Source organism: Thalia democratica, chromosome 2 (assembly GCF_965202585.1).
Source record: "Thalia democratica chromosome 2, ktThaDemo2.hap1.1, whole genome shotgun sequence".
NCBI classification, from domain to species: domain Eukaryota; kingdom Metazoa; phylum Chordata; class Thaliacea; order Salpida; family Salpidae; genus Thalia; species Thalia democratica.
This window is the reverse complement of record NC_139166.1, coordinates 21,056,075-21,128,163: the sequence shown is the minus strand read 5'-3', so window position 1 is coordinate 21,128,163 and position 72,089 is coordinate 21,056,075. Positions and strand designations below refer to the sequence as shown.

Sequence of the window (72,089 nt, the reverse complement as noted above, 5' to 3'; positions counted from 1 at the left end):
CACGACACAAATAAAATCTATAAAAAGTATTAACAATCGTAAAGTTATATAAAATACTAACATCAACTCCGCGATGTAGACGTTTTCTTAATTCTCGAAAGTTGTGAATAAAACGTTGACTTAATCGTAACTTGATCGTAACGCGGAATAACTAAGCAACTAACGCGTATTTGAAAGACAAAAGCAAATATATACGCATAGAAATGAAATTAACTCCTTTAAATAAAAAAATTGTTTGTTTTTAATACTGGAAGAACGTCACGAAAATTGCGTAAAACAGTTCACAACATCCGCTTTAAAATAAGAAAATGAAATTTTAATATCATTTCAGGGTAATGTTTAGTTAATTATAAACTGAAAATTGCTAATTGGGTTGTTAAAAAATGAATACGAAGTTCTTTTTGTGATTACAGTTTACCTACAAAAGTACCAGCAGTTTTAACATTTAATAGTATTTTGTTTAGATTATTGCTTTATTGGTAAAATAAGGTTGTTGTTTTACTTTAAACACATGTTCTTGCGTAAATGCAGAACTATTACTAAATTAGTTTTTTAACTCTAGAAGTTTAGTTTAAAAGTTTTTTAAAGTTGATTTTTTGAAAACTAATGTTTGAAAGTACATAAAGTTTCTCGTCATCTAAAGTTTTTTCAACTAAAATTATATAAGTTAGTTTTGTAAAGTATGACATTTTCCGTAGTTTAGCATGCGCTCTTTTTTTTTTTGCTATATATATATAAGTTAAAACTAAACATCTAATTTTTTTTTATGTTTTTATTCATGAAAACTTGACTTTTTTTTCATACGACTATTTAGCAAGTAAAATTTTTGTGTTACTCTTAAAATCTGTCATTAGAGATCTTTCAAAAACTTTTCTACAGTTGTGTATTAGACTATTATTTTTATTATATATATATATCTAGTTGTACATTAGTGTTTCTATAAAGTGTGATTTTTTTTATATTACTTGGTTTTTTTAATTTTTCGTTTATTGCTAACCCTGTTTTAGTCAATAGAACTTAAAATAAACAGTTAACTTAATTTTATAATACAACATTAGCTTTTTGAGTTTTTAACATCAATAATATATATGATTTACTTTTTTTTCATTAATTAGCTTACTTAAAAATTAGAAATATTTTTGAGCCACCACCGATAATTTATAAAAACTTATCCTTAAGTTTTTTTTCATTTGTATATCATTGAGTTTTTAATTAAACACTATGTTTAATTTTTATACAAAAACTAAAGTTACACTTCATTAAAAAGCTTTTTTTTTTTTAAGCAAACACATGAAAGATGTATTTCGGCTGACCCTTATCAATCACTACTGTTAGCAACTTATTTCAAAATTAAATTTAGAACAAGTAAACAATTTTAGGTTACATCAGAAAATACTCAAATACAAAACAACTAAACTTAAGCAAAATCAATTAGAGATAGATTAACAACTTGTAATTGCAACTTGATACACTATAAGTTATTTAGCAATTTAATGAAAATAATCATATGTACTAAAATAAAACACACAAACAGTGAATAAAATACAAACTTTGCAATTACAATCTAACTTAAATTCAAAGTAAAGTGTTCTTTTAGGTAACTGGACTTTTGTACTTTGACAGGTTCGGATCTTGCTGCCATCGTTTCCATAGCTTCTTATGAAATGGATTCTTCTCAATTTTTTTTTTATCCACACGACTGTTGATTTAAAACACATTTTCTATACGTATTAGCTTTAAATCCACTTTATAACTATACATTGAGCATAAAGTTATTTTTACGGTGTATTTTAAATTTTTTAAAAACTTGTTAAGGCAATAAATCTCGATACTGCTTAGCTGCTGAAATTGATTTAAATTTCCTACAAATCGGATAGACTCTGTATACTCTGTTTACCCTAAGACTTAACCGGATGAGTTAGCTCTTACATCAGAGCTTGTATTTTTTCAAAATGCTAACTTATAACAAATAATATAAAATAATTATTAAATTTTATAAGATTTAAGTTAATGTTTTGAAAATTTCATAATTTTTTATTTGTGCAGTTTTTTATTTTCAACTAGGTTTGTTATTAAAACACTTTTATAAGAAATAAAATTGGTATGTTTTTTCTACTTTACAAAAGTATATAAAGAAATATATTTTAAACTTCAAAGTTATGTTACTTTCACATGTTACAGTGGTTGCTTGACCTTTCAAAACGTTTTAAATATAAACGTACATAACTAAGAGATTTCTTTAAATACACCTAAAAGTATACAAAACATTTCTTTGTTTCATATGTTAAGTATCATTCTTTAAAAAAATGAGCAAAATTTTTATTCCAAAAAAACGTTAGGATTTTACTGTTACTTACCCTTATAAATAAAAAGCGTAGAAAGAAGTAAGCAGACAAAATTCAAACTCTTGAACATCGTAACTTTAATTTATTGAAGAAATGATAAAAAAAAAACGTTTTTTAACAATTTTAAGGATATTGTTTTTGTTTTTTAACCTGGTGCTTATTAAACTTTTACTATGCTTTGCTTATACAGTTACGTTAAAGCTTAACAAAAATTAATTACTTATAAATAAGTTTAAGCAAATTATTATTTCCGGAATATGGTATAATTTTAATTTAAGTTTTCCAACACAAGTATATGATTAACTTTCAATGTTTAATAGTAAAGTTTTGTTTGACATCACTTTTCTTTAAAGTTTTGTGATATACTGTACTTTCTTAAACAACCAAAATACATAACAGATACAATTTGCTATTATCTTTAATACTTATATCACTGTGATTAACTTAAATTTATTTTAAGCTAACATGTGCAAAACTCCGTTATTGGTAACTTTATACACCTTACACCACAGTGATGACAATTCAATGTCTAATAAAAGTTCAAGAAAAGTTATTTGTACATCCGTACTTCCTGCTTTGAACGCAAACACTAAACAGGCTCAGTGTTTAACTTGCTGTTACTTATAATTTTTTAACACGTTTTTGAAATGTTTTCGTAATGCAAACTTTTTGAATTAAAAAAATATGTTGTTACTTCTATTAAACATGCGTTTTAGTTATGAAATAGTTTGTTTTAGCTTTCTTAAATACTCAAAGCTTTACTTTATTAATTTTGATTTTGTTAGTATTTCTAACCCTTTTTGAACCACTTAAAACTGTAAACATTATTATGAACAAAAACACAGTTCGAATAAAACTTCTCATGTGATTTTAACAAAAAAGTTAAACCAGTTGAAGTTTTATAAAAAAAACTTTTAAAGGCTTTATCATATGTAAAATCGAAAAAAGTTTGGTTGGATAAAAAAAAGATTCGTGTTTCAAATAATCAACAAGTCTCATTGATAACTAGTTAAGCTATTTTATTCATTAAAGTAAGTGGCAGTGCAATTTGTAATAATAGACTAAAATAATTTGGGACATGTACGTACATTATTTTCTTAAAATTGTTTTCCACACAACTAACCAACTGTAATCTGATTTAAAAGTTTAAGGTCTTTCTTCAATAAGCTAAGCTTGTAAAAGAATAAACAAAAAAAAGATAACTTATCGTAAGCTCATGAGTCATTATACAAAAATAAAAGTTCTTTAAATGTCAAGTGGTATGTTTTAGTAATCAACTCTAACAAAAGTTATATTAAGTTATTTCTTAATTTAAGCTTAGTTTAAACTTTTAAAAAAATAGACTTTAACAAAACATAGCAGTTTAACTATTTGAAACTGATGAAATAAAATGACATAAACGTTTCTTCTTTAGAAAAAACGTTAAATTCACTTATTTGTGCCTTATAATATTTAAAGTGTTTGAGTTTGGTTTTTTATATCATAGTTGAGGTTCAGTTATATTTTAGGTATGTTAACTTTATACAAAACACAAATAAAAATCTTTCTAAATCACATTTTCATTAAATTTAAATTAAATAAGTTAAAAGTCAATGACAACACATATTTTTGGGTTTTTGTCTTTAAGTTTTCATTGTAAATAGCTTTAGTAAAATAAGTTGAAATCTGCTGATATTTTAAAGGAGTAAACAAATTTAAAGATTCCGTGTTTAGTTTAAGATTACAAAATTATAAAATAGTTACATGTTGAGTGAACCAAAGTTCTACCGATAATGTCATTTTTAAGTAACAATTTTTAGTAGTGCAAAACATTTAAGTAGTTTTTGGAACATGAATTTTGTTTTATTAATAAAATATAACACAGTTGCAAATCCTATAATATTCCCAAATAAATATAAAAATGTCCCAATATTTAGAAATTGCAGATAGCTTGTTCATCAAGGTCCTAACAAAACAATTACTTTGAAATATAAAACAATAACAACAATAGAAACAGTACTTTTATTCCATTCAACCGACACACTTTTTGGAAAGCTTTGACAACTGCATGGAACTGCTTTAATTGTTTCACTCATAAAAACACAGTTGAATAACGCAAGTGCTGTGTGAATTGTTATTATATTTGATGTCACAAATACTAGTATAGTAAAAATATAAAAGAAAGAATACAAACAAAAAGAAATAAATGACCCGTTATCTAAAAGTTTTTGTCAACCTAACATTTTTTTTTCTCAACTAACTTTTTAATATGAAACGCATGTTAATATTAGTGGTTGTGTTCACAACTTTAAGTAATTAATTAATATAAATTAAGTTTTATGCAAAAAACTGCGTATGCTTGAGTTATGCTTAGGTGGAATTGGCGCATTTGAAAATATTTTTTTAAATCAGCTTAAAAGATATTCAGTAGATATGCGTTACAACAAGCTTTAATAACAAACTGTGCTTACTTATTATAAATCGTTACAAGTTTTATGTGTTCGTAACGTGGTTACCATCTTTTTATCCATTAACCCAAACTTTTTGTTTTCAATGAGCGTTGTGACCAAACTTACAGCAACTTTTTTTTAACAAGGCAATTTAGTTTTAAACCTGCATGTCGATGGATAAAACGATGGTGAAGTTCGTAACCACTTTAGGTTTATTTAAAATGTTTAACTATTCACAATAAGTTAGCACAATTTGCTATTAGTGCTTGTTGGAACATATGTTTACTGAATAACTTTTAAGCTCACTTAATAAATATGTTTTTAAAAGAGTAATTTTACCTAGGCATAATTTAAGCATACGCAGTTTTTTGCATAAAACTAAATTTATTTTAATTAATTTCTTAAACAGTTTAGGTGAATTCAACTTGCGTTCTTAACTTTTTAACTAAAAACAGTGACGTTTACCTTGCTGTATTCAAATTTCAAACGGAAGAGCTCTCACTATAAATTGCACGTCAGCTTGCAGGTAAAAACATTTAGCCGGTGCACTTTCAATTTGCGTTGACTTAAATTTTTAGTCTAAACTTAGTTATAGTTTTATTCTCGTTTTTCAGACGGCTTCTTTACTTTCAAGCGTAATTTTTTATCAAGTATGTTTGGTATCCCAAAGAAGTACTTAATTTTGTTACTCCTTTTGATTCTGCTGGTGTTGTTAGCAACCACGCTGGGTGTTTTGTACGGAGTCGGAGTGATCGGGTTGGAAGGAAGTCATCATTCAGGAGGAGGCAACAAAAAAGGAAGTTTGAGTGTTTTCAACATTTTCCTTGTTTAGCTCTTTAAAGCTATAAAATATTATTTTAAACATTGTAGCTGGAACACAAAACAAAACAAGACAGAAAAGCTTCTTTTTTTATCCTCGTTTTAATTTTTCACAACACACTACTTTTAGCATGCACGGTCCTCGGCCCAGATGGGGATGTCACGGTTGAAAGCGGCAAACTGCACCAAGTGGAGTGCCAAGGTGGCCTTTCTTCGGCTTACTACATTGTAAAGTGTCAAGACGGAAAGTTCCTAGACAGGGGAGGCAATCAGATAACAAGTGGATTGTGCGGCGGCAGTGAGTTGAACAATTTGTTGTTTTCTGTTGCAACTTAATTCACCTCAAAATTTAATTTTTCAAAGTTGATTGGCTCTTTTGCAAACACTTTCACTTTAAATATGAAACTACACAGAAGTGTTTTTTCAAAAACAGTACGAGTATTAATAAAATACTTTCAAATTTGTTCTAATTTACTTTTCTCAAAGCTTTTTCAAGTGTGACAACTGTAAACATCTTCGAAGCAAAAACACTTCAACTTAAAATCAATCAACTTTTAGCTTGCACCAACCTACCGACCATTGTCAACGCGGAAACATATGCGCCAGCTAGTGTCGACCACGGTGCGGTTGTCGCTTACAAATGCGGTTACGGATTTCGGCAGCGGGAAATTGAATTTAGGTGCAGCAACGGATCACTTGCGCAGTTTGACGCTGATAAGGACTACTGCGGGAGTTTGTTTCGTCTTTTGTAGCAACAAATAAAACACTTAAGTACCTTTCTAAATTTTTGTAATTTTTATATAAATTTAAATAATGACTGAGTTTGTTTTTACATTGAAATACATAGAAAGCTTAGATAAAACATAGCGTTTTGAATATTTTAATGGGGCCTTATGATCGAAACTTTTTTTTAGAATAAAATGTTTACAGCTTGTCACAAAGTTTAAAAAGTTGAAATGATTTAATGTTAATTATACATAATTCATATTTATTCGTGGTGTATGCAACCTGCAAAAAGAAAAACGATTTTTTGATGAAAGCATTATAAATAAGTTAAAATAAGATTTAAAATATTTTACAGATCAAAATTTCACTTATGAATTAAGACAAGTTTTAGAAAGCTGGAAAGATGCCCAGGCATACTGCAGAAGTCTCAATGGTAACCTGTGGGGCTCCGACAAGAAGTTTTTTACCTTGCAGGCGAGAGTGTAAGTTGTATATTAGAGGATTTATGCAGCTTTAAACGCTTGAAAACTTTGAAAAATGTTAGCATGTGGAATATTGTTTCTGATGTTATTGTGCGAACTTTATGGGTTTTATGATAAAAAAAAACCTTTACAGGAGCCTGCTTCAAGACTTTAACGCCCCAACTTCTAATTGGTATTGGATGAGCTACAACCGGCAGGCTGACGGTCAAACTTGGAGGATGGCTTCAGACAATTCTGTTCTCAACCCCAACAACCCAACCGACCCATTCCCTAAGAATGAATGGATAGGATCCAGTTACCCCACCAGCACTAAAGAGTAAAAAAAATTATGATTATCTACCAAATATATGAGCAGAAATGATAAAACTGCTCAAACACTCTTTTAACTAACATTTATTTATTTTCAATAAACATTTAATGAGACAAATACTTAAAATTTTGAACCATCTTTTAATTTTATTTTAAACATTTTTTTTTATATATTTTAAAGGAGACTAAAATAATTGAAAGAAACACAAATGCGAGATGTAAAAGCAAAGCAAACATTTTTTCAGTTATGATTACGCCATAGTATTTAACCAAGCTGGCAACCCATCTCATGGTCAACTTCAGAATCACCCAGAGAGTGCATTCTATTACGTTTGCGAAATCCCGGGCGACGATTAGGATCGTGGCTCTTCAGCTCTACGTTTGTCCGGTGGTTAGAGGCTCCATATTACTCAGCTCTGTGATGATTTACTGGATTTCATTTAAACAAATGGACTTTTTTATCTTTTTATTTTGAATTACTTGTGTTTTGTATGTTTATGTGAGTTTAACGTTTAGTTGTACGCTGTTGGTTTTCTTTTTTGAGTTCTTTCATGAAAAACTGTACAGAGTTAACTTGATAAAAAATTATTCTTTGACTGTACGAGCTGTTTTTTTTTAATTATGTCTTGATTTTTGAGAAAATTTTATAACTATGCAATGTGCATAACAAGCGTTTTAATATTAAGACAATATTAATACAAAATCAGTTGTTGCAATACATATTTTTTCTTATCAGCTAGTTTAAAATATCATTACAATAAGGAATAAAACCTAATGCATTATTCTTAAAAGAGCACACAGTGATATATACTTATACAGCTTAAATACAAAACAAACTAGAACAATTCGGTTAAAAAATAGTATATTCAGCAGAGTCAAATACTTTTTTTAATAAATTTCAAACAATGTTTAGAAAAGTTTTAAGTATGTGAAATTTGAAAGAGTTTTTAATATTACTTCATTTTTTTGAATATCAAAAATAAATTAAACTTAAAGTACAGTAATTTTATGTTTATTTTGCAATCAAATCAATAAAAAACTCTAGTACAGTCAAATCACTAATAACTAATACAATGTTTAAAATAGTAATGTAATTTATTTTTCTTCTGTTATTTTGCGAAAATAGAAAAAATTTAAGTTGTTGTTAACTACATAAACTCATAAACTATAATGTTTTAAGAATTAATATGTTTCGAGTTATATTTAAACTTTTAATTCGATACTACTTACACCTATTTTTTTTTTTTTGCTGTATTTAGTTTATCACTCTTTAATAAAAAAATTAAAAAAATTTTAAGCTGTTGTGATAAATTGTAAACTATGCAAAAAAATTAAAAAGATAGTTACTTAAAGTGTAATAAGAAAAAAAAATCACTAGAGTTACTTGAAATATGTTGGTTTATTACTAGTTGTAGCAAATATAATTTATTTTTGTTTTAATTTTTGAAAATTAACGTTTAAACAAAGAATTTGAACATATTTTTAGTTAAACACTTGTTGTAAATATGAACGATAAAGTAAAGTATTAAACGCAAATACATCAAAATATAACTAAAGTTTCATTTTTTGCAAAGTATTAAAACTATGAAAATTAGTTGAATGACTGTTTTGTGTAACTTCCATTACTTTAAGAATTTTTCAAAAAAAAAGAAATTTACTTAAAAAAAGACGACGATAGTTATTAATAAAATCGTATTCAAACATAACCTTTTATTATATTTTTCTAAAGTCATTTTTCGACCTACTACGTTTCAATGATGACAAGAGTACAATAAGTGTGACGTTTTTCCGCTAAATAAAAGTCAAAACCGCACGATGAAGTATAAAACTAAAATCAAGTATTTATACTTAATACTTTTAAAACCAGTGTAGGCAAATATCAACTTTATATTTATTGAAACTTTGTATCTTATTTTTACTTTTTTGTAAGTGTTTTTTTAAGTTATATAATTCAACTCACATCCATGATTTTTTAATCCAATTATATGTTATTTTTAAACTCAAAAGTTCGAAGTCCTATATAAAATATAAAGATAATATAAGTCTGTAGATATGGAACTTATACTAGAGTTTCTGTTTTTACTCTATACTTATTACTTTTAAACGTTAACTTGTTATTTTTAAAATGAGTTAAAAATGCTTAATAATTTGGTATAAAACATATTTTTGTCTTTAAATTTGTTTTTCAAGCTTTTGTTCATTCACTATGTAAAAGTAATGCATTTTAAGGGAATATTTTAATGCTGAGAATACACTTTTTATGAAAGTTCTGGTTCTACTAAGATTAATTCATTTAAAATTCAAAAGTCATTTCATATTCAAAAACATTGGCTTATACGATTATGAAGAAGTATTAATGTTTTCATGACCTGTATTTTGACAAACATTGCTTATAATTCATTTTAACTTAACTTTTTATTATCACATCTATAAAAAATTATTATAAAGGTCTAATTAGTAAAACTATAATGTATAGATAAAAGTTTAAAAAAAACTTTTCTATAAAGAAATATTTTATAAAATTTTCATATTTTATCAAATTTTAAAACTAATTTTAAGTATATCTAAAAATGATTTTACATAAAAATTAAATTAAACCTTTTTGTATACATCTCATCATTAAGATAACATTAGTAGTAAAATATCTTTAAGGTAATTTTTTTTTAAATACATAGTTCACAATGACTGAAAATGATTAGAACTGGTATAGTCGTGCAATTATTTATAACGGCGGTGTTTTGAAAATCTATAACTTGAAATATTGAACTATTAAAATTAATAAACGTGTGTAGTTATAGTGTATTTACATCTACACCATATGACATAATTAAACTTAACTCAACTTATAACTAAATGGTACTTAGAGCGACTCTATTGGCTACTTATAAAAACTAGGCATAATAAGTTAAAGATCAAAAATTCATACACGACTAGCAATATAAAGAACTATGCACAAAAAAAACGTTACTTTAAAATGTTTCAAATTGAGTTAAAACCTTTACACTCGATATAAATCTGGGAAAAGTATTTTTTTTAAACGTATGAATTAAGATACAAATTAACTATTTGGAATTAATCCATTTTATAAACTAGACACGACGTTAAAAGGTATCTGTGGTAAGCGACTCGATAATCGATTTTTTATGTGCAACAGGTCTTAGGACCAAACAATTTGGGCACTTTTCTTTGTCGTTCAATAGACTATATTAGTTAAACAATGTTTAATAAAAACTTAACGCAAAACAGTATAATAATATGAATACTTATGAAATTACATGGTTCTAGCACTTGCTGTAGGGTAGTTGTTGCTCGAATCTCTACTGCCGAAAAACTGATGCTTATATATACCTGTACTCGTGGATAGTGTCCCTTCGTGCATATTTGAAATCTGTACCCATCTGTACAAATCATAGCAATGGCGTCGCATAGTTTTTTTAGGGGTGCCGTAGACTGACATTGTCAAATTAAGTTAAAATCGTAAAAGTAATATAAAAATGGACTAATTAAAAAAAAACTTTAACAAATTTGTTAAAAAAAGTTTTACATCAGATACAAAAACAAATAAGTAGATATATATATATAAACACATTTCATACCTTTAAATAACATCACCCTTTCTTTTCAACTAAAAAAAAAATTAGTTCATGAAAGTTTATATATTTGTACATTTATAAATTTACTAACTTAAAATTAACACTTAACTAACTAGTAATAAAAAGCAATTATTTCAATAAAAACAAGTGCAAGTAATTTATTAAAAAATCACGAGGTTACTATATTGGAACATAAATGACCAGTAATTATACAAAAAGGTATAATAGACACACTTATTCAATATAACTAAATATATTTCGAGCAGTTCTCATGAATAGATTACAAAGCTAACAAGAGATAAGATTTTACAAATTTATGTATTAACCAACAATCAAAAACCAATTAAAAGAGTAATAAAAGGTAGAATCAATTAGTAACAATTGAAATTTTTCAAGTTTACTTTATAATTGACCTACTGTAAAAATATACATTAATTTATTTTTCTTTTGTTAATTTGCAAAATTACAACAATTTAAAGTTGTTGTTAACTACATAAACTCATGAACTATAATGTTTTAAGAACTAATATGTTTCGAATTTTGTTTAATTTTTTAATTTGATACTATTTATACAGAGTTTTTTTTTCGCTGTTATTAGTTTATCCTTCTTTAAATATTTTTCTTTTAAGTTTTAAGTTATAATTTTTAGACTACACAAAAAAACAAAAACAATAACTATTTACAGGGTAATAAAAAAAAATTCACTAGATCTACTAGAAACATGTTGGTTTATTGCTAATTTTGGCAAACAGCATTTAGTTATATTTTAATGTTTTATATGAATAAATAAGCAGTATAGTAACTTTTTTTGCTTATATAAAACAGGTTTTCTTAAAAGAATACAAACGGCTTTTAGTTTCATCAAGTCAAAAACAATTCTTTAAATTTTAATAGTTTAAAATCTATTTAGATTATAACTTTTTGCACATGTTGAGTTGTTTAGCAATTGTTCTGCAATTGATGCATTTAAAACTTTAACCGGTAAATCATCTTTCTTTTTTAAAAGCAATTTATCTACACTTATTGGGACATGCTCTTTTGTCCGTTTCCTTAGATGACTTGATGTCAATCCAATATAGTTTGCTTTATAACAGCAGCTAAACTGGTAAATTACCATACTTTTATTTAAGTTTGATATTGGATCTTTACCACCTGGTGTTAATAGTGGTTTTGCTGTGAAAAAAATTACTTGGGCTTGCTGTATAATAAGTATTTTTTATCATTGCCTAACTTTATTTTCTAACATTTCTAAGCTTTTATTGATGAATAGTAGTTTTAGAGTATTTACACATTTTTCAGGTCCTAATGTCTTTCTTTAGTCCAAATTTTCCATATTTAAATGAATTGTTTTGTTAACTTACTCTTGAAGGTACCCGTTTTTGTTTAATAGTAACTCGATCTGTTTGATTTCACTTTGTAGCAACTCTGAGGAACAAACTTCAGTGCACGATGACACAGAGAACTGATAAAATTCACTTTTCTTTTCAAACTAAAGTTGGATTGAAAATTCAAATAACAACTTGTAAAGGTTTTCTTTCTATACACCAATGTTAATTATCTGTTCAACTATTAAGCAAGTTCATTATTATTTTCTTTTTTCATTTTGAAACTGATAGAGTTTTGAGCATTATTCAAAATACTGAAAAATTCATCCATAATTTTCTCGCTTGTGACCAACACAAAACAATCATTAGCATACCTGAGGTAAATAAATTTATTTTTAAAAGCAGGAATAACTTTTGACTTATTATAGCCCATAAACATGTTAGCCAATGATGGTCCAAAAGGGGATCCTATGGCTATTTCGTCTTGTTTGGAATAAATTATAGCAATAAAACTAAACTTAACGCCAGAAGTTGCAAGTTTTAGGAATTGTTTTTAAGTTTATGATGTTTATTGTAGGTTTACTTATTTTATATAATGTATCAATACAAATTTCAATGACCTCTGCCAGAGGTACATTAGTAAAATACTTCTAAACTTAATAAAAGACTTAACGTCATACGACACAATAAAGTATTATTTACTTCCATGTCTCTAACTTAGTCAAAAAACGTAAATGAATCTTTAAAACATTATGCTGAAAAGTTTGTTAACACTGGTTCAAGACTCAAGTTTAAAAATTTCACCAATTTGTGCTTCGCAGAGTTTACCATAGATAAAATGGGCCTCGAAGGAACGTTATCCTTATAGATTTTTGGTTACCCTTAAAAACGTGGGGTAACCGACCAAACTTACCAAGTTACAAACTAACCAAATTAAGTAAATATTCACTAATTTCTAAATAGTAATTGTTTCAGAAACTTAATAATTTCACATTCAACTTTATCAATATTTTTAAATTCTTTTGCCGAGCCTAAAAGTTTAAATCGTGATGAATCACCAATAATAACATCCATCTTTTCCAAATAGTCAGATTACTTCATTAATACACACCCATTTCCTTTTTCTGGTTTCGAATTATCAAGTTATGTCGTTTTTCAACTCTTTAACTGTATTTATTATTTCAAAGAAATCCAACAAACTATTTATTTTAGGTTTTGACTTACTATAATTACATGCTAAGGAAGACAAATTAACTTTCGTAGAAGTTTCTTCATCAACAGATCTAGGATTTAACAAACAAAGTGTAAAAACATTCGAATTCTAAAAATTCTAAATAAAAATTCTAAAAATTTTTAAAAGTTCCTTATCCACATTTTTTGGAAAGAGCAAAATATAATGGCCAACACTTAATGCAAAGCTTTCTTGTTCCGTCAAATGTCGTTTAGAATAAATAGAAACTTTATATCTAGCTAAAGTGCCAAATATTGTTTTATAAATCTTTAGCTTGTCTACAAATTCATTCTACTGATTTTGAAAATTCAAACTAACCTTTTAGATAAGACCAGTCGAAATTCAAAGTATTAATCTCTATTGGAGGGGAAATAGAACAATAATTTTTAAAAATTTAAGATTTGTCTCTTCTTTATTGTTTAAGCTAATAACCTAAAAACTTCAGAAAGTATTCCTAGCATGGTTTAAAACAATTTTCTTGACAATGTTTGAAAATAATAAGAAATTAGATTATGACAACAGTTATGAAAAGATGTTTTTCAAGTTAGATAAAATACTTGTAAATCAAAAAGTCTTTTCCTACAATTTTTTTAATAATTTATACACTTTGCTGAAACATTGTAAACAATTCATCAAAAATTAAAAAATAAAAACTTTATTGAAATAGTCATTTTTTGTTGTTAAAAACTTAGAATGAAGAACCTGCTGCTGCCTTAGTTTTATTTCAATTATTTTTGTATGAAGTTGTTATGTTTTTCACTGTTGTCTTTTTAATATTACTCTTTTGTTTAGTTATAACTTCCTTAACACAAATATTAAATTTGTCAAAATCTTATGGAAACAGAACTGACTTTAGTTTACTTGAGTAGTTTGAAATAATTATATTTTTTCAATTTACAGAGTTTAATGCTTCAAAAAAAAGCTAGATAGCTTTAAATTGGAGTTATTTATTTTAATTAAAATCCATTTTGGAATGACCATTTTAATAGACTACTGTTTTAAGAACTCTATAAGCAACTTTTCACACTGCGTAAACACCAGCTTGTTACAAAGCTTGATAACATTTTTCTCATTCTTCTTTTTTAAATATTGGAACGTATCTGACCATTAATTATACAATAAGATATACAAGAGACATAAATTTAAAAAAACTAAACACATTACGAGCAGTTCTAATCAGTAGAGTACAAAGCTAACAAGAGATAAGATTTTACAAGCTTTTATAATAACCATGTAATCAAAAGAGTAATAAAAGATAATAGCAATTGGTAACAACAATTTAAGTTAAATTATAAAATAATTAACGTACATTAAAACTATACATTAATACAATGACAATAACACGCCTTATAAAGTATTACAAAAATAAAAAAAATAGTATAATCAAAATCTTTTTGCTTACAAAAAATAGGTTTCCTTGATAAAATACAAATAGCTTCTAGTTTGGTCAAATCGAAACATTACTACAAGTTTTATTAATTTTAAATCTACTTAGATTATATCTGTTTACACAAGTTGAATTATTAACCAAATGTTCTGCAATAGATAAACGTTTAGATGCATTTAAAACTTTTACCGGTATATCATCCTTCTTTTCTGAAAAACAAAAATTCTCTACATTTTTTGGACATGCTATTTTATCCTTTTCCTTAGAGACTCATATAATCTTATTCAAAAATATACTGATGTAAAACATTTAAAACTTTTTATATAAGTAACAAAATAAAGGTTAAAGTTTATTTAGACTTAATCTAAAATTGTTTAAACAACCTAGAAGTGTTAATATCTAATAATTAGAAATAGTTATTTGATAAATATAAATTTTAAGTTAAATATTAAATATTTGTAGAAACTTATGAAAAAATTTAAAGCAAAGATTAGTCAGACTTAGCTTTTAATACTTGACAGATAATTGACAAATAAACTTAAATTTATTAAAAAATATCTTGTTTGCAAAATAAAATAGCTGAAAGTTGTAATATATTCTACAAGTATAAATATCTAATATCAAGAAATTATTATCTAAAACAACTTACCATTACTAGAAATAAAATAATTAAGTTTAATCAGAATCAGTTTTAATATATAAAAATTAACAAACGAAGCAAAATCTATGTAATAGTTCACTATTTACAAATTAACAAAAATAAAAATTGTAAATAACCTAAAATAAAATTAGATATAAATATATTTCTTTATTGGTTGGAATTTTTGTGCTCCCAAACTTTAATCAGCTATATGACAAAATTTAATTCCAAAGAAAAGTTAAAACAATTTATAGCTTTTTAAAAGTCTGCAAAAAAAGATCAAGTTGTAAAAATGTATTTAATTAATGTTTTAATATCAATTTAATTTTTAATTAATTATTAAATAGTACAAAAGTTCTTTTAAAATAAAGATATTTGTTGTTTTAATCAGAATTAAAAAATAACGGAAACAAAACTAAGGCAACAACACGTTCGTTATTTAAAGTTTTTATCAGCAAAAAAAAATGACTATTTCACTAAAAAATTTTGTTTTTGATGAACTGTTTACAATGTTTCAGCAAAGTATATGAAATAGTCAAAGTTTTGTAGGAAAAATATTTTTAATTTAAAATTATTTTATTGAGTTTAAAAAAAAAGTTTTTTTCATAACTGTTGTCATAATCTTACTTTTTGATATTTTCAAACTATGTCAAGGGATTTATTTTAAACCAAGCTAGGAACACTTTCTGAACTAAGGTTACTAGCTTAGATAATAAAGAAGATATAGATTTTGTATTTTTTAAATTTATTTTCACTAACCATTTTATTATTTATATATATATATAATATTCATTTTACTATATATTTATTTTATTTCTCTAGTAGATATTCTTACTTTCACTTAATTCTATTTCTTCTAAATATTTGATTTGATTTTTTTAAATCAGTAAAATGAATTTGTAGGCTAGCTAAAGATTTATAAAATAAATTCTAAAAAAATCATTTAACTACCCCACCTTAACTAATAAAAAAATGTGGATCTCACCTTTGCCTTAATTGTAATTGAATGCCAAACTTATTTATAATGAGTAAAAAACTTATTTTTTATTTTTTAAATGATGTTTTATTAACTTGTATTATCGATATAGGGCTAACACATTTAAAATTTGTATATATTTTGATAGCTACATAATTGTTTATTTCATTAGTAAAACTTATCAAAAAACTAAATTATGTATTTAGGTATTTTAATTAGTTTATTTTCTATCATTGTCGGTAAGTTTTTTAAAATGATTTTAAGATGATTGGATTTTCTACTAATATATCTAATTTATGTGTTTTCTTTTTTGAACGATTTAAATAAATTGTTTGTGAGGTCTAATGTTATGTTTAGAAAATTGCATATAGTTGCACCGGTATCTATCGTTATTTTGAAACCAATGTCTCTGAATTATTATTTTTTCTTTTTGTTTTCTAAATCTTGGTTGTTTTTTGGTTGGATAATTGCAAGGCCGTCGTCTCTATATAAGCCTATCTTTTTAATATCATAAAGATATTTAAGCTTGATTAATGCATGTAGTCCGATTAGATTGCATAACTCGGCATTGAAGAAGGAGCCCATGGGAACGTCGAATAGATTGCTATTGTCTTTTTTGATCCAGGTTTTTTGTTAAAGGTCGGAATTGTTTTACATGTGTGCTTTATTAATTTAATGTCCCTGTCTTCTACTTAGTGTATTTTATTGCAAAGTTTATAGCGTTAATCAAATGGTTTACAGTAATACTGGGGTAGAAATTCACAATATCAAAATTTATAAAGCATTCTTTTTTGGACAATATTCAACCATTCGATTACTACAAACGAGTTTTTCAACTAGACTAATCTTGACGCGTATCTTATCTTTGTCGCGTATCTTTTTCCAAGATATTTTTACTTATCCTCCTAAGTTAATACATATATCTTTTATGAGGAATTTTATGCTCATCAATTTTAGTAAAACGCATATGAGTCATGTCTTACATAAAAACAGTTCAGATAAATAAAAGCGTTAACTATTTAAAATAGTCATAATTAAGTGCATTAAAAAAAGTTTTTTTTTTTTTGCTGTAGTGACCGTTAGAAAACTGAAGAATCGGGAATATTTGTGTATATTATTAAAACATTGGAACTTTGGAGAAAAAAACAACAACCCTTGAGATAACAGCAAACTATAAATATTATAAAAAACTACATATATTGGCTAAAACATCCGTTTAAGTAAACATTCCAAAAAAAAGCATTTTTTTCTAAGGTGCCCCACTCGAAAATTCAAACCCCAATTTAATAGTTTTTTTTTAATTTATGGCAAAGGAGTGTTCTTTAGGATAAAAAAAAATCTTAGTTAGTTTTAAGTATAAAGAAAATAATTGGATCTAAAGTCTAGATTTTTTTTTTTAATTGTAAAATATACTAATCGAGCTAAGTTAATTTTCGTTTTGAGAATCTATAGTAAGAGTAAACGTATGAGTAAAATTATTAATAATGAAAATTAAGATTAAACACTAGGGCTGGACTTAACTTTAATATTAAACTATGTCGCTTGAAATAGAAAATATAATAAAGACACTTGAATTTATGTGTACCCTAAATGTTTCCCGCACCCCTGAATGATAATCGTACACCCTAAAAATTTCGTATACCCAAAAAAAAAAATTTGAAGGTCACTGAGTATAAAAATGTGTAAAATTACTGCAAAGAAAAAGTAAAAAATAGATAGAAACTAAAAAATTCAAAATAAAAAGATGTTATTTTATTTAATTGTATTTTTTTTTTGGAAAAAATAACTACATTTGATGCACTCGAAGTTTACTAAAAATCTAAATTTTAGAAAAAAATATATAGAGTAAAACATTTATTAAGAGTAGTTAGAAGAAATCTACATAATACTGTAATGGTATTAAAAAAACACTGTTTAGAATATCATAAATATTTATACCATAAATGTTTGTTTTAACAAAGAAGTTTATAAAGTTTCTAATTGATATAACATTAATATATTATACTATCAATAACTATTTATCATTTAATAAATAAATTAGTAAAACGCAAACCCAAACTTTTAGTTACGAATAACCGATTACTAGAAACAAAAATGTGCTGATTTATTTTATCTTAAAATAGTTTATTGCAGTGGCTTATTCACAATTACGTGAAACTGCATCGGCTCTATCTAAACAATTTATCATATCGAACAAAAACTACACAAGTAATTTTAAGCGCAAACTATAACGTTAGATTAAATACATTGTTTCTAATAAAAACAAAACTATTAAATAACTTTTAACATCACCATACTTGAAGCACTACATTTCTATTAAAATATTATCAGAAATTACAAGTCCAACAAAAAAAAAATTTCCCAATCAAAGCTTTTGTTTTTAAACACGAAACACAAAGTATTAACTTTTGTAAAAACAATATTATAAAGAAAACAGGTATAGCGTTGTCATGTGAAATTCATTATTTTTTATTATACTTACTCAAGACAGTAAGTTTTTCTTTGGTTAAAAAAAAGTATCAATTTCACAAAGAAAAAGAGTTTAAATTTCATTTTTAAAACGTTTTTACATAAATGTATTTCTTTATATTATCTATTAAGTCCTTTTTATGGTATAACTACTTTAAGGTTTTTTAAAACATTAATGACAATATTCATTCAATAAGTTTTAAAGTTCTTTTTTTGATTTTAATAGAAAACCGTTAGGTACAATAATTGTTTTGTTGAAATAAAATACGTCATAATTAAAATTGTCAGTATAAGAAATGGCGTAAAACGAAATGTCAAGATATACAATTTCATGTAAGAAATACAATTAGATTCAAAAAAAGTTTAATTTAAATTTTTATTAAAACCTTCATGTATTAAATTAGAGTCATTGAATTTCTAAAGTTGAAAAACATAAACCAATTAAAAAAAACGAAAAATAAAAATGTTTGGCAGTTATCGAGTTCAACTTCTCATTTTTAACAATAGTTAATGTTTTTTTTTTTGATTTATTTAACTTTTTTAATAAAAAAATTGTAATAAAAAATATTTATTCAACAAAAAAAACCGCTTATCAATTTTGGTCTAAGGACCTGGTGTACGAAAGAATTTTTCATTTATTGAGTAGTTCACCACCTGCTTTTACAGTCTATTACGGGGTAAAAATTAATTATGATTTTTAAGTTTAAAACTTCAATTAATAAAAAAAACTTTATAAGAAAACAAAGAAAAAAAACTAAACAAAAATTAACTAAAAAATAAGTTTAACTGAGAAATCTATATTGAAATTTTAAACAGCAACTTATCTATAAACATATATATGAAAGTATAGTACAAGCCTAAAATTTAGAAAATAAATTATGGTAAAATGCATTTTTAGACGTAAAAAATTGACTCATACAACGAAGTGAGCAATCCTAATATCGAAATAAAAAATACTTTAAAGATGGGTTTCGAGTAAATTAAAAACAAACTCATAAAATACTTTATGCACCAAATATTAGTGATAGTATTAGAAAGTTATAATTTAAAATCTGTAGAGAAGTAAATTTATCATAAACCAAAATATTAAAAAAAACAGTGTTAGATACCTACCTTTTCTTTTAATTCTGCTTCTTTTTTGTGATATTTCGTGGCGAGCAAGTGAAGCGTGAAGAAAATAATCCCCACGGAAATCGTGCACGACGCGTTCACGTAAGTCAAGCTCAACGGTGTTTCCCCAATACAAAAACCAATTATCAGCGAAACTGTTATCTCTCCCAAGCTTCCACCGATGAGAAAATATGACGTAGCTCTAAATACGTCATAAATTGTTATTTTTAATTTAAAATTTTATACAAGATATTGTTTTTAAACGATGTAAGGTTTGAAATTAATTAAATTAGGTAATGTTTGTATTTGTGTACCTATCTTTCTAGTAGAGTTTATCTTATTTATAGAAGCAAAAAAAAATTTGTTTTGCAAATAGCAGTAAAATTCGGTGTAGTATATTATCTTTTACAAAGTTAAAGAACCTGTAAAACATTTGAAACAACGACTCGTTTTTGTTTATGAATTTATAGTTTATATTTTTTTAATTATTAACTGAACTTTTTATGGTTTGTTTATAATTTTCTTAAGCAATCTTGAAACAGTTGTTTTAATCAAGCTCGATGTATGTATTTTTTATCAACAACATAAATATTCAGAAGCAAACTCATACAGTGATTTATCAACGTACCTTTCATCTACATCAATATACTGATCCACCCAGGACATCGTAGTGGGAAATATGCTCGCATTTCCCAACCCGTTAACAGCCACAATTACCCACACCAACGCTGGAAAGTTCGTGGCCAAGTATGGGTAGAATAACAGGCCGACTGCTGAAGTTGTGGCTAAAAATAAGCTGAAAACCATCATACCTGTGTACAATGAGTCGGTAAAATATTATTAATAGTAAACTACACATTATTTGATTTTTATGAAAAATGCAAGTCAGTTTTTGCCTAACTAGCATTAATCAAGTATGAGGAAGTTTGGAAGTTCTATTACGATTTAGTCACGTCAGCAAATAGTAAAATCGTTTAAACTAATATTAGTCAAAGTAAAAAAAAAAAGTCATTTACATACAAAGTTTTCAATTCACTTAACACAAAGAAAAATTCCATTTAATAGAAAAAACAATTTAGTAAAAAGTTAATTCAAGCTGTAAAATGAACGAAAAAAATCTATAAGAAGTTTTACAAATAACATTTTTTTACTTATAAGTGATAATTTCACGGATAAGAAAACGGCTATTCCCCCGCCAAGGGCTATTGAAGCCCAAAAAACGGAATTTAAAATAGCTCCTTGGGTCTCGTCCATGGGACGGTATGTCGTGCTGGTTACCATGGTGTAGATGTAAGTGCCAAAGTTTACTTCCATACCTATGTACACGAAAAACATGACAGACAGCAGTCCAGTCATGAAAGCTCTAAAAGTGTGTCGGAGTTTTTGTTTTTTGTATTTTTATGTACAGCTAGTTTAAAATAATATTGATACTTATAAGAATTGTACAGTTTGTTTATATTAGGCAAAAAAAAATATGTTTTGAGATAACTATTTACGCTCAAAAAGTATTATCATTGATAATTTTATAATAAATTCATAATGTTAAGCAGTGTTCTATAATAAAACAATATCATTCGATATACTTTTACTAGTTTTGGTATAACTAACTTATCTTAACTTTTATATTTATTTTTACAGTGACATAAAATAGCTATATTTCAGAACATTTAAATTAGTTTTCTTAAATTGTAAAATTTACAAATTTCTAAGCTTAAAAGTCAGCCCTATTACAAAATATTAAAATTCAAACCAAGAAATAATAATCAAACCAATTTCTTAAACATTTCAAAGAATTTAAAACGTGACGTTTGTTTATTGAAACAGTTTAATGAAAAAGGTATTGAAACTTTTAAACTATACAAAAAATGGATAAATTTAAAGAAGTTACTTAGTTTTAAAACGTGTAATGTTAATTTTTCCAATGTACCGAGTCTGTTAGACAACTTACTTACAAACTGAAATCAAAGAAGTTAAATGTGTAAAAACCTGTTAGGTTTTGAGAAATGGTAGTTCTTTAAACTTTTTAAAAACCAAAACTTTTTTGACGTATTAAAAAGTAAAACCATAAAAAATATCTTGCACACCTAAATATTTTTGAGTTTTCCTCGGAACTTTTGCTTGTTTCTTTTTCTTCATCAACAATTACTACGTATGTTACAGCTTTTTTCGGTCTCATGTAAAGGTATAAAAAACAAAAAGATACCAAAAATATTTGACAAGCGCAGATTACATAAACCCATGCAACATCGCGAAAGTTAGAATATTTGCTCATTAGAAACGAACCTGGAATGTTTGTTTGTAATTAGTACAAGGTTAGTATTAAGTTAAAGTTCAAAAAAAATTAGTATATAATTAAAATATTTAGTTAAAGTAAATAAAAGTTATCAAATCCTTAAAACACGAGAAAATTAAGAAACTGAAATACAACAAAAGTCAAACTGCTAACTTATATAATTTTAAAAAGCCAACATTGCTATCAGCAACAAAAATTTTGATTTCAAAGAGTTTTTTTTATCTATTAGTAACATTACTTTACCTCAAAACTACAAACTGCGATTCTTATTTGTAATTTATTTAATTTATTTGGTATTTATATGTTCTTAGACAAAATGCAAATCAAAATTTGAGCGTTATATAACACTAAACTAGGTTAACTACTTGATCATTAAAAGTAAACTTTTGCTCAGGTAAAAGCAGACTTAGATTTTATCTAATAAAAAATTTAAGTTCAGACTTTGTTGTCAAAAAATTCACTTCGTTTTATGCATATAAAAAACTTATGAAAAATATTTTTCATTTTAGTCTTAACTTTGGTCTAAACTAAGATATTTAAAATGTTGTAATTAAATGCCAGTTTAACTTGCTATTTTTTTAGTTAATCGAATAGCAAAAACAAAAAAAAATTTTGGAAAAGCTTTACTTAATAAACATTTCAGAAAAAACCATGACACAACAGTTTTAACTTTTTGTTTAAAATTAGGTTCACCACTAATTGTTACTTTACTAAATAAATATTCTGTTCTTTATAAACTTGCATGCGCAGTAGAATTAACATCAACACTGTCTACAAAAGAAGTGGGTCCGATGAAAGGGGCAGCAAACAGTGGGGTTACGCTGGCACCGATGCTGTCCGTGAAATGCACGAGTTGCATGAAGGGAGGGGATTTTACTCCCCACAATTCCAGTATCATCACATTTCCCCCTGTGCGCAATACTTGTGCATAGGCATCGCTTTAGTTACTCGAGCGTGAAATTATTTATTTAAAACAAACAAAAGTCTATACTCTTCATTGCTCGATTTTCATAAAATTAAACTTCTTGATGTGGACTTTTTTATTCGCTGTTTTAATAAATTTGTTATACCGAATAAATTTGTATACTGCACTTGATCGTTATAATAATAATAGTTTGAAATTATTCTAAAGTTGTTTTTTAATGCAAATTCTATAGCAATACAATTAGTTTGTCAACATTAACTATGTAGCAAACGAGTAAATTATTTTTTTTAAGCAAACTAAGTTGTAAACTTTTAGGAAAATATTTTATTATTTATTACTTATTTCATCTTATTTCTAGAAAGAAACTTACACATATGTACGAAAAATGTCTTTGTAAAAGATTTTTAAATTTCAACAAAATACCTGTTTCTAGAACTCCAAGAGAAAACCCAACGACGCAAAACACTAATGCAAGTAGGCTTGAGCAAGTCAAAGGAATTAGAATGTTGCCAGACGCAATCATTAGTAGCGAGCAGAACAAAACAAAATGTTTGTCTATGTTTCTAAAAAAAAATTAATTGATTACTTAAATCTTTATACTAGAAAATTATTCTAAGAAAACTACTTGAACTTATTCAAAGTATATGTTTAACACTGAAATTTTCTCAACTTAAAAGTATATGTAGAAATAATTTTAACTGAAACAAACAAGACAGTCAGCTCACTTGTAAAGGAACTCGCACGCGAAGCACCCGCACATGTACCCGACCTCCCTCACTGGTATCACGTACCACAGGTCGTCCACTTTCAACTCCACATTTTCCGCCAGTTCCGGCAACGTAGGTCCAATGCATGATATCGTCATACCCTGAAATAAAATGCACTATTTACAAATAAACTTTTTAACAAGCTTAAGTGTTTTTAAGTTGCTATTGTTTTTTTTATAAAAAAAAGAATAAGATAAAAATTATGAAAACTAAACATTAAACTAGATTTTTGTTTAAATTTTCATTGTAGCTGTTATTATAAAAAAACTCTTAAATTTCTTTGTCATAATAGGTATTTTGAAAACCGTTTATAGACAGAATAATTATTCAAAATCCGTTTTTATTAAAAGAATATTATTGCAGTTAATGAAAATAGAATTATATTTTATTAAAGTTAAAATAGTTATAGGTTACCGTATAAACTTATCATTGTTAATGTACTTGAAACTATCGAAATAAGTAATTACTATGCTGAAAAAAGCTGCACAAATCGAACAAGTTTCGAAATAAATAAATATTGATTTTGTTTTGCTGCACTTAACCATATTTTTTTGTTTTTATTTTATCTGAAAATATAAATACTCTAACACAATTATAAGTTTATTAGAAAGCTATTATAGGCTTAATTTTACTATTAGAATTAAAACAAACTCATTCAGATTATGTTTATTTGCAGTTGTACTTAAAAGTGCTAGCTACTTCAGAAACTAGTTTATTTTAGACAAAAAAACTAAGTAAAAAACTAAGGTTTAAGACTAATAGTAAACTCAAGTATTTACAACTATTAATAAAGTTGACACTAAATTCCTTTATGAAGTGATAATTTAAAGAGATTAGTATCTTTAAATTAATAAAATCTTTTGCATCGTGCTAGTTGTTTAGAACCACTAGTTAATGTTTTAGAAACTATATTATGTACACATACAGCTAATAAAAACATTAAACCTTTAACCATCATCAATTACAATGAATTAGTAAATAGTTTTAATGGAAACTACTTATTAATTAATTTTAAAACTACTATTATTCAAAGTAAAAAGAAGTCCTTCACATAAAAATTTTTCAACGCAGCTAATACAAATGAGTTAATAGAAAACATTTATTATTTCGTGTCCCGTGGTTTATACGACCTAAAAAAAAACAAAGTTTTGAAATTATGAGCAGTTTATGTTTAACATAAAGTTTAACCGTGCTATAAAAATACGAACGAAAACAGGGTAGCAAATTTACTTTGTGGCATCTAATTTTCTTAGAAAAAACTCAAACGCTGTTTGTTATTAATTTTCTTCAAAAAACTTGACTGATTTCAGATGACGCTACTGACAATATTTCTAAAAATAAAACTGAAAATACTATAAGTTTTTAACTTATATTACACTAATTTTTTGTAAACTTTGTCAAAAATTGTTCTCAATTGACTTGCATTTGAGTACTTATTTCGTATTAAAGATAAAGTTTATTTAAAACCATAAACAACGTTAGGCGTAAAAAGTGAGTGGTTAAAAAACAACAGTAGTCACATGGAACCAAATTTTATGTAACAAACCAAAAGTATTTCTAGTCTTAGCCTCTATATTTTAATCTAAATTTTAGTATAAAGTAAACTGTAATATTTTAAAAGCAAATTAATATGTAAAACACTTTTAAAACTAATTGTCACTTTGTAACCTATTTATCATAAAAGTACTAAAATTTGATAAAGCTTTAATTTGATAAAGCTTTTCCAGGGAAAAAGATTATTATGTAACTTAATAAAACTTCAACGTTATCAAAAAAAAATCAAAAAATTCAGGTACTATATTGGTTGTCAGTCAAAGCTAATACTTCAAAAATAAAATGAAGTTATGAGCAGTTTATGTTTAACATGAAGTTTAACCCTGCTATAAAAACACTAACGAAAACAGGGTAACAAAATTTACTTTGTGGCTTTTAATTTTTTTAGAAAAAACTCAAACGCTGTTTGTTATTAATTTTCTTCAAAAAACTCGACTAATTTCAGATGACGCTACTAACAATATTTCTAAAAATAAAACTGAAAATACTACAAGTTTTAAAGCCAATTTATACCCATTTTTTGTAAACTTTGTCAAAAATTGTTCTTTATCGACTTGCATCTTAAGTACTTGGTTTGTAATAAATCTCAAGTTTATTTAAAACCTTATACAACCGTTGGTGTAAAAAAGTGAGTGGTTAAAAAACAAAAGTAGTTACGTAAGACGAAAAAAATAAAATAAAGTTCTAGTCTTAGCCTTTTTATTTTAATCTAAATTTTAGTGAATGGTAAACTGTAAAATTTTCAATAAAGTTAATGTATAAAATACTTTTAAAATTAATGGTCACTTTGTAACCTTTATGTTATTATAAGTACAAAAATTTGATATAGCTTTTCTGGAGAAATAAACTATTACTATGTAACTTGATATTACTTCGACATTATCAATAAAAAATATCAGATACTGTATTAGTTTTCAGTCAAAGTTAGTACTTCAAAAAGAGAAGGTTGTTGCAAAACAAATTCTTTAGTTTTTAGAAATGACCACAATATTTGAAAGAATATATTAATGAAATTAAAACTAAACCTTTGTTATAGGACCTAGTATACAAATTGGGTATAAAGTTTGAGTAAAATCATTCTTTTGGATTTAGAACTAGTTTGTAATTGTTGTTCATATTAAAGTACCATAAACTTTAAACAAGCCATTGAAATAAATACAAATTTAAGTTTGGTAGCATGTTTACTATAGTTAAGATAAGATAAATGAACTCCTTTTCAAACCTAAAACAGTTAAAAATAGTATGAAACATAAAAGTTGTCATCTACCGAATCCAAAAATTTTTGATTCGGCCGGATCAGAATTCGAGTCTTATTTTCAAATTAGGATTCGGCCGAATCCAGATCCGAATCTCAATTTTGAAATTTGGATTCGGACGAACCCTAGTCCGAATCCGCATGTTATGATAATTAGAATCTTGAAGATTTAAGCTGCTTGTAATGTAAACACGATACAAATTTATAAATAATAAATACTTATTATATTACTACTTATTTAATAAATTAAGTTTGAACAATGTTTTGACTGTGTTAATAAAAAAAATACATTTTTGTTTAAGAATAATTTCTTTTGAAACAAACAAAAAAACAAAAAAAAAATCAAGCTTCAAGCACAAGAACGTAGTTTCAATGTTTTAATATCCATGCTAGCAACAATAACATTTTACTTGTATTTTGTTATGCAACATAGATAAATTATCGACTTTAGTAAATGCTTAAAGCACAAAACAAATCAAAAACAAAGTTAAAACATTTTACGTTCAACTTAAGAGTTAGTTTTTATTGTGACCATAAACGAATTAGAACATAAACTTTTGCAAGTGTTCGTATTTATAAAACAAAGTGCAATGAAAATAACATGAAGCCGTAATAAGTTGAAGTATATTGCCAACTCTCTTAAAGACCTAAGAAAGGTTAGGAATTACAACTGTGATAAAAAGATTTTAGATTCAATTTAGGATTACACTTTTACCATTACAAAAATTAAATGTAAATTAACCTTAGCAACTGTTTAAAAGTATAAAACGAACTACAATAACAAAAGATGTTCTTTTTATGTTACAAAAGACTATTCTTGTTTTTTAAGTTGTAGTCGAAAAATAAAAATTTTCGTCGGTCTTGGTAAGCAATCGATTGGGTTTTAGCTCGTTCAAATTCCAAGGTTCAGAAAATAATCTTTCAGAATGTACAGAAGATGAAGGTTCAGCACTTTGTTTTGCAGGTCATTTCCTTGCAAAACTGACAAGGTGTGGGTATTTTGTCTTGTTCAAGTTCCACCAGTTTAAGACTTAATTCTCTTCAGTTTCATATTTCTATAGCAAAAAATCCGTTTATTTCTCCTTCAATTTCTTCATCAATAGAGTCCTGTTGCTCGTCCTCCTGTGTAGCTGTGTTTGATTCTATTTTAAACAAAGAGTAGTAAGTTGAAAACTTCTTCAGATCAAAATTTTCAGAGTGTTGTGGTTTTGGCTTCTCTGGTATAGAAGAATCTCCTTTTTGATCAGCCTCGAAAGAGATTTGCTTTTTAACATTTAACTTTAGCTGCTCTTTAACATTATTTGTGAGGAAACAAGGGAAAGCGAAAAGCCGATATCGTGGATCAACAGCTGTTGTGATTAGTATTAATTTGTTGTCATTCATGTAAAACTTGTTGTCATTGGTATAGAATATAAGTTGGCAATGTACGGCCCGCAGGCCAAATCCGGCCAAAGGAGTTAAATGACCGGCCCGCGATAGAAGCGTCCGGTCCGCAAAAATCAATATTACAATTTATTATAAAACTTTGTATCATATTTTTACAAAACAAAAATGTTTGAATTTGGCAAAAAAACATGTTTAAAAATCGCTTTTAAAGTTAATATCTACTGATAAAAAATCATTTTAGCCTAATTTTTGTGTTGTTCTTACTTAGTTGGAATATATTTCGTCAATCTACCCAAAGCAAATTGTTTGTTTAAGTATGATAATTTACATACCAACCTTTGTCAAATACCATGTCAATTCTATCTGTAAACATTACAAAATCATCTGACATGTCTAAATCTACATCTTAAGTTGTCACGTTTGAGAAATTTTTATGAATATAGAAGATTCAGAAAAGTGATTAACCGTATCTATAAAATTAGATTCCGGCCAAATCCGAAACTTTTATATAAGTTATAACCCGACCGGATCCGGATCTCGATTTAAAATTAGTATCCAATCAGATCCGGATAATATTTTCAAAACAGTATCCTACCGGATTCGGATTTGAAAAGAACTATCCGGTCACTTGGTCTTGTAAATCACTAATTCAAAGTGTTCCGACCTACCAACGGCAAAAATTTTACGGATCCGGCTCAACTAAAAACGTTGCCCACCCTTAGTATAGACCCTTCTTTTGCAAGCCTCTCCTAAATTTTTGACTAACGTTTTACAAAAATTTGATAGTTTTCTGAATTTTTATTAGTGCTAACAAGCTTCGTCAGTGATCTTGCATGCGGCATCACGCTTGAGAGCAATGCATAGTTTTTACTACACTTCTTTGTTACAAAAAAGGTTCGAGCAGTACAATCTGACAAACCAGTTGCCATGTTTTAACTGTAATAATCGAATCTCGTAATAATTATGTAATAATTTATAGTTAGACATATAGTACCGGACACCTGACTTTACCTTTTCAGTCTCTCTAGCATAAGATATGATGACTTCCACCTTGTATCCACATCTTGAACAAAAAGCAATACTTTTTGTTTTGTTTGTGTTTTTTAAAGTTTTTTTTACGTTGTCTGAAAAAAAAAACGTGAACATGATCCTGGTAAAATAAATTCCAATTACTAAGTATATCCTAATTGTAATTACAAATATTTTGGCCAGTTCCCGGCTGTGCCAAACACGATGTTTACACTCAAAATTTTCATTCAACCAATGCACGGTTAAAGAAAAATAAAATTCTAAGATAAATAACAATTAAATATCTCCACTTATTGCTAAAAAGAATGATACAATTTTAACTACTTTAAGATTTAGTTTTCATAACAATTTTTCATTCTAAAAAATAGAACATCTAATAGAATAAAAATTGATAAAGATTAATTAACACATTATTATTAACATATTTGTATTCTTTATGAACATTGTTTTGAAAAAAGAGTATCAAAATGTTTAAAGTTATAACATATATCTCATAAATTAATATTATCAGTTAAAAATATGAAAATAGATTAACATAAAAGTATATAGCTAAAAGTATGCAAGCATCTGCTTTAATATTAAATGTTTAAGTTGGATTTTTTTCTTTGTATAAAAAATAAACCTTTGTATGAAAATCTGGAAAAAACAAAAAACAACCTTATTATAACTAAGATTTTTTATTTAAACTAACAGGCTCTCTAAAAAGAACACAATAGCATAACAATTTTTTTCAAATATTCGGAAAATTGTAAAATAAATACATAAGTCTAACAATCTTTGTCACAAGTCATTTATGGCACAATTAAATAAATGATCAATAACATCCTAATGGAGAATGTAAACCATATTAACCAAACAAAAGATACTTTAAATAATTACATGGTCTTTGTAAACTAGGCCTCCCTACTAAAAACTCCATAAACTTATCCTAAGGTATATGTCATAAATTTTCAAGACAACCTAAATAGAGGTGTTTAAAAAAAATCATGGTTAGACCTGGGCTATGCAGATAAAATTTCACTGAACTGAGGTAAACTGAGGAAAACCTTACTAGATAAAATATATTGAATTACCTACAAGTATATTTATTTTTTATATTCTCGAAAGAGAAACCCGAAAATGCTTTTTGAATCGAAATAGGTTCACGAGCAAACATAAAAAAAATAAACATATAATGAATAAGTAAGAGCGGTGATCAAAAAGCTGAGACTAAACGCCTTATATATGTACTTAATTTAATTCAAGAGTTTAACAACAAAAATTTATTTTTTTTTCATACTGTGTGCAAAACTCTAAATTAAAGTTGAGAAGGCTTTGATAAATTTGCAACAGCACTAATTTATCAACTCAAGCGTGAAATCATTAATTAGTTTTACATTTTATTTAACTTCCAAAAAAATCTGGCCATATCTAAAAATTTTTGAGTCAGTAGACCACTATATATCAACACTTTTCTTTGAATAGATTCATATTAATAGTATTTAATAAGGTCTAAGGAACAAAAATTAGCTTTAAAGAAGTCAAGTTTAACAATAATTGTATGTTTTATGTTGGACATCGACGTGATAACTTTATTATTTATTTCATAGTTTATTATTTTCGCTTCGATAGTCCAAGTGTCAAATTTATAAATAATTTCATTTTAAAACCGTTTTACTTTGTTAATAATTCTTAAAATGGTAAAAACTTTTTGGTTTTTAAAAACATTATTTTGAACAAATAATAACAACCACTAGTTGAAGCATTTCGCTTAATGCCATGTAGAATTAACTACTAATCACGCCGGGTATCATGTTTAAATCAGCATGTAATGATCATGAACCATGCTTTGATCATGCGGAATTGCAATGCAATCAAGATGTATACAAACGGCCGAGCGAACGAGAAAGTAAGTCTTACCGACTTCATGTCAAGAAGAAAGCAGCTCCACGTCACTTAACGCTTTGAACGCAAGCTGCCATCTTGGAAAAGCTAGCTGATCTCCGGCAAAATCTTCTCTTGAGCGTAAGCCGCCATCTTGGAAAAATTAGCTGATCTCCGACAAAACCTCCATATTCAAGTAATTGTTTGTTTTTCTAAAACATTTACTTGGTACTTTACTTCATAACTTTGTAGTTTTTATATCTTGTTCTATATACATTTTTATATACACTTTATCAACGTCGACGGGTGTACAACTGAGTTTCGAGTTGTTAACGTGCCATACTCATAAGCCTACGCATACTGTAGCAGCCAAGCTGTCCTCCAACAATAACTTCTAGTTTGGGTCAGTTTGAATAATAAACTCCACGCATAAGCCCACGCATTCGGTGGCATAAACTTTTTTCTTATATTTCTTTATTTCAACATTTTAACTTTTTATCTCACACGCTTTTCATTCGGTGTCAACAAAGAAGTAAAAGCCCCTACGTTCTGAACCAGTAAACTGTACGAGCAACCAATTGTTACAGCCCAACTAGAATTGTGAACTACAAGAAGCCTTCTAAAGTAGTAAACCTTTCTTACTGTATCTTTTGTTTTATTGTATAAAAAAGCATATAGATACTGGTTAGTCTATACTTAAACTAATCTTATCCATAAAATTAATAGGGTATACGCTTTTACCCCTCTCGAAATCGGTCGCAGACCGAAATATCAACTAAAGATAAAGATGGCCTCGAAGCTATTGCAAATCTGGCTCCTGTCGAAACTGCCGAACCTATTACTGAGGTAGTTTCACATAAAGCTAGAGAGCCAAGTAGCTCGGAGTACATCATTTATATAAAAAGTTGTTTGAGTAGTACATTTAAAAGTTAAAGAAAATATAAGACTAAACTAACACAGAGTTGCCACACAATGAGGCTAGTTTGAGCTTTTCAAAGGGTTTTTGTCAAATTCAGGCTGGCTTAGGCTTTCTGAAGCTCTTTTGTGAATCTCAGGCTAGTTAAGTATGTTCTTTTTTTTAAATTTCAGCTAGTGAAATTTACTAATTTTTAATTTGAAAACTTATATTTAAAGTTGTAGAATATTTCTATTAATTTAGTTATGTAATTTTAACAAAAAATGAAGGATTAAACCATTAAAAACTATAAATGTTGATGTTTTTAAATCTGTTTTCCAATATTTTTTTTTGTCAATCACTTTGTCAAACTAGCTTGATGTGAACCAGGCTTAATTTTGTTTACTCCAACTAAGATTTTGGCTCTAAAAAATTGCAATCCTGTTAATATCCAGTTCTAGGGTTTGATATGACTCAAGATTGCCATAAGTTTAACCTAATTGAACTTTTCTTTAAAATACAATTTAACTAAGGATGTTTAGCTTTATTTTTCAAAAATTAGGCTATTTTTGATATTTCTTTTTATGTCTTAATTTTTTTAATATGATTTTTTTTTTTATCATATTGATAGTTTTGATTATTCAAGGTTGATTAACAATATACGTTTTCAGCTTTTAATATATTTTTTCAAAAACTCAAGATGAGCCAGGCTGGTTACATGACAATTCAAATTCGGACAACTGAAATTCCGACAATTCAAGTTCTCAAAAAAATATTTAAAAGACTAAATATCAAATAGTTATATAGATTTGAAAAAATAAAAAACACATTTGTAGATCTTATTAATATATACAAGTAACGTTTTTATTTTCTGCATAATCTTAAAAATTTCAAAAAATATTTAATTTTTGCAAAAAGAAAAAAAGTCTTGTAAATATTAATATGATATACATATGTATTGTTTGTTTTCGAAAAATATACATTACTTTTTTATTTGTGGCAGTTTATTTTTTTTTAAGAATTTGAGTTGTCATAATTTGAACTGTCCGAATTTCTAGTTTGATGTACCGCATACAGAACTCCACACACTTAGAATAACTCACACAGGTTTTTTTAAATCTTAGGATGACTCAATATGATTAAGATTAAATATAGTTTTAAATAAATAAAAAACGGATAAGTCAAGCCTATTTGTTTTTATTTATAAAATACTCAACATACTTCAACTTTATTGAAAAATTCACTTCACTGCTTGTTTTTTCAAGATCTTCAATGACATTTTTTAGTTAAAGTTTCAATATTCTGATACTTTATATCCAGTTCCCTTTAAAAAACTGGATTTTTTTTCAAATAATTTTAGAAATTAAAACACTTTGGATAACCCAGGACAGTCTAAATTCACTAAGGACAATTTTGATTGCTCAGGAATTGTTTTTGTTTGAAAGAGTGGAAACCCTGTTCATGCTTGTTCTTGGTTACTCAGGCTGATGTTATTCTAGCATCAAGTAAGGCAAACTTAATAGTTTTTGCCTTTTTTAAAACAAAAAAGGATTTAATTTGACCTACGAAATTATTTTTAATATGAGAATTAAAAAAGTTAATTAGTTAACTTTTACATATTACAAACGTTCTTGAAACTGACAACAAAAATACCGTTTTGTTCTTTAATAATATTCATTTTATAGCAACAAGTGAGTTTTCAGTATCTTTGAAATCTAAATTTTCTTTTTAATGTTTAAGTTAAAACTTATTTTAAAACATCTATTACTACTCATTTTTCAATTGTTTCCAAACATTACACAGCTCTTAAGTCTTTTTTTCTTAAACAGAGTATTTTAAAAGACGTTTTGTTAATCATTATTTTTATAAATATTTTACTATATTTTATTTAGTCATTGGAACAATATACAAAATTTATTTTTTCTGAGATTTTCATTAAAACTCAGAATAGCAAGGATTTTTTAAATACTCATGTAACATAAGTCATGTTAGTTCAGACATTTGTGTTCCTTTACTAGTTCTTTTTTTAATTCACAATTTTTCATGCTTTAAAAATAACGTTTTAATTTATTGAAATTATGTCTGTTTGTTATAAAACTATGATATTTCAGGTAATCAATAAGGTTGCCACACTTTCAGAATACTTTAAATTTTTCGGAATCATCAGTATAACGCTAAAATACTCGAAATATTTTGATTTTGATTTTTAATCTATGGCTGACTCATGGTTTTTTCTTGTTTAACTCAGGATAGTTTTAAGATTTTGGGTCAGTTTTTTCTACAACTTGAACGAGATTTAGTTTAACTACTTTGTTATTTTACAATTAACTTTGTTGAAGAGCTGAGCTTGTATTGACTTTGGAAAGTTTAATAATTTTTTGAAGAATTAAAAAAAATTCAGAAGGTCTTAGTGACAGTTTAAGCATACTCAGGGTAGTATCTGATCAATCAGAATAGCTTTGACTCAAAGAGTTTACATAAAAAATATTTATATATTATATATATAAAAAGACAAGGTTGTTTCTTTATCCGATTATTTCAATGCAATCAAGTTAAGGATTTCAAAACTGTAAAAGTAAAGATCACTTTTAATTCTAATATTAACACTATATCTTAATTGTTTTATTAATGAAGCTTGCTTTTGTGATTTGAAAGAAGCTTTATCACTTTGTGTGCGCTTTGTACCATTTAGAGATGTCCAGAAATGTTCTAGCTGATAATAAGTTTACCTTTTCAGGTATCGTTTAGAAAACAAAGTATTTGATACAATGTTTCAATGAATTTGTCACTGTTTAACGTCTTGTATAGTTCAAAAGTATCTTGTCCATTACCTTTTTATTAATTTAGCATTCTAAAACTTAAAACTAATAACTTATTTTATATCAGTGAAATAACTACTAGTACCACATGTGGCGTTGTTTTCATAGCTTCATAGTTTATTACTTTGAGTATTTATCGAAGGTTGTTAATTTTTATTTTTATCACCGCTTAATGTCGTGGGTGAGCAACAAAGATAATGTCATTTAACAAATTGTCTATACATTATCAGCAAGAATACATTATGGTAATTTATATGTTTTGTTTACTAACTTTAATGAGTAAGTAATGTTTTAAAAAGCTAAAGTAAACAAACACATCTAAACAACAATATCAAAAACAATTCTATTCTATACTAAACTAATAAAAGACTTTATATTCTCTATGATTGTTTTTGTAAATAATTGAAGTTATGTCTTTTTCTTTTTTTCGTAAAAACGGTTAAGTTAGGTTTATTAACGCAAAACTATCTAATTAAAACTTGCTTTTATTTTACACAAAATTATAATTTAATTTTTATTAAATAAAAAACGTGTAAAATAAAAAAAATAGGCTTAGTTACTATCAATGTTAAGTTATTAGTTAGAAAATAAAACTTCAAATTACGACCTAATGTCTTTTTTATTTATTTTTATCCTTAAATTTCGATAAGTTTTCTGTTACACTTAGTTACCTTAAAAGCTACCAAAACTGTTTCTGACGGTAAAATTATAATTTTGTTTTTAAACAATTTTATATGCTCAAAAAGTAAAACTTAAAAAAACGTTTATTTTTACATGCTAACTGTTTTAACCTAAGTAGCTGTGTTTGGAGAAAACAAAAACCAATCTTAAGTGATTTTACTTAATTTTTTTTTTAGTTTTAATGTGCATACTTATTAAAGAAAATATTCTTGTAACTGCACATAATACAAAAAAAATTTTAAACTTCAAGCTCAAGGAAACCAGTCACGCCCATGTCACAATGCTGCAATGCAACGCAATTTTTTTAATTGTTAAACTGATAAAAGTTGAGGTTGAAATTCAGTATCATGTATAAACACTTGAAATTTCCAGTGTTTTTAACTACGTTGTACATACCTGCATCACGACACTTTTAACAATTACTGGAATTTAAAGTCAGTTCACAGTATTTAATTTAGTACTGAGCAATTTCAATGATTTACAATTTTAAACTTTTAATGTCGTTTTTGTTAGCGGTTTTATATTTTAGTCAAATATTATGATTTTATAAACTGATTATAATTTTTTATTTTTTATTTTAGGAAAGTTATAAATCACGACGCGTGGTGTTTTTGCTACGGGATCAGAAAGTCTCAAAGCAATTAAAAACAAACCTTAAATTGATAGTTTTTACTCTATTTTAGTATGTCAAAATAATACAGTTACAACAAGTTAAGTTTTGTAAACAAAAAATTATTCAAAAATAACTTCTTATTTTTTTTGTGCACATCAACATTACGTTGTTTTTTGTCAGACAAAACCAGCGCTCAAAAAATTGGTCCGAGGACTTAATGTAGAAAAATTTTTCAGTCATACTTCACAAATACACTTTGTTGTCTTGTCCAGGACAATATTTTAAGTTTTCTTGTGTTATAAACTATAAATGTAAGCAATTTTTTGGCTAACAATAACATTTTACTTGTATTTTGTTAAGCAACATAGATAAATTATCGACTTTAGTAAATGCTTAAAACACAAAACAAATCACAAACAAAGTTAAAACATTTTACGTTTAACTTAAGAGTTAGTTTTTATTGTGACCACAAACGAATTAGAACATAAACTTTTGCAAGTGTTCGTATTTATAAAACAAAGTGCAATGAAAATAACATGAAGCCGTAATAAATTGAAGTATATTGCCAACTCTCTTAAAGACCTAAGAAAGGTTAGAAATTACAATTGTAATAAAAAGATTTTAGATTCCATTTAGGATTACACTTTTACCATTACAAAAATTAAGTGTAAATTAACCTTAGCAACTGTTTTAAAGTATAAAACGAACTACAATAACAAAAGATGTTCTTTTTATGTTACAAAAGACTATTCTTGTTTTTCAAGTTGTGGTCGAAAAATAAAAATTTTCGTCGGTCTTGGTAAGCAATCGATTGGGTTTTAGCTCGTTCAAATTCCAAGGTTCAGAAAATAATCTTTCAGAATGTACAGAAGATGAAGGTACAGCACTTTGTTTTGCAGGTCATTTCCTTGCAAAACTGGCAAGATGTGGGTATTTTGTCTTGTTCAAGTTCCACCAGTTTAAGACTTAATTCTCTTCAGTTTCAGCATTCAAATTTTCTATAGCAAAAAATCCGTTTATTTCTCCTTCAATTTCTTCATCAATAGAGTCCTGTTGCTCGTCCTCCTGTGTAGCTGTGTTTGATTCTATTTTAAACAAAGAGTAGTAAATTGAAATCTTCTTCAGATAAAAATTTTCAGAGTGTTGTGGTTTTGGCTTCTCTGGTATAGAAGAATCTCCTTTTTGATCAGCCTCGAAAGAGATTTGCTTTTTAACATTTAACTTTAGCTGCTCTTTAACATTATTTGTGAGAAACAAGGGAAAGCGAAAAGCCGATATCGTGGATCAACAGCTGTTGTGATTGGTATTAATTTGTTGTCATTCATGTAAAACTTGTTGTCATTGGTATAGAATATAGGTTGGCAATGTACGGCCCGCAGGCCAAATCCGGCCAAAGGAGTTAAAATGACCGGCCCGCGATAGAAGTGTCCGGCCCGCAAAGCTCAATATTACAATTTTTTTATAAAACTTTGTATCATATTTTTACAAAACAAAAATGTTTGAATTTGGCATAAAAAATTGTTTAAAAATCGCTTTTAAAGTTAATATCTACTGATAAAAAATCATTTTATCCTAATTTTTGTGTTGTTCTAACTTAGTTGGAATATATTTCGTCAATTACCCAAAGCAAATTGTTTGTTTAAATCTGATAATTTACATACCAACCTTTGTCAAATACCATGTCAATTCTATCTGTAAACTTTACAAAAACATCTGACATGTCTAAATGTACATCTTAAGTTGTCACGTTTGAGAAATTTTTGTGAATATAGAAGATTCAGAAAAGTGATTAACCGTATCTATAAAATTAGATTCCGGCCAAATCCGAAACTTTTATAAGTTATGATCTGACCGGATCCGGATCTCGATTTAAAATTAGTATCCAATCAGATTCGGATAATATTTTCAAAATAGTATCCTACCGGATTCGGATTTGAAAAGAACGGATCACTGGGTCTGGTAAATCACTAATTCGAAGTGTTCCGACCTACCAACGGCAAAAATTTTACGGATCCGGCTCAACTAAAAACGTTGCCCACCCTTAGTATAGACCCTTCTTTCGCAAGCCTCTCCTAAATTTTTGACTAACGTTTTACAAAAATTTGATAGTTTTTCTGAACTTTTATTAGTGCTAACAAGCTTTGTCAGTGATCTTGCATGCGGCATCACGCTTGAGAGCAAAGCATAGTTTTTACTACACTTCTTTGTTACAAAAAAGGTTCGAGCAGTGCAATGTGATTAACCAGTTGCCATTCTTTAGCTGTAATAATTGAATCTTGATCATTTTTATAGTTAGACACGTAGTACCGGACACCTGACTTTACCTTTTCAGTCTCTCTAGCATAAGATATGTTGAGTTCCACCTTGTATCCACATCTTGAACAAAAAGCAATACATTTTGTTTTGTTTGTGCTTTTTAATGTTTCTTGCATTGTCTCGCAAAAAAAAAACGTGAACATGATCCTTGTAATATTCCAATTACTAAGTATATCCTAAATGTAACTACAAATATTTTGGCCAGTTCCCGGCTGTGACAAACACGATGTTTACACTCAAAATTTTCATTCAACCAATGCACGGTTAAAGAAAAATAAAATTTTAAGATAAATAACAATAAAAGATCTCCACTTATTGCTAAAGAGAATGATACAATTTTAATTACTTTAAGATTTAGTTTTCATAACAATTTTTCATTCTAAAAAATAGAACATCTAATAAAATAAAAATTTATTAAAGACTAATTAAGACATTATTATTAACAAATTTTTTACTCTTTATGAACATTGTTTTGAAAAAAAAAAATATCAAAATGTTTAAAGTTATAACATATATCTCATAAATTAATATTATCAGTTAAAAATATGAAAATATATTAACATAAAAGTATATAGCTAAAAGTATGCAAGCATCTGCTTTAATATTAAATGTTTAAGTTGGATTTTTTTCTTTGTACAAATAACAAACCTTTGTATGAAAATCTGGAAAAAACAAAAAACAACCTTATTATAACTAAGATTTTTTATTTAAACTAACAGGCTCTCCAAAAAAAAAACACAATAACATAATAAGTTTTTTTTAATATTAGGACAAATGTAAAATAAATATATAAGTCTAACAATCTTTGTCACAAGCCATTTATGGCACAATAAAAAAAATGATCAATAACATCCTAATGGAGAATGAAAACCATATTAACCAAACAAAAGATACTTTAAATAATTACATGGTCTTTGTAAACTATACCTCCCTACTAAAAACTCCATAAACTTATCCTAAGATATATGTCATAAATTTTCAAGACAACCTAAATAGAGGTGTTTCAAAAAATCATGATTAGACCTGGGCTATGCAGATAAAATTTCACTGAACTGAGGTAAACTGAGGAAAACCTTACTATATAAAATAGATTGAATTACCTAAAAGTATATTTATTTTTTATATTCTCGAAAGAGAAAACCCCAAAATGCTTTTTGAATCGAAATAGGTTCACGAGCAAACATAAAAAAAATAAACATATAATGAATAAGTAAGAGCGGTGATCAAAAAGCTGAGACTAAACGCCTTATATATGTACTTAATTTTATTCAAGAGTCTAACAACAATAAATTATCTTTTTTTTCATACTGTGTGCAAAACTCTAAATTAAAGTTGAGAAGGCTTTGATAAATTTGCAACAGCACTAATTTATCAACTCAAGCGTGAAATCATTAATTAGTTTTACATTTTATTTAACTTCAAAAAAATCTGGCCATATCCAAAAATTTTTGATTCAGTAGACCACTATATATTAACACTTATCTTTGAACAGATTCATATTTGTAGTATTTAATAAGGTCTAAGAAACAAATTTTAGCTTTAAAGAAGTCAAGTTTAACAATAATTGTATGTTTTATGTTGGACATCGACGTGATAATTTTATTATTTATTTTATAGTTTATTATTTTCGCTTCGATAGTCCAAGTGTCAAATTTATAAATAATTTCATTTTAAAACCGTTTTACTTTGTTAATAATTCTTAAAATTGTAAAAACTTTTTGGTTTTTAAAAACATTATTTTGAACAAATAATAACAACCGCTAGTTGAAGCATTTCGCTTAATGCCATGTAGAATTAACTACTAATCACGCCGGGTATCATGTATAAATCAGCATGTAATGATCATGAACCATGCTTTGATCATGCGGAATTGCAATGCAATCGAGATGTATACAAACGGCCGAGCGAACGAGAGAGTAAGTCTTACCGACTTCATGTCAAGAAGAAAGCAGCTCCACGTCACTTAACGCTTTGAACGCAAGCCGCCATCTTGGAAAAGCTAGCTGATCTCCGGCAAAATCTTCTCTTGAGCGTAAGCCGCCATCTTGGAAAAATTAGCTGATCTCCGACAAAACCTCCATATTCAAGTAATTGTCTGTTTTTCTAAAACATTTAATTGGTACTTTACTTCATATTTTCGTAGTTTTTGTATCTTGTTCTATATACATTTTCATATACACTTTATCAACGTCGACGGGTGTACAACTGAGTTTCGAGTTGTTAACGTGCCATACTCATAAGCCTACGCATACTGTAGCAGCCAAGCTGTCCTCCAACAATAACTTCCAGTTTGGGTCAGTTTGAATAATAAACTCCACGCATAAGCCCACGCATTCGGTGGCATAAACTTTTTTCTTACATTTCTTTATTTCAACATTTTAACTTTTTATCTCACACGCTTTTCATTCGGTGTCAACAAAGAAGTAAAAGCCCCTACGTTCTGAACCAGTAAACTGTACGAGCAACCAATTGTTACAGCCCAACTAGAATTGTGAACTACAAGAAGCCTTCTAAAGTAGTAAACCTTTCTTACTGTATCTTTTGTTTTATTGTATAAAAAAGCATATAGATACTGGTCAGTCTATACTTAAACTAATCTTATCAATAAAATTAATAGGGTATAAGCTCTTAAACCCTCTCGAAATCGGTCGCAGACCGAAATATCAACTAAAGATAAAGATGGCCTCGAAGCTATTGCAAATCTGGCTCCTGTCGAAACTGCCGAACCTATTACTGAGGTAGTTTCACATAAAGCTAGAGAGCCAAGTAGCTCGGAGTACATCATTTATATAAAAAGTTGTTTGAGTAGTACATTTAAAAGTTAAAGAAAATACAAAACTAAACTAATACAGAGTTGCCACACAATAAGGCTAGTTTGAGCTTTTCAAAGGGTTTTTGTCAAATTCAGGCTGGCTTAGGCTTTCTGAAGTTCTTTTGTGAATCTCAGGCTAGTTAAGTATGTTTTTTTTTTTAAATTTCAGCTAGTGAAATTTACTAATTTTTAATTTGAAAACTTATATTTAAAGTTGTATACTATTTCTATTAATTTAGTTATGTAATTTTAACAAAAAATAAAGGATTAAACCATTAAAAACTATAAATGTTGATGTTTTTAAATCTGTTTTCCAATATTTTTTTTGTCAATAACTTAGAATGACTAAAACTAGCTTGATGTGAACTAGGCTTGATTTTGTTTACTCCAACTAAGATTTTGGCTCTAAAAAATTGCAATCCTGTTAATATCCAGTTCTAAGGTTTGATATGACTCAAGATTGCCATACATTTAGCCTAATTGAACTTTTCTTTAAAATACAATTTAACTAAGGATTATATTATGGTCTACATGGTCTTTGTAAACTAGACCTCCCTACTAAAATCTCCATAAACTTATCCTAAGATATATGTCATAAATTTTCAAGACAACCTAAATAGAAGTGTTTAAAAAAAATCATTTGATAGTTTGATTTTTCTTAAATAAAAAACGTGTAAAATAAAAAAAATAGGCTTAGTTACTATCAATGTTAAGTTATTAGTTAGAAAATAAAAACTTCAAATTACGACCTAATGTCTTTTTTATTTATTTTTATCCTTAAATTTCGATAAGTTTTCTGTTACACTTAGTTACCTTAAAAGCTACCAAAACTGTTTCTGACGGTAAAATTATAATTTTGTTTTTAAACAATTTTATATGCTCAAAAAGTAAAAATTAAAAAAAAGTTTATTTTTACATGCTAACTGTTTTAACCTAAGTAGCTGTGTTTGGAGAAAAACAAAAACCAATCTTAAGTGATTTTACTTAATTTTTTTTTTAGTTTTAATGTGCATACTTATTAAAGAAAATATTCTTGTAACTGCACATAATACAAAAAAAATTTTAAACTTCAAGCTCCAGGAAACCAGTCACGCCCATGTCACAATGCTGCAATGCAACGCAATTTTTTTAATTGTTAAACTGATAAAATTTGAGGTTGAAATTCAGTATCATGTATAAACACTTGAAATTTCCAGTGTTTTTAACTACGTTGTACATACCTGCATCACGACACTTTTAACAATTACTGGAATTTAAAGCAAGTTCACAGTTTTTAAATTAATACTGAGCAATTTCAATGATTTACAATTTTAAACTTTCAATGTCGTTTTTGTTAGCGGTTTTATATTTTAGTCAAATATTATGATTTTATAAACTGATTATAATTTTTAATTTTTCATTTTAGGAAAGTTATAAATCACGACGCGTGGTGTTTTTGTTACGGGATCAGAAAGTCTCAAAGCAATTAAAAACAAACCTTAAATTGATAGTTTTTACTCTATTTTAGTATGTCAAAATAATACAGTTACAACAAGTTAAGTTTTGTAAACAAAAAATTATTCAAAAATAACTTCTTATTTTTTTTGTGCACATCAACATTACGTTGTTTTTTGTCAGACAAAACCAGCGCTCAAAAAATTGGTCCGAGGACTTAATGTAGAAAAATTTTTCAGTCATACTTCACAAATACACTTTGTTGTCTTGTCCAGGACAATATTTTAAGTTTTCTTGTGTTATAAACTATAAATGTAAGCAATTTTTTGGCTCACATTGTTATAAACTATTTTGAGTTTAAAAGGAGTTCAGTTTAAATGCAACATTTTTCTTATCTCAACTATAGTAACATGCTACCAAATTAAATTTTGTATTATTTTTAATTAGTTAATTTCAGTTTATGGTACTTTAATATGAATTACAATTACAAGCCAGTTTTCTCGTTTGACTAGGTTTAAGCGAGTGAAACATTGTTTTGGTAATAAAATCTAAAACTTTGTATTAAAAACTGGTTTGTAATTGTTTATACTAAATAGGTTCATGTTTACTATAGTTGAGATAAGAAAAATGTTGTTTTTAAACTGAACTCCTTTTAAAACTCAAAACAGTTTAAAACAATGTGAACCAAAAAACTGCATACATTTATAGTTTATAAAACAAGCAAACTTTAAATGTTAAAAATTAAAACAAATTGGTTATGTATAAAGTTGGCTAAAATAGTGATTTTTCAAAATAGGTGGTTAAAAAGCTTTTGCTTTGTTATATAATTAATTTAAGTTTCGTTTCATATTATGTTTAGATACAGTTAAAGTTCAACTGATGTTTTCGATTTACTAGGTTAAAGCGAGTGACACATTGTTTTGGTAATAAAATTTAAAATTTCGAATAAAAACTGGTTTGTAATTGTTGTTCATATTAAAGTACCATAAACTGAAATGAACCAATTAAAAATAATACAAAATTTAATTTGGTAGCATGTTACTGTTGTTGAGATAATAAAAATGTTTTTTTTCAACCTGAACTCCTTTTAAAACTCAAAATAGTTTAAAACAATGTGAGCCAAAAAATTTAGAATTGATCATTCTCCTTTTAATTAAGTTGAGAACTTTGATCGTTATCTTTAAAGTAAAAAGTACACTAACCAGTTTTAATTTAAAAGTATGATTTTACTCAAACTTTACGCCCAATTAATAAAACTAAATCCTAAAATAAAGCGTTTAGTTTTAACTTTTTTTAAATAGTTTTTTTTATGTATTGTGGTAATTCCTAAAAGTTATAAGAATTTGTTTTGCAACAACCTTTTATTTTTGAAGTATTAAGTTTGACTGACAACTAGTATAGTACCTGATATTTTTTATTGATAATGTTGTAGTTTTATTAAGTTACATAATAATGCTGTTTTCCCTAGAAAATATCAAATTTTAGTAGTTTAATAGTATAAAGAGTTCAAAATGACCATTAGTTTTATTAGTATTTTATACATTAACTTGCTTTGAAAATATTAAAGTTTACCATTTACTAAAGTTTATATTAAAATGTAAAGGCTAAGACAACAAATTTTTTTTGGATTTTTTTTATATATACTGTTCTTACATGATAAATTTTGATTAAGCCACTCACTTTTTTATGCCTACGGTTGTATAAGGTTTATAAAAGAAACTTTAGTTTAATTACAAGCTAAGTTCTTAAAATACAAGTCGATTATGAACAACTTTTGACAAAGTTTACAAAAAATGGCTGTAAATTAACTTTAAAACTTGTAGTAATTTCAGTTTTATTTTTAGAAATTTTGTCAGTCGTGTCACCTGAAATTAGTTTAATTTTTTGAAAAAAATCAATAACAAATAGTGACTTTTTTCTTAGAAAATTAAATGCCACAAAGTAAAATTGTTACCCTGTTTTCGTTACTATTTTTATAGAAGGGTAAAACTTTATGTTAAATATAAATTGGTCATAATTTATTTCTTTTACGTTCTTTAAACCTAGGGACTTAAAAGAATAAATGTTAACTCATGTTAGCTGCATTAATTTTTTTTATGTGAAGAATTTTTTTATTTTGAATAATAGTAATTTAAAAATGAAGTAATGAGTAGTTTCCATTAAAACTATTTCCTAACTCATTGTAATTGATAATGGTTTAAGCTTTTTATTAGCTCTATGTGTACATAACATAGTTTCTAAAACTTTAATTAGTGGTTCTAAACCACTAGCACGATACAAAACAATTTTTGTTAATTTAAAGATACTCATCTCTTGCAATTATCACTTTATAAAGGCATTTGTATTAGCTGTTGTATGTGTACATAATATATTTTCTAAAACATTAATTAGTGGTTCTAAACCACAAGCACGATGCAAAAGATTTTGTTAATTTAGTATCTTTAAATTATCACTTTATAAAGGAATTTAGTGTCAACTTTATTAATAGTTGCAAATACTTGAGTAAACTATTAGTCTTAAACTTTAGCTTTTTACTTAGTTTTTTTGACGAAAATAAACTAGTTTCTGAAGTAGCTAGCACTTTTAAGTACAACTGCAAATAAATATAATCTGAATGAGCTTGTTTTAGTTTTAATAGTAAAATTAAGCTTACAATAGTTTTCTAATAAACTTATAGTTGTAGTGTTTATATTTCCAGATGAAATCTAAAATAACAGATATGGTTATGTGCAGCAAAACAAAGTCAATTTTTATTTATTTCGAAACTTGTTCGATTTGTGCAGCTTTTTTCAGCATGGTAATTACTTATTTCGACAGTTTTAAGTGCATTAACAATAATAAGTTTTTACGGTAATCTATAACATTTTAGGCTGAGTAAAATATAATTCTATTTACAACAATTGTAATAACATTTTTTCAATTTAAACGGATTTTAAATATTAATTTTTGTCTATAAACGGTTTTTAAAATATCTACTATGACATAAGAATACAAGATTTTCTTTATTAACAGCTACAATGAAAAAAAAAATTCTAGTTTTAAGTTTGGTTTTGTAAACTTTATATTATTCTTTTATTTTAATGAAAAAAACAAAAGCAACTTAGAAAGACTTTTGTTTGTAATCAGCGCATTAAAAAGTTTGTTTGTAAATAATGCATTTTATTTCAGGGTATGACGATATCATGTATTGGACCTACGTTGCCGGAACTAGCGAAAAATGTGGAGTTGAAAGTGGACGACCTGTGGTACGTGATACCAGTGAGGGAGGTCGGGTACATGTGCGGGTGCTTCGCGTGCGAGTTCCTTTACAAGTGAGCTGACTATCTTGTTTGTTTCAGTTAAAATTATTTCTACAGATACTTTTAAGTTGAGAAAATTTCAGTGTTAAACATATACTTTAAATAAGTTCAAGTAGTTTTCTTAGAATAGTTTTCAGTATAACGAATTTAGTAGTTAATTGAAATTTTTTTTAGGAACATAGACAAACATTTTGTTTTGTTCTGCTCGCTACTAATGATTGCGTCTGGCAACATTCTAATTCCTTTGACTTGCTCAAGCCTACTTGCATTAGTGTTTTGCATCGTTGGGTTTTCTCTTGGAGTTCTAGAAACAGGTATTTTGTTGAAATTTAAAAACCTTTTACAAAGACATTTTTTGTACATATGTGTAAGTTTCTTTCTAGAAATAAGATGAAATAAGTAATAAATAAGAAAGTATTTTCGTAAAAGTTTACAACTTAGTTTGCTCGAACTAAACTGCGTGAAAGAGATATCATAAAAAATTAATATACTCGTTTTCTACATAATTAATGTTAACAAACTCATTGTATTAATATAGAAGTTATAAACAAAAACAACTTTAGAAGAATTTCAAACTATTATTACTTAATACGATCAAGTATAGTATACAAATTTGTTCGGTAAACAACTATATAAAAAATTAAAAATAAACATCAAAAAATTTAATTTTATGCAAATCGAACACTGAAGAATGTAATCTTTTGTTTGTTTTAAATAAATAATTTCACGCTCGAGTAACTAAAGCGATGCCTACGAACAAGTATTGCGCACAGGGGGAAATGTGATGATACTGAAATTGTGGGGAGTAAATTCCCCTCCCTTCATGCAACTCGTGCATTTCACGGACAGCATCGGTGCCAGCGTAACCCCACTGTTTGCTGCCCCTTTCATCGGACCCACTTCTTTTGTAGACAGTGTTGATGTTAATTCTACTGCGCATGCAAGTTTATAAAGAACAGAATATTTATTTAGTAAAGTAACAATTAGTGGTGAACCTAGTTTTTAAACTAAAAAGTTAAAACTGTTATGTCATGGTTTTTTCTGAAATGTTTTTAAAGTAAAGATTATCAAAAATTTGTGTTGTTTTTGTTATTCGATTAACTACATAAAATAGCAATTTAAACTGGAATTTAATTACAATACTTTAAAAATCTTAGTTTAGACCAAAGTTAAGACTAAAATGAAAAATATTTTTCCAAAGTTTTTAAACTGCATAAAACGAAGTGAACGTTTTTGACAACAAAGTCTGAATTTTTTTAAAGATAAAATCTAAGTCTGCTTTTACCTGAGCAAAAGTTTACTTTTAAAGATCAAGTGGTTAACCTAGTTTAGTGTTACATAACGCTCAAATTTTGGTTTGCATTTTGTCTGAAAATTTAAATAAGAATCGCAGTTTGTAGTTTTGAGGTAAAGCAATGTTACTAATAGATAAAAAAAACTCTTTGAAATCAAAATTTTTGTTGCTGATAAAAATGTTGGCTTTTTTTAAATTATATAAGTTAGCAGTTTGACTTTTTTTGTATTTCAGGTTCTTAATTTTCTCGTATTTTAAGAATTTCATAACTTTTATTTACTTTTACTAAAAAGTTTTAGTGTGCATGTTTTTTTTTCAAACTTTAACTTAATACTAACCGAGTACTAACTATAAACATTCCAGGTTCAATTTTAATGAGCGAATATTCTAACTTTCCCGTTGTTACATGGCCTTATGTAATCTGCGCTTGTCAAATAATTTTGGTATCTTTTTGTTTTTTATACCTTTACATGAGACCGAAAAAAGCTGTAACATACGTAGAAATTGTTGACGAAGAAAAAGAAACGAGCAAAAGTTCTGAGGAAAACTCAAAAAGATTTAGGTGTGCAATATATATTTATTTTTTTTTAAACGTCAAAAACAACTTTTGTTTTTAAAAAGTTTAAAGAACTACAATTTCTAAAAATTTCTATAGGTTTTTCGCACATTTATTCTTCTTTAACTTCAGCTTATAAGTAAATACAAAAAGCAAAAACTAACTTCGACACACTTTTAGGGCTTCCATGACTGGACTGCTGTCTGTCATGTTTTTCGTGTACATAGGCATGGAGATAAACTTTGGCACTTACATCTACACCATGGTAACCAGCACGACATACCGTCCCATGGACGAGACCCAAGGAGCTCTTTTAAATTCCGTTTTTTGGGCTTCAATAGCCCTTGGCGGGGGAATAGCCGTTTTCTTATCCGTGAAATTATCACTTATAAGTAAAAAAATGTTATTTGTAAAACTTCTTATAGATTTTTTCGTTCATTTTACAGCTTGAATTAACTTTTTACTAAATTGTTTTTCTATTAAATGGAATTTTTCTTTATGTCAAGTGAATTGAAAACTTTGTATGTAAATGATTTTTTTTTTACTTTGACTAATATTAATTTAAACGATTTTACTACTTGCTGACGTGACTAAATTTTAATAAAACTTCAGGCATTTCATCATAGTTGATTAAGGATAGTTACACAAAAACTGACTTGCATTTTTCATAAAAATAACTAATGTGTAGTTTACTATTAATAATATTTTACCAACTCATTGTACACAGGTATGATGGTTTTCAGCTTATTTTTAGCCACAACTTCAGCAGTCGGCCTGTTGTTCTACCCATACTTGGCCACGAACTTTCCAGCGTTGGTGTGGATAATTGTGGCTGTTAACGGGTTGGGAAATGCCAGCATATTTCCCACTACGATGTCCTGGGTGGATCAGTATATCGATGTAAATGAAAGGTACGTTGGTAGCTTATTATACGTCTTTTTTTGGACGTGTTAATAAGAAATACATACATCGAGTTTAAGCTTGAATAAAACAACTGTTTTGAGATAGCTGAAATAGTTATATGCGAACCAAAAATAAAACAGGAAATAACTAAAAAATATGTAAACGATAAGTTCATAAAGATAAACAAAAACGATTCGTACGCTAGTTGTTTCAAATGTTTTACAGAATCTTTGTCTTTGTAAAAGATAAAATATTACACCGACTTTTATCGCAACTTGCAAAACTAGTTGCATAAACTGTTTTTGTTTCTATATATAAGATAAACTCTACTAGAAAGATAGGTACACAAATGTAAACATTACCTAATTTAATTAGTTTCAAAACTTACATTGTTTAAAAACAATACCTTGTATAAAATTTAAACTAAAAAAATTGTGACGTATTTAGAACTACGTCATATTTTCTCATCGGTGGAAGCTTGGGAGAGATAACAGTTTCGCTGATAATTGGTTTTTGTATTGGGGAAACACCGTTGAGCTTGACTTACGTGAACGCGTCGTGCACGATTTCCGTGGGGATTATTTTCTTCACGCTTCACTTGCTCGCCACGAAATATCACAAAAAAGAAGCAGAATTAAAAGAAAAGGATGATATAAAAATGTGATGTTCGTTTTCATTAAGTATGTATTAAATTTACTTCTTTACAGATTTTATATTATAATTAAATACTACTCTCAGTAACTTTTGGTTCAAAAATTATTTTATGATTTAGTTTTCAATTTAGTTAAAACCCATCTTTAAAGCATTTTTATTTTCGCTGTTAGGATTGCTCATTTCGTTGTATGAGTCAATTTTTTACGTCTAAAAATGCACTTTACTATATTTTTTTTTAATTTTAGGCTTATACTATACTTTTATCTATATATTTATAGACAAGTTACTGTGTAAAATTTCAATATGTCTTTCTCAATTAAGTTTATTTTAAAGTTAGTTTTTGTTTAGTTTTTTTTTTCTTTGTTTTCTTTATAAAGTTTGTTTTATTAGATGAAGTTTAAAACTTTAAAAACCATAATTAATTTTAATAGCTCGTAATAGACTTTATAAGCATGTGGTGTACTACTCGATAATTAAAAATTTCCCTCGTACACCAGGTCCTTAGACCAAAATTGATAAGCTGTTTATTTTGTCGTTAAATAAAAAAAATATATTACAATTTTATAATAAAAAAGTTACATAAATCTAGAAAATAAAACTTTAAGTATTGTTAAAAATGAAAAGTTATGCTAGAAAACTGCCAAAACTTTTAAACTAACGTTTTTTTAAAGTTGAGTTATATTTTTGAACTTTAGAAATTCAATGAATCAAATCAAATACCTGCAGGTTTTAATCAAAATTGATGAAACCAATGTTTAAATTAGATTTTACTTCATTCTAATTGCATTTCTTACATGATAGTTTTTTATTGAAACGAAGCGTTTTATGCATTTTTGTAAAATGCAACAACAATATTTTAACTGCTTTCCGGTGCACTTTACTTTATTCTCCCTTTGTGTAAACTTTCGAATCATCTTTAACCTGTTAGTGGTGTTTTTGAAATACAAAACTGATGAAAATTTACTAAAAATCGAATTGGAACTATTACTTTAAGTTCTATACTCTGTACAAATTACTTAAAATAAGTCACTTAAATAATAATAAAAATACATAAAACTTATTCACGAGTCTGTTGTCAAAGTTATTGTTTAACTTTTTGTTGTTTGGTTGCGCTATCAATTTAGTTCGGTTTGAATTCTGAACAGGTTTAAATAATAACTACTGAACGAGTTGCTATATCAAACTAATAAGTTAGTGGTTCAAATAGAACTACTGACGTTCGAAATATGATATCTTTTTAGCCTATCAACAAAATTTTTATGTTATTATCTTTCATTAAAAACAAACTTCGCGATAAAACAGCTTATTCAAATTTAAAGCTTTTACAAACAAACAAACAAACAAACAAAAAACGTGAAAATGATTGAACCAAGTTTAAACTTTCACCATAACCTCTTAGCATAAATCGCTCAACTGGCAACTTTTAAGAACTGTTGAAAATAAGTTTTGGTGAAAAATTCCTAGTTTTTAGAACAAATGAAATTCATTATCTTGTCACTTATATGGAAAGTTTTGCAAGAAAATTGTTCTGAGTTTCCGATAGTTACGAGTGCAGTGGATATGTAAGTTTAAAAAAATTACTTAATACTGATACCGATATATAAGTTTAAGTTTTTATAATAAGTTTTATAATTTTTTTAATAAAACTTTTTATGCGTTTTTATTGTTAATTTTTATGTCTTTCCCTTAAAATTTTCAGCATCTTTAGTTTGAATTTAAAATTACTTTTATTAAACCAATGACAAACAGTTTTGTTTGTTAGATAAAAATAATAAAATCTATTTAGGAAATGTTTTTTTTAGAATGTAACATGTAACAAATCTAAAGTGTGGGCACGCTGCAACCTTTTGTAACACTTCTTATGTTAGTTAATTGTGGTGAAAACTAGCGTTAATATTAACACGTTGTATTGTTTGACGTTAGCAAAAAACAGCCGTGTTAATTATTTGTGGGTGCACTTATATAGGTCTAATCTAATAAATACCAACAAAATTTTTTTTTTTGGAAAATTTTAATACATTTCTGAAAAAGTGGAAAAGTATTTTTTCAATTATAGTAATTTTCAGTGTTTGAAAAAATTCTTTTTCAATGATCATTTTCTTTTGTTATTTTACTATCATAATATTTTTAATTAGATCTACATACTCATCTTTTATTTTTTCAAGCATATATTAGTTTTCGAGCTGTGACCCTTTTTTTTCTAGGAATTTTAATAGACGGAAATTTGTCCGAGTTTTAATTGCAGTGCACACGCAAATAATAGACGGTTAACGTGATTGTTGTTATCTTTGTTTGATATCAAAATACTATAACGCGTTAACATTAATACTAGTTGCCACCAGTACAACAAAACTAAATATACTTACAAGAGCTTTTTTTATACTCTTCAAATATGTATAATTATCTACATTGTGGCCTTTTAAACGTTTTTTCAGGAATTTAAACTGTCCGAACTTAAATTATTGCAATTTAGGTTGTCACGTAACATTTGTAAATTTTTATTAAAAAAAGATATACGTTATTTCAATACTGACCTTAGTTGTATAGTATAAGTATTAAGTATGTAAGTAATTTGTTAAAAATACCTATAATACATATAAAACTATTAAAAAATTTGTTTATACAACCAAGTTTTGCTTAGTTAACTTTTAAGAAAAAATAATTAAGATTTAAATAAAAGCATTTTTTACTTAAAAATCTGGTAAAATCAATAAATAAATAATAAGTTTTTGCTTTTATATTCATTGTTTTATTTTAAAAACATAATAGAAAAACATCTATATTTTTGTACTTTCAATTAGAGATAATAAATATTTAACTTAGTTAATTATGTTTTTCATCGTAGATCTTATAAATATTTCTCTTTTTAAAGAAGTTACAAGTTTTTTTTATTAAGTTTGTTTTTGAAGTAACTGGCTGTTTTTATATTTAATAGTAGTAAAAAAACGTGTTTATGAGATTTAATTTTACAACATTGACAATAATTGTTTTTTTTATATTAAACGTTTGACTTCTAACCAAAAATTTTTGCCTACGCAATATTTTTTGATAAAATACAAATAATTTTATAAAAGCAACTTTCAACTTAAATTTAGAAATGTTTGCAAATATAAGATAACGACAATCTTTTTAGGGCTTTTACACTTTAGTATTTTTCTAAATTATAAAACTTAAAGTACATCAAATTTCTTAATACTGTTTGTTTATTTTAAAAACTGTATAGCCTAAAGTATCCTTTTATTAGGAAACATAATTGATTTTTTAAATGTGTAAACTACTTGTTTTAAATTTCTTAAAATCATGATTACAAAGAATAAAAAATGTTATGAAAAACTATAAAACTAGTACATTTTATAGTTTTTATGTTATGTTTAAAGAAAATTATATAACAATAAATAGTTTTTACTACCGTAGTAAGAATAATAAAAACGTAAATATTTTTTATTAAAAATAATTGTTTACAAAAAAACATTATGTTTTGTTTTATTACATAGTCAAAAATATTTTGTTTGTAGTTTTTTTATATTTTATGTATTTATAGCAATTAACTTTAAAGACCATTAAATAAAAGTAGGTATTAAAAAGTAAATCGAATCAGTAAATATTAAACTTAAGTATCTGTGATCTAAATTAAAGGTAGCAATTTCTCAACGAACTTTAGATTATTATTCATATCTATATAACAAACTTACACATTAAAAAAATATTTCTTCAAGTTATGAGTCTTTTAACGTAATTTTAAGTTCGATTTTTATGTCATAAGATATTTTTTATGCTGTTAACTATGCAAGTACAAGTTTTTCAAAACGGTTTGACTATGATTGTGTTTCATAAATGCTTTATATTAAGTTAAAAGACCACTATAAACATGTTTTTTTGCCGTTTATCGGTTTTGTGCATTCATTAATTTGAAAAAATTAAAACATATAAAGCATGCATTTTGTTAAGCTGTTTGTCAATAATATTTGTTATAACTCAAAATAAACGTAAAACAAAAGCTTTTATAGACTTAACTCGCATTACAAAACAAACAAGTTTATTAAGCACACAGCTTAAAGAAGATAAACAAATAAAAAATATATTAAAAATATTTTTAATTCGAAGCCTTAGTAAAGCAAAACTTCCACGTATTTATTTAAATCTTTTTCATCTTGTGTGGGATAACAACCTTAAAACTTCGATCTAAATGTTTATATATAAAAGAATTGAAAAATTTTTAAAGTTATCTTTTGGTTGAAATGAACAAATAGTTCTATCTAAACTTTAAAAGTAGTAAAAGTAGTTTAAACAACTACTTTAAAAACTTAAAACTTTGGAAAAACGTTTTTTTCTTATTTGTGCCACGCTATTTGCATAGTAATTCAAAAAGTTGTCAAAGATTTACAAACTTATTTTAATTTCATACAATTGAATCTTTTCAATATTTTTCTATATGATTTAAACAGTATATACTAAATGCTTAAATGATTTGTTATAGATATTAAAAACATAAATTTTCTCAATAAAGCTTCGAAAACGGTATACTATTTCAAACTAACTGTATGACGTTTAAAATTATCAGATAAAGGCTTCTTATTTCAACAAAATACTTGCACTTAAGACCGAATCAACAAACTCTTTATTTATTTCTAAGTGTACTTAAATTAAAAGAGGAAGTTTGTGTTTTACTTGTGTATTACTGAATATATCTTTACTTGAAACTATTTTTTCTTGTAAATAAAAATCGTGCTTATTGAATAAACTCTAGTTACTGACTTTTATAGCACTACGACATTCAAAATCTTGAACAAAAAAAAAGCTACGGCAAGAAAAATTTTATAGTTAAACAACAAAGTAGGCGCCTATCAAAATTTTAAGTAGTTTACAACTATTTTAAAATATTGAATTTTTTATTTAAGCACCACAATTACAACTTCTTTAACAATCGTAAATATTTTCTGCTTATAAAATTGAAATATTAGGTCTAAAAGAAAGTTACTTATTTATTTAATAATTTGTTTTTGTATTCTTTTAATCTTTCCGAGTAATTTGTTTACAAATAAGACTATTTTTTAGAATTTTTTTTTAAGATAACTTGAAAAAATAGCAGGTTAAAAGGTGGGTGTTGGTAAAGTATTTATTAGCTTAAGTTATGTTTGAAGTAGTTATACGTAAATTTGAATTTCTGATTTTCGTGCTCTAAATAACAAAAAATACTACGGAATGATCCTTTTAGAAATTATATTTATAAGATAAATAGGTAATTTAAAAAGAAAAATCAAAACACTAATTTTAAATAGTTCAGATCAACTACTAGAGTTTATAAAACGTTTAAATTCAATTTGAATTTTAAAGCACGGAACACCTTTTAAACACCTATTTTACACTGGCACATCAAATTTTTATTATCTTAGTATTACATCAATTCAGAATAAAATACAAATAAATAGAGCTGTTACGAAAAAGTGTTTTCTTATTTAGAAAGTTAAAAATTTACATACGACAACTTACAACAACTCAAAAAATTTGACAAGCTGAGAACAACAGGCTGCGAATAAGAACTATAACAGACGCATGTATACAAATGTACACAGATTTACAAGTAATTGAAGGCAGAATTTTCTTTGGGGCGGCATAAAAAACTCAGAAGGGATTATTCGATTTATACGGTGCACCTTGTGAGTTTAAAGAACCAACGCGTTTCAATAACAATGCTGGTGAAACCGGTAATGCTTTGTATCATTGTTTAACACTTCAGTATTGATTATGATAGTGTTTAGATGACTGCTTTCAACCAGAGCTGTCTGAAATTAATAGATACTATAACTGTTTTCAATAATTTTCACATATAAATGATAATTTGTTTTTTGTATGAAAGCTACGGCAAGTAAACCGGAAACCGATCATTTCTAACCCGATTTAACCCGATCATTTCTAACACGATCATTTCTAACCTGATCACTTCTAACCCGATCATTTCTAACCCATTTCATTATTTTATTTTTTAATCTGAAGTTCTTGCAAAAACAAACTAGTCTTGATAAAGTTATGAAACAATTTAAAATTTTACTTTCTATAAAACATAATGATCTTAATGTGTTACGTAAAAAAAACTTTAGTAAAAATTTTAATTTTAGTATTAACTTAACATAAATTTAATTTATTTTTATTACCTCATTTTTTGATTTATTAAAAAATTGTTTACATAATTTATATAATTTCAATTTATTTTCTTTATTTCATATTTTTTTGTTTTTTAAATCCACTTTAACATACGTTTTTCGTTAATCATATACAATTTGCAAAATAGTTTACTCTCCAATATTTTAAACTCTTTTTTGTAGGATTTTTAAAGTAAGCAGTTATAACTACATAAAAGTTATTTCTTATTGTAATTCACGTGATTATAGTCATTTTTAAAAGTAAACCTCTACAATTGTAATATTTAGATGCAAAATTTTTTACATTTCAGTCTAAAAACCAGGGGCGTGTTTTTACTGGTTTCCTGTGAACCTACTGAACAAAAGAAAAGAAAAAAAGACTATTATAATATCACTACAAACGTTGTTTATTGACTTTGTTTTGGTTATTTGATAAACTTTGAATAATGAGTGATGAGTTTATAACACTTAAAGATTATAAGTTGCAGTAACAAAAAATGCTCGTTTTTGCCCAGCTGAAGTAGATTTTAAATAAAATTTAAATTGTGACGTCATGATAGGTAAAAGTTTTAAAGTAGGTTTTTTTCTCTGGGAAACTATTTACTAAGATGCTCTTAGTTCCCATCATAAACTGTTACTTAGTGTAAATAACTTTTGATTAAGTATTTTGTTTTTGAACTAGTATGTACAATTTTAATTACAAAAATGTCCCATATAATTACTAAAGTTTTATTTTACTTAGTTGATTGTATATAATAATCTTGTGTGAAGCTTTTTTACTTTAACATTTATATTTGTTTTATGTGTCAACCAACTGGGTTAAAACCTTGAAAAGTTCAATTCAGAGAGTTTTCAAAATCATCTTTAGACCGCTACACCACCTGGCAATTTATTCTTTTATCATTTAATGATATTCTAATATTTTTATTATAGTTGTTTTTTTTTTGTATATCTGTTGGCCAGAAAGTTGATTCTTGATTTTTTGAAATTTTCAACTCAAAGAGATTTCAAAACCATCATTAGAATCCCTGCACCATCAGGCAAACATTTAATTATAATTTAAAGGTCTTTTAATTTAATTGTATAAGTCTAAACTTTTTTTTTGTGAAATGTCAACTTTTATAGATTAAATTACTTAAAAAAATATTTTTATTATAAATAGATATATAAATGTTAGGAGTTTAAACTTTAAAAAAAAAATTTGTAAGAACTCCATCTATACAAACATTTAAATCAAAATTGAAATTTTCTTTATAAAAGTTATTTTAGTTTTAATTATTTTATAATACTGTTTCCTGATAAAAAGGTTAACTTTTTATACAGTGAGTTAGTGATGTTTATAACAGTTAAAGAAATAAAAACATTTATTTGTTTTTCAAACCTTTCATTAGAAGAAAAAATTCAAATAAAGATGAGAGGAAGAGCAACTCCTGATGTTGAAATGATTCAAACAACCAAAGAAAAAGGTTAGTATATTTTTTAACAGTTTCCAGTATGATTTAATACTAAAATAAAAATAAAAACATTTCATTAATTCATAAATTTAAAAGTGTACAATAATAACAAAGTTAATCAAAGTATTGGGAAGTTTTATTTTATAGTGTTTTAAAAAATGATTAAATATAAAATAACATTTTTTTTTAAGTTAGTGGTTTAAGTCAAGATTTCAACTAATTGGCTTATAAAGTTTAATAAAAAGAATCTTAAATTATCTTTAAAAATAATCTTTATTTCTACTTAGATATATTACTGTAACTGTCATAATTTATACTAAAACTTTTAAAAAAGTGTCTAGTATATCTCATAAAAATGTATATAAAAGAATGTAAGCAAAAAAAAGCATTTTAAACACAGAGTTTTTCAAAACTGGTAGTGCATACCTAAGAAATGCGTACTTAAGCGGCAAATTAAAAACAAAACAAAAATTGTGAATCCCCTTTGAAAAAAATTAAGACACGCCCCTGTTCTGCTCTTGTATTAAATTATACAATTTTAAATGATTAAAAAGGAGATAAGTTAAGAATATAATTAAATCAACTTAAATTTCATTGAAAGAACAGTTCAGAATACTGTTTCATACGCAACCTTTTTTATGATTTTGTATTCTTAAAAGATCTGTTGACTATTTCATCTTCTACATATAACAGCTTAATGTGACAACATTTTTTAGTTTAAAAAGTTTAACAGTATATATGATAGCAGCCTTCCACACACTTAACTGTGTATTAATTAAATTTTTGTAATAGACTAGTAACTATTGCAACATTGTTAGCTATTTAAACTTAAATGTAGAAAGCGTTTAAATAGTTAACAATTTGTTATTAAAATTATTATTTTGAAAATCACTTTAGCATACTTATTTTAAATTTAGATTTTAAGAAATTGTCTGTTTTATTTATAGTAATTTCTATTTACAGCTAAAATATTTTTTAGTGTTGCAGCACTCTATATTAATTAAAACTTTTTGAGCTCTAATAATGTTAAATAATATTTTATTTACATTATTTTCTATAAACTAAGCTCACGATTTATTGCTTCATTAAAGGCTCTAAATTGCATTTAAATTAAAAAACATAATATATGTTTTTATTTCAATAGTTAAAAAATAAAACTTTAATATTTAAATCATATCCCACAAAACATGTTTTAGATATCTTGTAATTGTATTATGCTGTTATTTAGTTAATTCCACTTTGTTCAGTATTTGAAAAAATACATATACACTATACAGTTTTATCTTACAAAATAAAATTAACCCAAAAAGTAATTAAAAAAGGTTAAATTCTCACTCCCGTCATCAACCAAAAGGACATTGACGCATTAAAAGAGATGATTTATCTTAGTTTCAAAAACAATAGAAAATTTACAACTATCACATCACAAAAGTGAGAAACTACAACTAAAACACATCACAGTAGTGAGGAGCTAAAACTATCACACCACAGTGGTTGGGAATTACAACTATCACATCACTGTAGTAAGGAGTTTACACTTATCACATCACAGTAGTGAGAAACTACAACTAACACATCACAGTAGTAAGGAGTTTTACAACTACCACATCACAGTGGTGTGAAACTATAACTATCACATCACAGTTGTTTTAAAACTTAAGAAATAAACCTTTGAAGGAACTCAATAAAAGGCTCAGTTTTTTGAGCTGTCTTAAATTTACAAATTTATCTCTTAAAACAATACAAAACAGGTAAAAATAAGTCTAGATATTCCAAGAATTTCACTAGTATTTTCCAAGAAATTTAATCTTAGTGCAAGAAAATAAAACTTATGTTTTATTGAACTCTTCTATTCTATAATTTAACTAAAATTTTAGCAAATTTTCTGGAAATCTTTATTTTAAAATATTTTATTGCAAAAAGAAAAACAAACAGTTTAATAAATATGTCAAATACTTATTTTTCTTTCATAAAAAAACTCTAATTTTAATAAATTTATTTTCAAAACTAAACAAAATAACTTTTCTTTATGTCGTCTTCAACATATAACAACTATCTTCATGACCACAACTTAAATTTTAATTTTTTTTTTCAAAGTTGTGCATAGGCTTGCTATAAAAAACTTATTTGCTTTTTATTCGGTGTACTACTAGGCCCATTAGTGGTAATTAAGTGACACGTCAATAATACAAATCAACAAATAGTAGCAAAAAAACAAGTATTAATAGAAAGAGTAGTTAGCTTTACAAACATTCTTTGAGATAAAAAGGTTAGGAAAAACTACAAGGAAGTAATTCCTTAACTATTATCTAATCACTATCCTTTAAATTTTACGTTTTCTGTGCTACTTTATTTCTAAATATAAACAATCAAAGTCACTAAGCATAGCAACTTTAAACGAAAACAAGTAAACTGTAAATTTACATATGATGAAATTTTTAAGACTTAAGAAATATCCCTTTGACGCAACTCTAAGAAAAGACTTAGCAGCACTTTAATGAGTTGTCTTATGTTTACTTATCTTTCTCCTAGTTTTAATGTCTTTAAATGTTGAAAAACTTTTTGTTAGTACCAAATATATTTCTAAATTAATAAATAACTAAAAAGTGCATCGATTAAAGTATTAATGTTATATTATTTGACTTTATTTGTAACTGCATTTGTATTTTGTATAAAAATTGTTACATTTTTACACAAAATAAAGTGTTTAAAAGTTGTAAATACATGAAAATAAGTTCATGAATAAGAAACAAACTTAACAATTATGTTAAAACTAAACGTAATTTACTCAACAAAAATAAACAATGACTTGCAAAAGACTTTATAAACAAAATAACAGCTGTTTAGTGAACTTTTATTTCATAAAACGACCTGATGATTATCTTTAAGACGAAAACGATAAAAAAAGTCAATTTCTGGCTTTTGCCGCTAACCAAGACGATGTTAATCCTTTAAAAGAGATGATTGATCATCGTTGTCCGCAGCAGTACTAAGTCTAAAAATTTCAAACCACAGTGGTCAGTAACATTACAGATCCTATAACTCTGACGTCACAATTTTCCGCAATATTACGTAGTGTTTAATTATTGTAACGGAGTACCAAACTGAATTTGATAACCGTTTTGAATAAACGGAAAATTTTGAGAAAACTGTTGTTCATCCAAGCGTTTATGAGAAAGCTCGCAAGTTCACGCGATTAACTGATGCAATTTTGCATCCGCATACTACAGCCACGTATAAATATCAAATAGTTGGAGCAGGGAATCATTCCAGTCACATCATGCTGCTGCCAACATGTAGATCAACTAGACATTTGTATTTTTTTAGTTATTTTAAAACGTTTACTTATCATAGGTATTTTTTATAATTTAAAGTTTATACGCATTCTGATTTAAACATTTCTAAAGTGTTATTGTTTTAGATTTAAACTGTACTTAAAGGTTTTAATAACATTCAAAGTAACTTATAAAGCATTATGCTTTTTATATTGTGTATAGTTCTTTATATTTGTTATTAGTCTTGTTTATTGAACGATAAAAAAGCGATTAGGATGTTTGGTCTAAGGACCAAGTGTACAAAGGAACCTTTTGTTTATCAAGTCGAACACCACAATCGTTAGTGTTTGCAATTGTTCTTTTTAACAATATATTTATTCATTTTTATGCCTGTTTGATATATGGTAGCCTAAGTATCATTAGTATTATTTAGTTTAAAACTAGATATCGGTTATACTGTTGTTGTTTATTTACAACTTAAATAACTCACATTCCTCTGTCGGTTATCTTATCACATCTCAGTTGTCTGCAAAAAACTAAGAAGTCTACAACTCTGACATCTTCAATATAAAATAAATAAATAAAGTATTAAGATATCCTAAAAAGAATGTAAAACAGTTAAATTAGTATTTGGCAACTCGTGACTTTTAAATATTACATAAAAACTTGAATTTTAATTCTTTTTTTTTTCAAAGCCAATTAAAATACTAAATTTTTATTTATGTAGTCTCGAGTATATAACAACTATCTGTTTGATAGAATAAAAACCTAAAAATTGTAAACCTTTTCACTTTATGTATAGGCCTAATATTAGGCCAAGTACTTGGCCTACTTTTTGTGTACTATTAGGCCTACTAGTAGAGGCTAAATCATAACTTCACTAATACAAATCCAGAAGCTTTTGCAGACAAAGAAGTATTAATACGTAGAGTAGTTAGCTGAACATATATTATTTTAAAAAAATGTATTAACCATAAGGAAGCAATTAACTTATTATCATTTTGCCTAAAGTATAAACTATAAAAGTATATAAAGCATTAGAACTCCTAATAAAAAAATAAACTATCATGTTCATTTGATGCAATTTTGTAATTTAAAAAATCATCTTTCAGCGAAAAATCCATTTGAGGTGGAGATTATAATAATGTTATAGTTGTAAACTCCTTATTACTGTGAAGTAATTAGTGTAGCACCTAACTAATTTGATGTGATAGTTGCGAATTCCTTACTACTGTGATGTGGAAGTTGTAGCTCCTAACTAATGTGATGTGATAGTTGTAGATCCTTACTACTGTGATGTGATAGTTGCAAATTCCCTACTACTGTGATGTGATAGTTGTAAGTTCCCTACTACTGTGATGAGATAGTTGCAAATTCCCTACTACTGTGATGTGATAGTTGCAAGTTCCTCACAACTGTGATGTGATAGTTGCAAATTCCTTACTACTGTGATGTGATAGTTGTAGGTCCTAACTACTGTGATGTGATAGTTGTAGGTCCTTACTACTGTGATGTGATAGTTGCGATATCCTTACTACTGTGATGTGATAGTTGTAGGTCCTTACTACTGTGATGAGATAGTTGCGAATTCCTTACTACTGTGAAGTGATAGTTGTAAGTTCCTCACTACTGTGATGTGATAGTTGCGAATTCCTTACTACTGTGATGTGGAAGTTGTAGTTCCTCACTACTGTGATGTGATAGTTGCAGCTCCTCATTGATGTGAAAGTTGCAAACTCCGTAATGTTTGAGAAACTGTGATAGAGCTTCTCTTTTAAAGCGTCCTTTTAAAGTGGTTGGTGAAAGAAGTAAGAATTTAACCTTTTATAAAATTACTTTTTCGCATTTAAGCTGGTTATCAGGTTGTTATAAACAATTTAAGTACATGAACCAGTTTTTATTTTGGTAATGTATACATTGTTTATAACATTTAGATTAATTCTTTTCACTTTTTTAAGTTCTTTACTTATTTTCTAAACTTATTGGTTTTTATCTACATTTATTTTTATAATTTATTTCGTGTTAAAACTTAATTAATTTTTAAACATATAGATAGAACCAGTTAGAAGTACAGTCTAATAACTTAAACCTTTTAACTTAATAAAAAACATATTTTTTAATTAAGTTAGTTAATATTATAAAAGTATACTTTGTACTAATAATAAACTTACTCGTTTTTTAAAGAAAATTAATTTAGGAGATAAACATATGTTTAACAACTAAAGAAAGTGCTGAGTATTATATAGAGTTATTTCAAATGCGGATTTCTTAAATAGTTGAAATTTCAACGAATAAGTATTTTAAATTTGGTAGTTTTTTTAAAGTTCTTACACTTGTAAAACCTTTATAGTTTATACTAAGAAGTAATAGTAAAAAGCATATTGAAAACCTCATGAATTTTAATCTAATGTAGTCTACGAATATAACTGCTCTAAAGATGAGAGTAACCAATATATTGGATTTACTTCGAGACCATTGATTGAATTAAATTAAGAAAATTTATGAGAAAAAAAAAGTATCAATGAATAGAAACAAACTTTAGACCTTAATAAGAGAGGCAAATACAATTAAACGCTTAAGTGCAGTTTTAAACTAGCAGTTAACTTTACCGGGTGTTGCCAGTAAAAATAACATTTTTATAATATTCATGTTGCAAAAGTCTTATTGCATTAAACTATGAGCCTTTGATTGTGATTTTAACAGATACATTATAATTCAAACTTCAACAATTAAAACTCTTAAAAATTGTTTAAATGGCCACAACTCGAAAAGTAGTATGTGTTTGAAAAAGATAAAATAAGCTTATGTAGAAAAAACATTATAAAATTATGATAGTAAAAAAACTATATGTTAATTTTAAAATCTGAATTTCCAAAATAATTAACAATTGCTTTATTCTAAAACACTTTTGAGCCATATATCAAAAGTTTACAGTTTTGAAAAATAAAACAAATGTATTCGTAGTTTTAATAACAACACAAGAATAGCATTTAAAATGTTTTGAAACTCATGTTAATAAAAACAAATTATTAACAATAACTAGTATTGGAAATGCGAATTTTAATAACCATACACATATTTTTGGTTTAGAGCCTGAAAGTTTTTATTTTATCTTTAATGTTCGTATCTAAATCGTATTTAATATTACTAACTCAAGCGATTTCGTATGAGTGGTGGCTTTTTTAAAAGAATGAAATTTTATTTCTAATTTATGGTTTTATTTGTTTTTTAACTTGCATCTTCGTAATATTTTTAAAATGCGACGTCTCTGCTACACAGCAAATATTTAATGAGTCAGAGTCAAGTTACGGATAATTTTTAGAAGGTAAGTTTTATATTTTCAAAATATATTGTTGCTTACTTTCAATTTTTTTTCTTTTTGAGGTTGAAGTTGATCTTTGTTATTAACTATGCTTTAAAATTGACGCTTTACCACATGGTTAAATCGTAATCAAAATAAGACAATTCAAAAAAACATATATAAACACTACAAAAAATAGAAATGTAATGTAATCTAACATACAGATAATTATACTATAACAAGTTATGCTAAACAGCTTATAACTTAGAAACACAAACAAGTATAACCTAAAAACATAAACAGTAAAACTCAACTTAACAAGCATTCGAATTTTGCGAGTGATATCCGATTTAACAAATTCCAAATCAACACTTTTTTTCCGGAAATTTCTTAAAACACTAGTAATTTCTAAAGTTGTCATCTCTTAATTTATCGTAAAACAAGCACATATTTAAGACGGTTTAGTACGTAGGCTGTAAAAAAGCTTTAATTCAAAATTTTTTTTGGATCTTTACTATTATTTAGGCTGGGCAACATATGGATCAAGAAGTGAAAAAGACCGTCTCGCCAACGTTTTCATAGTTTAAGTGGAACAAGCTCTGTGAAAGGTAAAATTGCGACTTGCAAGCACGAAAATCTAGCCTGCTAAATCAAGTTTTGAAACTTACAATAGGTTTTCTTCGGTTTGAAACGAAAAGCACAAAAAAAAGTCGTAAGTTCAACTTGCGAGAGATTTTAATCATACAATCGTAATAGCAAAAAATATGTATAACATTAGTATTTGTCGAAATTAATTGGATTATTGAGTAATTTTCGTGAATTAATTGAAATTGAAACGTTCCGGCCCACCAAGGACTAAATTTTTCCACATCTGGCCCACCGAAAGACATCTGGCCCACCCCTACTTTAAATGATAATGTTGAAGAGTTGATCGGATTTAAAAAGTTCACTTCATACTTTAACTTAAATAATGTACTTTTAAATAAAAGCGCATAAAATTAATAGTACTTGCCTTGAAAATTTGTACAATTTTGATAAAGAGGGTTTTATATTGAAGAAATCTTTTTTAATGCATCAAAGTCTTAACTTTATAAATGTACAAATAAAGTTCTTTTGAAAACAGTATTAAAAAGTTAGTATTAATTTTTATTTTGGTATTTTATTTTTATTTGCGTTATTTTAAAAACATAAAAATTACAAGTACATCAAAGTTATTTTGACTGTTAATTTATAGAAGTTTAGTATGCAGCAAGCGCGTAGCGTGGGGAGGGACGCTGGCGCATGCGTGCCACCCAAAAAAAAAAAGAAGTAAAAAAAAATGCAATATCTTTATACTTTATTGTTTATTTTTTCTGCTTAATTTGCCTTTTTTCAACTTTTTTTTTCTAGTATTCGAAAAGTAAAACGAAATTTCGAATACAAATTTGTGACAAGTTAGGGAAATTACCCAGTATACTGATTCGGTGCGTAATTGCAAATGCGCACCGATGTTGATGAAAAACTCCATAAGGAAAAATTTTATAACTTCATCAACTTCATAAGAATTTAGACTCAAACAGTACGTAACTACTTAGTGCACCGCAGTAGTATAACCTTATGACAGATTTTTTTACAAGGACAAATGCTAACATTTTGTTAACAAACCATAAAGCTAAACTTGTTTTATAGTGATGATGATTCAAGAATAAACAAATTGTAGTAAAAAAAGCAATAAACAACTGCTAATAAAATAAAAATAAATTGATAATAAGAACAAAAATATTAACAACATAATTTAAAAGATAAACAACAAAAAACAGAAAAAAAATGAATAAATTAAAACAAATAATAAACAAACAATTCATACTGCGATTACAGTTTTAATCTCACTATACAAAAAGTATTTTTTAAATTATCTAAACTTAAATTTTAATTAAAAGTAGTTTTTTTTTTATTAAGATATCAAACAAATCAAACTTTGTTATTCTATCAGCCATTAAGTTTAAAAATTAATCAACTTTTGTAGCACGTTATTTTTAAATTTCTTTAGTCACATCATGAATAAATTTATAGCAACTTGTAAAACAGAAATTTTACAATCAATTTTTAGTCTAAAAGACATAATTATTTAATTTTAAATTTAAATTTATTTAGTTTCAAATCAAATTTTAATTGATATTTATAAAAATTTTCTTTTTACCAATTGTTTTTAGTATTTAAAAAATGCTATTCCCTAAAGATCTTAGAATAACTGACTTTAAGATAAGTTAAAAGTTATATTTCTTGTGAATTTTTAAAATTATGAAAAAGTTGACCTTAAAAAATTATCTTTTAAACATTTTGTTTTGTATCAGAAACATTTAGTAAAATCTTTTCACACACTCATAATAACTCAGGATTTTATGAAATTTTGGAAAACTTTAGTATGACTCAGTAAAAATCAGGATAACTCAGAATGTTTTAAGTATTTTTAAGCTCAGACTGACTAAGGATAGATTTGTTTTTTTTAACTCAGGGTAGATTTAGTGGTTTTAAAATGTTTGTTATAAACCCTATTTTCTATTAGTTTAAAAACAATAAAAAAATTCTTTAAAAGAATTTAATATGCTTATTATAACACATGACATTTTTAAACTAACTCAGGACAGTTATTTTGACTCAAAGAGTGGCAAGGAAATCCTGATATCTTCAAAGTTAATTGTTTTTTGTTTTTTTTTTGTAAAATATGTTTTATAATACTAAAGAAAAAGTAAACATTTGTTTTCATTAATTTTTAGATTATTATTTTAAAAAATATGCAAAGTAATATTGTATGGAATGTTGCAATTCTAAAAATATGTCAGATAGGAAAATTATCTGAAGTTCAGAAGCTTGAATTGAAAAATAGCAGACCAACACCAGATATTACTATTACTCAAGACTGCAGTTCAAGTGCTATGAAATTTTTATTTGTTATTTCTTTTATATTTCAGATTTTCTTCATTTGTTAAGATTTATTTTTACAGTTTTGTATTGTAATATAAGTAAAAATGAAGAAGTTTAAAAAAAAGGTCTTTAGATTTCTTCTACAAAAAATTTAATACTTTCAATTTTGATACTGAAAATTTAACATTTTTATATAAAAGATAAAGATAGTATACTAAAAGCTGCAACGAACTAAAAATATGAGTTATTTTGAGTTTAATACAATACTTTTTTGTTGATATTAAATAGATATTGAACATTATTTAGAAATGGCACAGAGAAAAATTTCTTGAGGTAATTGTTATACTTAGTTGACTATTTATTTGTAGTTTAAGGCCATAGGGGTGGGGGTAAGCCATTTTTTTAGAAGTTGATCTTATTTTAAAGATTTTTTTTAAGCTTAAAGATGCTTTTTGTTGTTTTAAAAAATTCGAATTATTTTTTGAGATATGACCAGTCAAAGTCGGGCCGCATAATAGGTTACCTATGGGAAGGGAAAACTAAAACAGCGGAAAAAGGCTAGTTTGTTTAAAATCTATCTCCTCCTACATTTTTCAAGCAATCTTCTTCAAACTTTAGCAGTTTAATCTTTATACAATAACAAAAATAAACATTACTTGTGAATTTAAAAATTTGTAGTAAAATTTTTTTTTTTTTGAAAAAAAAAGACTTTTTTTTTTTTATTTTTTTTTTTTTTCATTCATCTTAATTATCTAAGCTCATAAGTAAGTTTTTTTCCTGTAATGTAAGGAACATTTTCTATAATTTGAAGAAGATTGCTTGAAAAATGAAGGAGGAGATAGATTTTAAGAATATTTTTAAATTTCCAAGAAAATTGACCCCAAAAAATTTGCAGCCCAAAAATTTTAATTTAGGGAATTTTTTGAGAAAACAAATTGCGCACCCCCTGACCAAAATACCACGCTACGCCACTGGTATGCAGCTTTTGTAATTTTAAATAGCTCCAACTTGAAGTATATATAACAACTGTATCTTTGACTTTTTTCAAACTGTATTTTTCCAAAACTATAACTATTACCTATGTCATATAGTATTTAACTTAAAACTTGCTTTTTGTAGTTAAAAACTAAAAGTTTTGTATCGTCGTATGACATTTATGTTATATAAAAAAAATACTTAATGTATTGAATATTTTAAAGTGTTAATATAGAAGTTTGCAACATTTTATAAGTAAGAGGCCAGACTTACTATGTAAAGTCGTATGTGGTCTGAATTATGAAAATAAGTGTTTGCAGGCAACTGAATTTTGAAATATTAAAAACTAATAAAAACTATCCCTAAGATTAAAATTGTAAAAAAATATTAACAATTACTTTCCACTAAATTAAATGTAAAACTTGAAATATGTACTACAGATAAAAACTCGGTTTTGCTCGTTTTGCACAAGTTATTTTCTAGTTAAAATAGCCCAACAACTTTTCAAGGACCAGATTTGACTAAAGGGCCACAGCATTGAGATCCCTGCTTAAAATAGATAAATATTTATAATTGTTAATATAGATAAATGGTTTACATTCTTTTTTATTAACTTTTATTTAGCTCCCTTAAACAAACTTTGAAAAATCAGATGTTCTTAGTTGTTAACAACAGCAGCTTGAACTACTTCTGAAGAAAACTTTGTTACTAGGTTGAGTTAGGCGTTTAAAATATATTACAAGCATGTAAATATATGTATAAATAAGACATTTAACCATTTGACACTTACAATAACTCCAACAAAAATAAGGTTTATGTTAAATGTTTATATAAAATTTATAGAATTTTTTTTTTCTTTAATGTATAAATTAGTGGTTTTAAACATGTTTAGATTAGGTTTAATGTTTCAAAATGTATACGAAATTTTTTTTATTGCACATTTTCCATTGAGTTTTGGCTTTACATTCAATGGAACTGAATCTTACTACTGTTAATTATTGATGAGGACTACACAAATTATGAAGGTTAAAAAAATATAATAATAATGTAATCGTTTAATGATTAATTTATTACTAAACATTTAAATACTTAGATGACAAAACATATGTGTAATAGCTCGTAAGAAATTGTATAAGCATGGGGTGAACAACTCGATAACCGAAAGGTTCCTTTGTACACCAGGTCCTTAGACCAAACTTTTGAGCACTTTTTTTATCGTTCAATAAACGATAATAACATTGCTATTTTCACACCTTTTTGTTTAATTTCATCTTTGTAACACTTCTGACCAATGTTTGAAAAAAAAGCGTTTAGAAACACTTTAAACAGTGCTGGATGATTTAATAGAGCTTCGTATATATATTTTAAAGATTGTATCAATTTAACATGATGTAATTTTCTTGTAAAATAATCATAAAGACTAATCAGAGTTCATAGACAAAAAAAAATATCAATTTAAACAGTTAGTTAATAATAGTTGTTCAATCAATAAAACTAAGTGGGCTCAAATGTACTGTTTTACTTTAGCTGAACGACAGGTTACAACTTTGAGTAAATTTATTTTTTTATTTAGTTTGTACTCAAATAATTTTTTTAGTCTTTATAACTATTATTATAAAGCTCGATATAAGTTTTATAAAATTAACACCTTCTCATTAATAAGTGTATTACATGAAAATTAAAAAGACTAAAAACAATTTTACTCACTAACCTCTAATGTACCTTGCGAGAACTTAGTGAACTAAGTTTGTTTTAATTTGTAACTTTAATGGTGCATTTTTATATAACTGTTTAATAAAACTCAGTATAATTTTTTTTTGTCTCTTATAAATTTTTATTAAGCTCATATTAATAAAATAATACTAATTTTCCTTGGTTCAAAAACTATTTACTTCTTTGAATAAGACTGATGTGTTAAATTGTTTAGAGCAATTTACATAAATAAAGAAAAGTTTTTATTTCAATTTACCAAATAATAGTTTTCAAAAACTTACAAGTTAACTAAGTTTTGCTTAAACAGTTTATTGAAATACTTTTTTTATAAACATATTCAGTTGAAACTACACGTAAAAATACAGATTCAACAAATTAATAAATATCCGTATTTTTAGTCTTGATCTAAAAATAGATCTTTTTAAAGTAAAAAACAAATTGTGCCCGAGTTTTAGTAAATTTTTAATTACATGTTATAAATAGCACTTGCATAAATACTTCCACAAAGCAATTAGTTTTTGTACAGCAAAAATATAAAACTCTAAATTGTTAAGTTTATTCTTGAACTTTCTTCAACCTGCTCAAGTCGCGCTATAAAAAACTCAAATGTCACTGGGATTGAGTTTGAACGAAAATTATCAAAAAGGAAGATAAAAAGATGCTTTGCCTAAAAGTCCTAAAGATGCTTAAAGATAATCTGATTTAGACGATGTACCTTGTGACATTTAAAGACCATGCATTTCTTCAAAACGCTGATTTAACTGGTAATAAAATTTTCTGAACAGATTAATATTTCAGCATTAATTTTGAAAACGTCTAGCTGATTAAATACTGAATGTATGGGTATTTCTTAATTAGTTATTGCCAATTTGCAAAAAGGAAATGCTACTAAGACTAAGTTAAATTTTTGTGTCAGTGTCTAAGGTAGAAAGCTTAATAACAATTAAAATGTTTCTATGATGTAAAAAAAACTGTATAATTTTCAAGTTGAAATAAAGTTTGTTTAAATTATATATTTTTAAATTTTTTAACGTACTAATTTTTTATATATTTTTCTGATAAATATCGATGCTTTAGTTTCATTTTGTTTTGTAAGCTTTTTTCTTAAGAAAAGTAACAGTTTGCGTGTTTTTTTTATTAAGTTATATTTACATATATTGCTAGTAGTTTACTTCATTTCAGAACTAAGATTATACTTCTGGAACAGCTAGTGTAGTTTTAATGTGTTGCAGTTAAAAACATATACAATTTTATATTGTCAGTTTGAGTCAAACTAACTTTTATACTTTATTTTCAACTTTTCTTATTTCATTATAATTCACTTACTTTTTAATGCTATTGATGTTGTAAAAATTTTAAGAGTGAGTTTAAATATACTTTTTATTTCTAGTTTTGACCACAATAATGTACCACTTTTACTTACAAAAAACTATTATGAAAAGATCAAATAGATAAGCTTAGTAAGCAAAATTTTAATAAAATAAACTATTTATCTACAAGTTCACCCGTAACTATGTTAAGTTTAAACCCTCTTCAAGTTAAAAATGTCTTTAATTAGCTGATATGTATTGAAATATAATTTAATCAAAAAACACAAAAAAACAATCAAAGTTAAAAATTAAAAATAAATAAATATATGTGATATTTTGAATTTAAAAAACGCAAAAGTTATCTAATTATAAAATTTAACTATGACACTTTTAATTTTTTAATTGTGTAATTGGAACCTTAGAAAAAAAAAGAGTTTTACTACAATATATTGTGTTTGCATCAAACAAAGGAGAACATAATTAGTTTAAAACTTTTCTAGACTTTCTAGAAACTTTCCTTGACCTTAATCTGCAAATAAAATTGTTTAATAGATATTAATTTTTTAGTAAAAGTATGCAAACGTAACAAGAAAAATAGTTTATGTTTAAAGTTTAAAATAAACTTTAAAAAAAATATTATCTGTAACAGTGCTTTTACATGTTTTAGTAAAAATTTAAATGTTTTAATACTGAAGTACAAATTTGTTTATAAAACTTGTTTATACAAAAATTTTTTGATAAAAGAATCAAAATTGCACAAATGTATCAAAATATGAGGGCTAAACACTTACTTTTTTTGTTTGCGCTAAATATAATCCGGCACACCTGAAAAAAAAAAAAAAAAACTTCTAAAGTTGCCTTAATAAAAAAAATATTCAATAACACTATTAGTAATAATTTTTAAAAATAAGTCCAATATAAAAAAGTTTTTAATCTCAACTTATCATTTACTTATTTTTATAAATTTGCGCAATTTTTTTTTCATTGAATTGTTCTAACAATACTCTTAAACAACATGTTTTAAAGGAACGAGTATTTACCAATGATCCGATCGGAATATCGCCTCCTCTGTTTTCTGTGGTCAGCGAGTTCTCTAAATTGTCAGAATAAAATCTTAGAGGAGCATTTTTCGCCTCGTTACAGCCGTACTGTTTTAAATGAAATAGTTTTTATTTTTTGAATAATTTTTTAAACAGTATACTAAAACGGTAAAATCATGGAATTAGTATAGTTACAATCTTTTTTAAGTAACAATGTTATTTTTTTACAAACCTAAAAGTGTAGGGTAAGTTTATTAAGAAACTATGGTTTTATAACATTTTTACCAATAAATTATTCTTTTTATTTCTTTAAATTTTTTTCTTAGTTAGATTGCAATTCATTTTTTATAATAAGTACTTTCATTTAAACATACAGTATTTATAACTTTTTTGTAAACCATAGAAATCAAAAGTAAATAGTATCACGTAATAATGTTTAACTGTAACTAACGATAGATCTGTATTCAGGGTCATATTTAATCAGGTAATTAACCGGCACGGTCTTAACAACTACAGATGACAACCTAAAATTAAAGTTTATAACTGAAATAAACTTAATTTTTTCATCTTTTTTTAAACAGAAAAAAGCATACCTTTTGAAGTTTATAAACTTTACAGTAAATTCGATACTGGTGTTTTTCATCGTGTAAAAATCTTTGTCTGCGATATTTTGATTTTCTAATCCATTGAACTTAAGTTTCACGTTTTGGATACTGAAAAATTGTTAAGACCGTATTTCAAAAACGATAACTTAATTTATCCTTTACTAGAGTTTAAAAAGTGGCTTA

General features: G+C 26.3%; 3 protein-coding genes across 4 annotated transcripts; 2 read left to right on the top strand and 1 right to left on the bottom strand.

Moving 5' to 3' along the window:
• Window positions 1-19,019: 19,019 nt before the first annotated feature.
• Window positions 19,020-24,414, bottom strand: LOC145829549 (solute carrier family 60 member 1-like). Of its 2 annotated transcripts, none has more exons than XM_082937387.1 (9): window positions 24,294-24,414; window positions 23,785-23,927; window positions 23,483-23,622; window positions 22,873-23,043; window positions 21,926-22,124; window positions 20,993-21,204; window positions 20,470-20,653; window positions 19,845-20,043; window positions 19,020-19,398 (listed from the first exon to the last, which is right to left on the bottom strand). In XM_082937387.1, exons 1-9 carry the CDS (start codon window positions 24,369-24,371, stop codon window positions 19,363-19,365), a joined length of 1,362 nt encoding a protein of 453 aa, XP_082793513.1. In that variant the 5' UTR covers window positions 24,372-24,414; the 3' UTR covers window positions 19,020-19,362. The 2 variants fall into 2 exon arrangements, with proteins under 2 accessions (XP_082793513.1, XP_082793512.1); XM_082937386.1 differs by having other exon boundaries at window positions 19,020-19,385.
• Window positions 24,415-40,081: 15,667 nt separating this feature from the next.
• LOC145850124 (solute carrier family 60 member 1-like) lies at window positions 40,082-46,734 on the top strand. Its single transcript, XM_082955269.1, has 5 exons — window positions 40,082-40,153; window positions 40,892-40,975; window positions 45,652-45,794; window positions 45,957-46,096; window positions 46,556-46,734. Exons 1-5 carry the CDS (start codon window positions 40,082-40,084, stop codon window positions 46,732-46,734), a joined length of 618 nt encoding a protein of 205 aa, XP_082811395.1.
• A 1,074-nt stretch (window positions 46,735-47,808) lies between these two features.
• Window positions 47,809-49,199, top strand: LOC145850123 (solute carrier family 60 member 1-like). Its single transcript, XM_082955267.1, has 3 exons — window positions 47,809-48,024; window positions 48,360-48,543; window positions 48,983-49,199. Exons 1-3 carry the CDS (start codon window positions 47,820-47,822, stop codon window positions 49,197-49,199), a joined length of 606 nt encoding a protein of 201 aa, XP_082811393.1. The 5' UTR covers window positions 47,809-47,819.
• Window positions 49,200-72,089: the final 22,890 nt, after the last annotated feature.

Excerpts from the sequence above, each read along its gene's own strand:
- LOC145829549 (XM_082937386.1), bottom strand. The coding sequence starts at position 24,371 with ATGGTTAAGTGCAGCAAAACAAAATCAATATTTATTTATTTCGAAACT. Across the intron at positions 20,654-20,992 it reads CGTGAAATTATCACTTATAA|GTATGATGGTTTTCAGCTTA; the intron begins GTAAAAAAATGT and ends CATTGTACACAG. Across the intron at positions 20,044-20,469 it reads TATATTGATGTAGATGAAAG|AGCTACGTCATATTTTCTCA; the intron begins GTACGTTGATAA and ends TGACGTATTTAG.
- LOC145850124 (XM_082955269.1), top strand. The coding sequence starts at position 40,082 with ATGAACCATGCTTTGATCATGCGGAATTGCAATGCAATCGAGATGTAT. Across the intron at positions 40,976-45,651 it reads CTGCCGAACCTATTACTGAG|GGTATGACGATATCATGTAT; the intron begins GTAGTTTCACAT and ends ATTTTATTTCAG. Across the intron at positions 46,097-46,555 it reads TCTTGGAGTTCTAGAAACAG|GGGGAAATGTGATGATACTG; the intron begins GTATTTTGTTGA and ends TATTGCGCACAG.
- LOC145850123 (XM_082955267.1), top strand. The coding sequence starts at position 47,820 with ATGACTGGACTGCTGTCTGTCATGTTTTTCGTGTACATAGGCATGGAG. Across the intron at positions 48,025-48,359 it reads CGTGAAATTATCACTTATAA|GTATGATGGTTTTCAGCTTA; the intron begins GTAAAAAAATGT and ends CATTGTACACAG. Across the intron at positions 48,544-48,982 it reads TATATCGATGTAAATGAAAG|AACTACGTCATATTTTCTCA; the intron begins GTACGTTGGTAG and ends TGACGTATTTAG.